At 39.4% G+C, this 70,092-nt stretch overlaps 6 protein-coding genes and 1 long non-coding RNA gene across 9 annotated transcripts in view; 3 read left to right on the top strand and 4 right to left on the bottom strand.

Moving 5' to 3' along the window:
* Nucleotides 1–17,367, bottom strand: part of npdc1a (neural proliferation, differentiation and control, 1a) — a 21,036-nt gene extending 3,669 nt beyond the window's left edge. Inside the window, exons 1-2 of the mRNA XM_023403432.2 lie at nt 17,055–17,367; nt 6,678–6,827 (exon numbers count right to left, since the gene is read on the bottom strand). Of these exons, the coding sequence (XP_023259200.1) occupies nt 6,678–6,827; nt 17,055–17,163 (259 nt within the window). The 5' untranslated portion in view covers nt 17,164–17,367. The remainder of the gene's footprint in view (nt 1–6,677; nt 6,828–17,054) is intronic.
* Nucleotides 17,368–19,129: 1,762 nt separating this feature from the next.
* On the bottom strand, nt 19,130–32,610 carry LOC111652997 (ER degradation-enhancing alpha-mannosidase-like protein 3). Of its 2 annotated transcripts, none has more exons than XM_023403429.2 (20): nt 31,457–32,610; nt 31,254–31,299; nt 30,020–30,120; nt 29,197–29,236; nt 28,939–29,051; nt 28,529–28,682; nt 28,140–28,274; nt 27,796–27,901; nt 27,478–27,575; nt 27,149–27,274; nt 26,895–26,978; nt 26,317–26,400; nt 25,229–25,353; nt 24,897–25,092; nt 24,417–24,574; nt 24,193–24,310; nt 23,166–23,336; nt 22,649–22,814; nt 22,335–22,526; nt 19,130–21,460 (listed from the first exon to the last, which is right to left on the bottom strand). In XM_023403429.2, the coding sequence occupies exons 1-20, from the start codon at nt 31,552–31,554 to the stop codon at nt 21,192–21,194; spliced, it is 2,580 nt and encodes an 859-aa protein (XP_023259197.1). In that variant the 5' UTR covers nt 31,555–32,610; the 3' UTR covers nt 19,130–21,191. The 2 variants fall into 2 exon arrangements, with proteins under 2 accessions (XP_023259197.1, XP_023259198.1); XM_023403430.2 differs by having other exon boundaries at nt 24,927–25,092; nt 31,457–32,609.
* Nucleotides 32,611–33,955: 1,345 nt separating this feature from the next.
* LOC111652987 (annexin A3-like) lies at nt 33,956–39,816 on the top strand. Of its 2 annotated transcripts, XM_023403413.2 has the most exons (15): nt 33,956–34,191; nt 34,336–34,396; nt 34,624–34,664; nt 34,777–34,824; nt 35,030–35,117; nt 35,274–35,368; nt 35,470–35,583; nt 35,770–35,860; nt 36,003–36,082; nt 36,593–36,649; nt 37,111–37,204; nt 37,894–37,989; nt 38,142–38,200; nt 38,579–38,701; nt 38,849–39,816. In XM_023403413.2, exons 3-15 carry the CDS (start codon nt 34,653–34,655, stop codon nt 38,906–38,908), a joined length of 1,017 nt encoding a protein of 338 aa, XP_023259181.1. In that variant the 5' UTR covers nt 33,956–34,191; nt 34,336–34,396; nt 34,624–34,652; the 3' UTR covers nt 38,909–39,816. The 2 variants fall into 2 exon arrangements, with proteins under 2 accessions (XP_023259181.1, XP_023259180.1); XM_023403412.2 differs by lacking the exon at nt 34,336–34,396 and having other exon boundaries at nt 33,957–34,191.
* On the bottom strand, nt 39,418–48,956 carry rcl1 (RNA terminal phosphate cyclase-like 1). Its single transcript, XM_023403410.2, has 9 exons — nt 48,762–48,956; nt 48,230–48,301; nt 47,592–47,767; nt 46,693–46,767; nt 46,466–46,590; nt 45,834–45,959; nt 45,558–45,714; nt 40,800–40,903; nt 39,418–39,590 (listed from the first exon to the last, which is right to left on the bottom strand). The coding sequence occupies exons 1-9, from the start codon at nt 48,889–48,891 to the stop codon at nt 39,437–39,439; spliced, it is 1,119 nt and encodes a 372-aa protein (XP_023259178.1). The 5' UTR covers nt 48,892–48,956; the 3' UTR covers nt 39,418–39,436.
* Nucleotides 48,957–49,351: 395 nt separating this feature from the next.
* Nucleotides 49,352–57,648, top strand: ak3 (adenylate kinase 3). The gene is made up of 5 exons (XM_023403414.2): nt 49,352–50,103; nt 51,871–51,990; nt 52,179–52,351; nt 55,361–55,479; nt 56,264–57,648. The coding sequence occupies exons 1-5, from the start codon at nt 49,956–49,958 to the stop codon at nt 56,373–56,375; spliced, it is 672 nt and encodes a 223-aa protein (XP_023259182.1). The 5' UTR covers nt 49,352–49,955; the 3' UTR covers nt 56,376–57,648.
* Nucleotides 57,649–57,695: 47 nt separating this feature from the next.
* cdc37l1 (cell division cycle 37-like 1) lies at nt 57,696–67,155 on the bottom strand. The gene is made up of 7 exons (XM_023403411.2): nt 66,811–67,155; nt 65,385–65,684; nt 65,151–65,244; nt 64,358–64,473; nt 63,544–63,666; nt 63,040–63,213; nt 57,696–61,391 (listed from the first exon to the last, which is right to left on the bottom strand). The coding sequence occupies exons 1-7, from the start codon at nt 66,913–66,915 to the stop codon at nt 61,275–61,277; spliced, it is 1,029 nt and encodes a 342-aa protein (XP_023259179.1). The 5' UTR covers nt 66,916–67,155; the 3' UTR covers nt 57,696–61,274.
* A 603-nt stretch (nt 67,156–67,758) lies between these two features.
* LOC111652982 (uncharacterized) overlaps nt 67,759–70,092 on the top strand; it is a 4,825-nt gene continuing 2,491 nt past the window's right edge. Inside the window, exons 1-2 of the long non-coding RNA XR_002760635.2 lie at nt 67,759–68,051; nt 69,350–69,409. This is a non-coding gene — a long non-coding RNA (uncharacterized LOC111652982). The remainder of the gene's footprint in view (nt 68,052–69,349; nt 69,410–70,092) is intronic.

Here is a 70,092-nt window from a genome sequence, read left to right as displayed (position 1 = left end):
GACATTTCTCTATTAACAGATATTTCGCCAATTAATCTGACTTTCAAAGGAAGGAGGTGAAACTTATCCTTCTTTTCATGATCGTATTCTATTTGTTAATCTTCCAATTATTGTTTCAATGAATCGTTTGGTCTTAGAAATATCAGATAACATTGAAAAACGTCCAGTATTATTCATTTTAAGATCACCCTGGACAAAGAAAAGCAGAAAATCCTCCCAACAGTGAAACAGGAGCCAGATAATTTGGGGTATTTTTGATTTAAAAAAAATGACTTAAACGATTAAAATATCAAAAATAGATGCAGATTAATTTGCTGCCAGTTCTATGTCTGGAAAATCTAATTAGTTTCATGACTGCAGGTGACGTGTAACTCTTGTTGTGTGTTGTGTCTAGGGGAGGGAGAGACAGATAGCACATGCGCATGGTTTAGTCATGTACACCGGCCTGTTCCCAATCTTCACATGTGTTTTTCAGGGCCTTGCCTCTGAAGTGATGAATAGGGAGTGTGCCCATGTGTCTTGTTTGTTTGTGGACTGGTAAAAGAAAAAGGGGACAATACTAAACTGTTGTTAACAGCCCTTAAGGCCAGACAGTGAGCCACATTCCTGCTGTACTGTCGCGGTCTCCAGGGAGACCAGGGCCGATAGTGTGTGTGTGTGGCCGGGGGGGGGGGCTCCACCGCAGGGGGCAGGTGCAATCAGCCAGACCTTTGCCTCTCTGGGCTTGAGTTGCTATGTTCACAATAGATCCCATAGCTCGCTGCTAATGGAGGTGATCAAAGTGTTGTTTCCCTCTATAAAGTCACCCTGCAATATATCAAATATCAAAATACAGGTACTCGCTCTTACAACTGGTGAATCATGAGAAAAGCAGTAGAAAAACTGCAAAGAAAAAGTTCTTGATTGTGCCTTATACCATCATACCATTTGTTCAGCATTGTGGGCCAATATGTACAGCTGATTTGTGTGACACTGATGTCATATGTGCCAATGTGAAAAAAAAGAAAAAAGGCAGATGCCAGTAAATCGATCTAAACAAATGTGTTATTACAAATTATTATCACCATCAGCATCACTTTTACTGATTACACTGTCACTTTCACTCCAGAAGGCTGACCATCTGGCTGAGCTAATGTGTATGATATGAAATGCCAGCACTTTCACTGCCTGCTTTGTTATTTTCTTACCCCCCTCCACTAATGGCCATTTAGTGCACTCCATAGCAGGTGTCTGTGGAGGCGGGATGCACCATCTGTACTTTGCAGGTGGCTGAGAGCTCCAACCGTGCCCGAGTACTTGGCAGGAGTTTGTAGTTACTCAACAAAATGAGAGATTTATTGGTGGTATTTTTTAAATGTGGGTTGTTTTAAAATCTGCAGGGAAATGGATGAAAATGGATGAGAGGAGAATTTATTTATTTATAGCGAAAGCCCGACAAGGCCAAAGTTGATGATTCACCTAAAAAAAAGTGTCAATTGTGTGTATGTGTGTAGTTTGTCACACACTGACTAAGCACGCACACCTCTCCTTGTGTAAGAGATTTTTGTCACTGGCTTGATAATGACCCATAACCTCTTGAGAGGCACCCAGGGGGCAGTTGGGTACAACAAACAAACACTAAACAGCTCAACAGGGATTGTGGGTCACACACATCTGTTGCTGCTCCCTTTTCTCACTCAAAAACCATTCACATTTCTTCCTCCCCGAAACCACATGCAGGAGCACACACGCTACTTCCCTGCCCCTCCTTTCTCCTTGTTAAAAAACTCGAACGACAAAGAACAAAAAGAAAACCTCACCTCGGAAGAATCTAAATGCTTTTAGATGAAACTCTGTGTCTGTTTAATTCAATTTTGTTGAAACAGGCAGTATTACTTGACCAAAACAAAACGAAGAAAAAAGGAGATCATTGTCTTTTATTTCATCCGGCATTAGATCAGAAAATAGGAGTGACTGTGCAATCTGTTGATTATTATTTTGAGTTAATTTAATTTGGTTAGTGGATGTATTGTCAAGTGTCCACCACAAGTTAACGGAGCCCAAACTAATAACTAGTATTTTGATGGCCTCAACCAACAGCCAAAAGTTATAGAATAATAAAATAATACATTTTTTAATTGGGAATACAATAAAATCTAGCATTTGAGAAGCGTTAAGATGAACTCGACAAACTACTTAAATGATCGATCAGTCAGAAATCTATTGTTTGACTGATGTTCCGTCAATCAACTGCTCATGCTAAAACAAAATTCTTCCTTGTTTCCAAACTACTAAACCTTGTTAAACTGTCCCTCCTTTGAGTTTTTAAAGCCTTCCCCTCACTTTCACCCTGTCCTCAGCCCTATTCATAGATTATTGATTTATACTGGTGTGTCCTGCTGCCCTCTAGTGGGTAATGTAATATATGGCATATGTAGAAGACAACAGAGAGACTACAGGTCTGTCTAACTGGTACTTCACTCGCAGATCCTCTGAAAGCACATCTCTTGGGCGACTTGGGACAGATAACAAAATGCACAAAGGCGCCTGCTAGGTTCAGATCTGATTCATGTGCTATTCCAGTGTTTGGGGGGAAAAGGTCGACCAGGTGGTTAAGTTAAAAGGGAAGGAACCAGAAAGGTCACAGTTTAAACACAGACTCGTATGTACTCTATTAGTAAGTCTGTCTTCATATAAGGGAGTGTCATGCAGTTAAAATATTATTTTGCCCATGACATCTAAAGTTGAAAACGTAGCGTAGCTCATAATTTTGCCAGCGAGTCGCCCTCCCACCTGCTGTAAAAAGTTAGTCACAACTGAATGCCCAGCTTAAAGTCAATACAGGAAATCTGACCAGCAATGTTCTAACCTTCAATAAACAGTCCCACCTGTCTTTACCAATGGAAAAAAAAAAAAAAAGTCTGCAATAAAATACTGTAAATGTTTTACTCTTTTTTTTTCCAGGCTGTTAAACATTGGGTCAGTTGCCAGTGTCAAGTACTACATAACACATTGTATCTTAATTTCTAAAATATGATAAAAAAAAATCTGGTGACAATGATTAAAATAAACAAATATATACAAATATATATATATATATATATATATATATATATATTTATGATGAAAATAAGTATTGCTAAGCATGGCAATGGTTTTATTTGAGTATATAAAGGATAATAAATATTCCATTTAATATTGCAAAAAATATATTATTCAAGATTAAACTCTTTACAGTTTTACACTTGTAAACAGTCACACATTGTAACTGTAAACAGTCAACAGTAAATGTTACACTGAAACCGTTTGACTGATTAGTTTTATGAAGTGGAATAAAGGAAGTTGTATAAGTGCTGGGATTAACATCAACAGCCATAAATCTGTATATGTAATTTACACAAAACACCACTGAGAAATGACACTATTCATTTCCACTGGTTAAATGCAGTTTGACTGGTTAGCAATTTATTCTATAACTGAAAGCCTGTAAAACAACGTTTATGTTTCCTTGTTAGTGAAGGAACCAACTTGTTGTTTGGCTCTCCATCAGTTTAATGATCTAATCTCATGCCAGCAAAGTAAACTGCCGCAGGATATTTGTTCATGTTGCATGTGCCTGTAACAAACAGCTGTCAGAGTGTCTTGGCCTTTTTGTTGTTGTTTCCACTTTGTTGACTGCCCTGTTGTATATTACATAATGTAAAAAAATAATATAAACAAAAGAGGGTAAATAAGCAGCGCATGAGAGAGAAAGAGGTCCAGGAGGACAGAATGAGACAGTCCAGATAAAACACCGGGCGACAACTCTGCTTTTAGCACAAACACAACTTCAACACATACGCAGTAAAGGATACATACTGTGTTTGTGCCTCTTCTGAACAAAGGAAATGGCTTCAAGGCATATTGTATGTTTACCAACGGCAGTACACGCCTCTATGTCAAATACAAGCAGGTCCTACTTACAATAAAATGTGCTGCCTGTCTCGCTTGTTCACCTGCTGTGCACTCTCATCCTTGCAATTATTATTATTATAATATATTATTATTGTAATTATTCTACAGATCAGTTAAAAAAAGTGCTGCAGATCAAGTGAGTCAGCTTGATGATGCTGAGATGTGCTTTTGTCAGGTTGAAGTTAGAAACTGGATTGGAAGAACAACTGGGTAAAGGCCCTGGGCTACTGACAAAACAAAGGTTTAGTAAGATGAGTGTATGTGTGTGTGAGTAGGTGAAACACAGAGGGGGGAGAGAGAAACTGACATTTATTTGGTATGCAGGTGCATCATTGGACAGAAATTCAGTTTTTAAAATGTGTATTTTTCATGCTTTTAAAAGCCATACTAACATTTTAGATAATCGGATGTTTAGTCCTGGAAACACAGCATGATATTTCCTCTGAAGTGTAATTTGCAGTTAGTAATGCTGCCAAACTACTGAGTCAGCAGCCGGACTGCACCTCTCCGTTGTGTTTGATGTGTGCTGCCCATGACAAACCAAACAAACCAAGCACGGTACATTTATGGGACTGAAAGTGGAGTAATTTAATCATTCCATTTTAGCATTTTGTGCGTATATGCATGAGTGCTTGTCAGTGTCAGTCCCCCATGCGGATCACCGTGTTCTGTGATCTCTCTGGGGTTTATGTAACCACTTTAGGGAGCTTAGCCGAGGCCTACGATCTGCTGGATTCACAGCACCGCACGCACGCACGCACGCACGCACGCACACATACACACACACACACACAACAGCATCACATATGTTGTATGTCTTCATATTGAAAAATGCACAGAGACACAGATACAAATGCAATCCCAAGTCAAATACTAATAACTGACCAGGCTTTTATCATATGACTGTATTACAAAAAAAAAAAAATCCTCTCATTTTGTGCATGATGTGACCTTTCTCTCCGATACATCCTCACACACGTCTCCTTCTCATGTTTACTTCGCTCTCTGCTGCTGTTGCCAATAATTTGAGCCAAGTTTGTACTGTACCCTCTCCTGCCGCAGACCCATCTGAATTATTAATCCTGCAGAGAACATGCACCTGCCCACCAACAGACATAAATACACACACACACACACACATTTGTGCGGAGGCAAGCCAGTACACTCAAATGTACACAAGATGTTTCAATCTCTCTCTCTCTCTCTCTCTCTAATTGCTGGAGCGCCTTCTTGAAACACGGTGTGCGTGCCAGCAGTGTGATGCCACGCCGTGGAAATCGGACAAATAAGATCTATTTTCGCAGCTTGGCTCTTTCACTGAGTGGCATGTGACTCGGTGATGGAGATGAAGGACGAACGAGAGAGAAAGAGAGAGAGAGAGAGATACATGTCATCTAAGTGATTAAAGCTAGCAGTGTGCGGGGGCGGTGCGTGCGTGTGTGTGTGTGTGTGTGTGTGTGTGTGTGTCTGTGTGTGTGTAGACACAGCAGGAGCAGGGGCAGATTAAAAAACAGAGGATCAGACTGCACCATGATGGGAGACAAGGAGGCAGAGCAAAGGACCACAACAAGGTTGTAGAGAGAAGAGAAGTGAACAAAAAAAAAAAAGAACGAGAGACATGAGATACTGAAAGAGGGAGAGGGAATAAAGACATGAAGCTAAGGCTGATAGAGGAGGAGAGGGAGAGAACAGAATCAAAAGGCAATAGAGAGAAAAGGGTGGAGAGGGGAAGAGATGTGGGCAACAGGATACAGACGTCAAATAAGAGAAAAGAGGCTGTGTCAAAGAACGAATGTGGGGTGAAGACGTAAGGATAGGAACAGAGAAAGAATGACAGTCAGTCAGTGCTTTTACGTGCACACTAATAACTCAATTACAACCGGAGAGACGCAGTCGTTTCAGCTGTCATTTAACTGGAGCTGAGGCTGCAACCAGAATGAGCATAACCACGTTACTCATTAGTCTTCAATTTGCTCTCGACAAGCTTAATCTTTTCATTCAGCAAACACACTCGTCATGAAGTCTACCAGTGTGTGTTTGCAATAAATATTTTCTTTATTAAATGTTTTGTGAAGTGCAAAATGCCCATTAGAATTTCCTTTAGCACAAAGAGGCACCTTCGATCTTCAATCTTTGTTTTGTGAGATTACCTGTCCAAAACCCAAAGATATTCAATTTAGGCAGAAATAAATCCGAGAAGCTGGAACCACAGAATATTTTACATTTTTGCTCAAGAACTAACTTGAACATGAACTAAAACAATTAATAGATTACCCAACTAACTGATTAATAAACTCATCATTTCACCTCCAGTTCCATTAGAAGCAATGCGTGTATTAAGGTGTGTTCGATCCCTCCCTGACAGTCTGATGTATTGTATTTTATAAACATATATGTATATGAATGTTGTCAGTAATCAAGACCAAACTAAATCAAAGATGCTCAAAATTCACTGATGTGAAAGAAAAAAGAAAGAAGTCAACATATTCTCATTCCTCTTCTATTTCTTTGTGAAGCCTGCAGGGTGCTGGACGTCCTTCCATTAATCTCATGTAAAATTACCTGAGCTTAACATGTCGAGTTGTTTGTGAGTAAATAAAGTTCATACAATGAATGATTTACCGAGCGTATCAGCTCAATTCCATGTGCTCAAATGAAAGAGCGGGAGCTTGTGTGTACAGTGAATGCAGAGTCAAACAGTATGAGTGTGTTTGTGTGTGAAGTGAAGATCTTTTTATTCATACCGTGCTGATGGTGCCTCCTCCTCTCCACACAGCGTCCCTCCTCGTTCTCGTGCAGCGGCGACATGCAGGGGCCACAGTGGGAGGAGCCAGGCATGCAGAAGTGGCGTCCCTCTTTGGCACAGTCTATATGGTGGGGGCATTTACTGCCAGCTGGGGGTGGGTTGGTGAGAGAGCGTGACATCAACAGTTGTATTAGTATCCCAGCCACACTGCTGCCAAACAGAAACAGTGCTAATACCTTTTCTTGTAAAGCATTTTGAAATGCATCATATGTTATGAAAGGAGCTTTATAAATAAAGTTTGTCATCCTTACCATTATTTTGAGACAGTTAAATGACAATCTTTGTGAGGAATGAAGTACTATACAAATGTTCAGAGTAAGAGATGCTCCAGTTTCATGATCGTCACTCCTTTCATTAGTGGATGTGTCAGCTCTTCAGCTCCATTCAGAAAGAAAACGTCTGCACAGTTACATCACAGTTTTTGAAGATATTTAGCTTTTGCTGTGACCTTATCAAGCCTTCCACATAGGCAAGTTTTGTCGGATATGACGAGTGTTTAGGCAGTAAGAAAAGTACATTTTGAATAATGTTCTGCATTTTGCAATGTGGTGAGCCCCACCTGTTTGGCAATACAGGTCAGGTTAAACCAAAGTAAAGAGTGAGCGACAGCTGCTCACAGATCTGCCCGCCATCAGGTGAGATAATCCCTTGACCTGATTACTGCCACTTTAGCACAAAAATGGAGGCCAGACACTCTATCAAGAAATATACACACGCCCACACAGCGTGAGATACACCACAAAGAAAGAAGTGGGTCACAGCAGGTCTGTTTGGTAGCAGAGGGCTGGTAGAGCACGGCGGACGCCACTAGAGCAGATAAGGCAGCTGGGGTGCAGCACAGCGGGTCAGCTAAAGGAGAACAGCACGGTGGGTGATGATAGACAGGAAGAGAGTGGATGAACACAGTATTTGTGAGGGATAATAGGTCACCATTGTGAGCATTGTTGGAGTCTACAGGTGACAGATCAGTGTTGTAAAGACAGAGATTTAATGTCTTAGATTGATCTACAGAATTGGTCATTGCGTTAAAAACAATTCAGCGTTAGATTCTACAAAATTAAATTTAGACAAAAAAAAAAAACAACCTTATTTTCTTTGTGTTTTGCAACAGACTGCAGTCATTACTCCGGCCATTTTTTTCAATGGCTGCATAAGAGGGGAGAAGTACACATGACGTAGAACGCTATAGGAGAAATCTCAATGACCTCCATGGCAACAAGGCCTCTAATATCAGGAAAGATGTGAGTTATCGAAGGAGAGGAAGTGTTGGTGAGATGAAATGCAGCTATAGGCACTTGCTTTTCGTGTCTGTTCACACATACATATGCATGTTTATTATCCATCCATCAATACATTTTTATCCCCATTTTTGTGATTTAAAATTTGTAATAAACTAAAATATATAATTTGCTCATAACTCAACATAGTTGTTGTATGGAGTTGTATGGCGTCCACATATGTTACTGCTGCTTTGTCGAACTTGTTATTGGCTAATTTGACTAAATCCACAGCCTCCTCCCTTTGTCTCTCCCACACGCAGATTTTGTTTTTGGGTTAGTTTCTGATGTATCTTTAGATTTTTGTTGTTCAAGGTCATATGTTTCTTTATATAACAGCCCCATTTTCAATTAAACAGTTTCATTTTTTTATTACACAATCCTTGTTGCAATAAAGGTAAAAACACCTGTTCTAAGCTTTTGTGAAACCTTCCCTACCAGAAATACTAAAACCACAGTTAAAGTAAAAAAAACAAATGTATCAACAACAAAAAACGTTGTGGAAATCTCAAACGTTTAACATCAAAAGTGTGCAAACACCACCGATGACAAAACAAATACTAGGACACACACACACACACACACACACACACACACACACACACACACACACACACGCAAACCCACAAACAGTTCAACAAATCTACACATCACAACTACACCACAGGGAGATGGACACACACATCGACATCTTATGTCACTGGCTGGTCTGATGCCTCAGGGAGTGACGCATGTGTAATCTGAGACGCTTTGTTTTTCTGTCTGTTTGAGTCAAAGAAGACGGGGGGGGGGGCAGGAGAGGGGAAATCATGAGTTTTTCTAATTTCTGTGAAACATCTGTGGCTGTGAGCAAATGGTGTACTCACTGTTGTGTCTGTGGGTAAAAAAGCAAATGTTTTAATTCGTGCCACAAAACTAACATGAAGGTGGACAACTCCCTGAGCGCCTTCGATCGCAGCTCCTTCTTTATTGTCACGCTCCACCTCTGCTCCCACGGTCTACCAATAACTCTGTCACCTGTAAGTTTAATCGCTGCCCCACCTGTTCGGCCCTGTTAAGTTAATCAACATCCCTGTGACTGTAACGTTCTCAATTATTATTTCTCGGTTTCCTCCTTCAGCTGTCGTGGCTTCTATTTTTACCTGCCACGTGCGTTGCCTCTCATTTCCCTCCAGATCTCAAACCTTTGTCTGATCTTTTCACATGTTCTTATTGATTTCCTGTAACATCAGAGAGGAAAAAAAAAACTGTCGCTAGAAATAGCTTGTTCTGTCCTTGTGGTATTTTAATATGGGTGTGTGCAGTTTGTGTCAGTGGTATTAATTCTCTAGCACACGTCTGTGGGCATGTGCAATGCGAGACTTCATTCATTCACATTCAATATATGTCTTCATTTTTTTATTTTTTTTTATTCATTTTTTGTAAATGTCAGCTGTTGTAGTGTCCCTCTTTCTGTAAATCATCTCAGTGAGGGGCAGAGCAAGAGCCTATAATCCCGGCCAGCTCTAATAACACCAAGCCAAGGCTCAAGACACAGGATCCTGCCAGTATCACCTGAATCATGAGACCTGATGTCAAATCATTCCATCGTCCATTTTTCATGACTCTTTGATTCTGTAACTGTCTCAGGAGCAAGGGCTGTTTAAGCGAAGGTCAGCTCCAGATGACCGCACTTATGTCACAGATAGAGCCACCCATTCCTGTCTCAAACTCCATGACCTTACCTCATCGTGAGGGTAAGCCACAATGAAAATGTAAAAACACATGCACATCTATTTTGTCTTGATGCTGAGTCCAAAATTTTGACCCTAACCGACCTATTTCAAACTGCTGGACGTGAGAGATACAAGAGTGAACATTCACGTTGCTTTCCACCGCTGGAGACAGTTCTTGGTGCATAAAGGAATGAAGTTTGATAGTTGAACTAGCAATGTTTCTAAACAGCTGTTAATGCCAACGTTGGCTACATAGCAATAGCAAAACATAAAAAATAGCTCCTTTAATGTTTCATACTTATATTCATTACAGGAAAGAGTTTCAAGACCAAACTAGCTCCTTGTCAGGGTCAATCTTTTGAAATAATTTTTTTGTATGGAAACAGGGAATAGTCATGTATTTATTCGCTGACTCACAAGGTGTTTTTGGTTTCACTGAAATTTATGGACAAATGAGATGAACAAAAGCTTCTTAGACTTTAAAAAAAAAATTTAAAAATACACACACACAACAGTACATTCACGTGTGCTATCGTTTAAATGTCAGCCATCCAGTGATCATCAACACCATCATGCAATTGTATTAGAAATGCACTGCCAGAGAGTCTCTTTGCATTGCTGAATCACTCACTGTATTTGTCCTGACCCCTAAATATCATCGTGCACAAACAAAGACATACAATTTAACAATTGCTTTTCCTTCCAGATTAAGGAGTCGCTGTCGTCTAAGACAAAACGAGACATTTAATCCCTGTTATGAAAGGGAAATATCAGGGTGTGTTCTATTTTCTAAAATATCTGCAATGCACTCTTGATTCTAACAATGCAGCTCGAATCTCAACACCTCTGGTCAGCACTTCATCTGTTATTCATCACGTGGGAAGTTAATGTGGTGGAACCTATTGCAGTCACATGAATGAAGATAATTATTCTCCTCACACACTAGCAGCCATACATACACAAACACGAACCCAGTGTATGTGTGCTTCATTATAAAAGTGTGGAGCAGTGAGAAAAAGATGGTATGAAAAAGCAAAACGGGTGTGACAATCGGGGACGAGCTGTAGTCAAATAAAAGCTGTATTCATTACCGTTCACCAGCTGTTGTTGCGAAAATCTTTTTCTTGCACTGCAATAACTTTATAAAATAAAATAATTTTAGCAAACTTACATAATAGCACTTTTTCTAAACACGGATGAACCAATGAAAGATACTCATCATGATGATCATATGACAAAGCAGCTGAATTCTATTTAGCGGCATAACAAAGGAGCCAGAGAAGTGAATGCGAAGTCGCCATAGGACGTGGCCTTGCATCAACATGCCTCCCACACAGTGCTGTCGCTAATTAGACAGCTCAATCAAGGAGACAGAGGAAGAGACATAGAAAACAAGAGACAGACAGGGAGATGGAGGCAGAAGAAGACAGACACGCTACTGCAGTATATCAGGGTGTTTGGTATCGGTGAAGGCAGTAGAGGTGTAAAAAATTATAATGCAACTCAGGGATTCAGAAAGTACTCCTTGGAACGAGTGAAAAATGACTTTCCTCACCATCTGCTGCTGCTGTTACCAGGCTGTGTGCTCAGCAGCAGCTGTGCCAGGGAGAACAGAGAGGCAAACACAGGCATTCTCACACAGCCTGGTAAACACCCACACTCACAGGCACAGGCACACACACTTAAGCATTCGCAAGCAAGTGCACAGTTTCATGTCACCGTTAACCTGTGCTGCTTCAAGACGCTCTACAGATATAATGCAACAAATGTCACCCACTCCGTAATTGTGTGTGTGTGTGTGCGTGCGTGCGTTAGTGTATGTGAGAGAGATGTTTAGAGGGGAGGTAGGAAATGGGAAGGCCAGGAGGGTCATACACTCCCATTGTGTGCGTTTCCTGACCCTCTGATAGGAGAGAGGAAGTAAGCCAAACACTCCAAATCAAGTGGCGCTCTTCACTTGATACGCAACCAGTGTTCATTTCCACATGGATAAAGAGTGTGTATGCGGTCCCCTGTGTGTGTACATTTGTGTGACTTTTTGTGTAGCCATGCTGCTATGTTCCTGTTTATCCACCATGCCTCATGATAAAGTCAAACAAACACCAAGCAGCCTGTTTCTAAAGCTTTGTTTTCACTGGCATCATATGACAAACACTGCTATTGTATTCTGGGAATTAGGATTAGGCCATATGATGATATACCATGTAAACCATGTGGCAATATGAATTTCTCATTGTCTGAGATTTTCTTGTTTTACTGTTTGGTGTTTATTCAGTGGTAGCTATCCTTTTTGGCTTCTGGTCATTCATCATCAAGGTGGAAATGCTGCTGAAAAGCTTTCGAAGCTTTCATATAAAAACTATGAACCTGTAGCTGTTTTTTTTAATCAATTTTGGTATCAACGTGATGAAGTGCCTTGATTTTACAGCTATCTCTTTTAATGTATTGGACAAAAATGAAAAAAATCCTGTGTGCTTATTTAATCTAAAAAACAGGTTCTTAGAGGATAGAGGATTTTATTTGTAAGGCATCGGTCATCAAGTTTACTCAGAAAAGGCTCAAATGCAAAGATCGATCTTGGGATTTTAAGAATTGACAAACCCCGAATTGGCTCTGTGTAGCCCCGGCATTGAAACCACTTCTGGCTTTCACGCCGGGCTTTACACTGACAAATGGAAGCAAGGCATCGGTTTCAAAGTCAACTGTCAAAAATAGATAGAGAATTGTTCAGTCAGCTCTGTCTTTAACAACGTAGCGGAAACAGCTGCAACATCAACCTAGATTGCTTTCAGTTCTCAGAACCCTGTGTCAGAAAGCCATGAGTCTAATTTAGACGTTTAATTCTGTGGAAACTGTCTTGTCAGTTACAGGTAACAGGTGTTAAAGTTCTGATGCAATGACTCCTACATGTAAAAAAAGAAAAAAAGTTTTTTCCCACAGTTGGTGGAAAATGGGGCATGACTTAGCACCTGTTTAACACACCTACACACACACACTCACACACACACACACACACACAGACATCATAATGCTGAGGCAGAAAATATACTAGTAGTTGCGTGACTAAATAGAGATAAAGGTGAGGAGGAAGCAAATCAAAAAAATGTCAAAGAATTTCTTCCCGGGTAGAGTTTTTGTTTGTCTCCTCTCATGCTGCTGCCGTGTCTCTTCTGCCTTATCTCTCCCTGCGTCTGTCATTTGTCTTTTCTGTTGCAGTAACTTCTGTCATGTCAGACAATGGCGAGTCTAACACATTACACAAGGGATAATTACTGTGTCATTATAATTAGAGTGGAGTGGAGCAGAGCAGCACACCCCGCAGCAAACAGAACAAAGGTTAGAGGGATTTATACAATGGCAACATGTAGGTGGCAAATAGAAGCTGCTTCATTTAGTCTTTTTTTCATTGTCTTTTTCAGGGTCATCATGTTTGTTGGTCTTCGGCTGATTCAGATGTTAGAGCAGTGTGGTGCAACACTTCAGTTTTTCTTTCAGAGCTGATTCAGGGACTGGGTATTTCTTGAAATGGAACATATATTTTGCCAGATTGATTGGACTACTTTGGCTCACATTTACCTCAAAACGTTGTACTAGATTTCAGACATAATTCTTGGTATGAGCACGAAGGAACAAGTGTCATTGGTGTAACAAAGACGCTGCCATTCTTGGTAAGGATGTGGCTACACACAAATGCAAACCTGGGCATGCAAAACGGCTGACACAGCAAATTGGGCTGTTTTCATCACAAAATGGGGCTCGATAAAAAAAAAAAGCGCTGGTTACAACAGGTTATGGTTAAACTAATACTGAAGGGGCATCGTGTTCATTCAAGCTAAAACTGTGATGACTCTGATTTGATCAAATATCTGTTAGCAATCTGTAAGTTGATTAGTCAATTGTGACCCTCCAGTTTCCTGGAGGTCTGGTTGCCGACAGTGTGCTCTCACATGAAGAAGCCAAATATTGGGCTAAGAGCAGCGACCACAGCAAAGCCTTGGCTGACCACCTTTTTTTTTTCTTTTTTTTTTTGTCAGACCTCCAAGTTGAGACAACAGTGACCACAATGGGGTGAATCAATACGTCTTTCCTGGCTGTTAGATAATTTCAGTATGATGGTTACCACCATATAACTGGGTGGTAATTTTTCCTCTCTCTCGCTCGTGAAACACTGGTTTCCCCCCCTCAAAGACCACACAGGCAATATCACAAGTCCATTTCAAACCAGACCACTTGTTAGTTTTCAACTGCATTTTCTAAATGACTTCCCGGAGGCACTGAGTTCACGTATAATACATATCAAAAATAAGGTAAAAAACAAATAAAGATATGTATATGGATGTGGACATGTACAGTATATTAATTTGGCTGAGTATTATTGACGATCATTTGCGTCACTGTCTACTGTTTTCGAAAAAAAGAAGTCCTTTTAGATCTTTAGATAAACACCGCCTTGTTCCTCATTCCAGCCACATTGTCACTACATGTGTTTCCTGATGTCTGGTGCAGCTTATCAACTGTTCAACCAACAGAGATTTAGTGATTTTGCATCAAAGGCTTTTAGAGGTGGTATTATTATTAATGACAGGTCTGGACAGAGCTGAGTTCAAACCCACTTCAATCTGATGGCTCTCATTAGTTTAAAGGAATCAAATTTTCTTCTTTAACCCCAAAGGAAAATAAAATCTGTCTCATACACTCTTTTAATTGCTCGCTAAAATATGCAAACAAAACTTAATCTCCAGTCACATGAGGGTAGGAATCATTACGTATGAACTTGGTCATTGAGTTAGTGGTGTGTTTGTCCCCTGGCAGTGTGCAGGTGTCGTTCCACCTGAGTTTTTCTGCTCTTTATCCCCACTATACAACGCAGATAACAAAAAAATTAGAAAAAAAAAAGAGGTGACTGAAAAACACTAAGGCCAGTCGCCATGTGTGCGTGTGAAAAGAGAGACAGAGCGTGACACTGAAGATATGAATCGTTAAAGTTTAATCCTGGTGGAAGAAAAGGCCGGAGGCAGCTGCTCTCTGAATAATAATGACACCAATTCCATGTGTTGCTTGGTGAATGACAAACCTGGCATTTAAACGTGGCAGCACGACAATGATCAGGCTGAATTAGAATATTGAGAAGTGAAGATGATGTGTCTACAGAGAAATGCTAAAATTAGAAAAAGCAAGAACATGCAAATAATTTGATTTTCTAGTGGAAAAAAAAGTGTCTTTTCTTTTGCTACTAATTCAAAATACCCCCGCTGAACCTGAATTATACAACAAATTCTGCATGCTAAGATAATTATTTTGTATCTTGGCCAGCAGACTAGACATAGTTTATGTAATTAATTGGGTTTTGGAGATTTTGGATTACTTCCATCCCAAGAACCCAATGTTCTGTGAAAGCTTTCTGGCATATTCACACATGGTGATGTGTCGATGTTTGCTGAATCAAACACCTGATTGCTATGCACTTCATGCTGTTGTCACACTCCAGCAGTATCACCCTGAGAGCTGACTCACTGCATTACTGGATGTGCTTTTTGAGGTTCTGTAGACGCCTCCAATATAATTAATGGTCTTTAATAAAAGTCCCTTAAAGTGCGGTGGCGTAGATATGATCCCGCTAACACTGCTGTACAGCTACATTATGCAACAGTGCTGTAAATCCCTCTCATTTCACACTGGCTTGAAAAAAAAAAGTTTAAAGAAAGTGTTATTCCGCCTCGTCTTGTGATTTCAACTCAACATACACAAAACAATAGCCCACATACTGACAATACTGTCACACGCTGCTATGGACAAGCTGCATTCAAGTGTAACAGGTGTCGTGTCGAACTCACAACCCCCATCACGCTGGCAAAAGCCTACGACTACGACAAACGTTACTTTTTTCTGACCATGTAAAACAAGAGGCACGTCACAGACTACAGCGTACTGACAGCTTCGTCTTGTCTCCAGCTTGTACAAGATGATGATTTTTTTCTGACACTGGAAAACTTTTCTGCGTCAGCTAATACGTCTTCTTCCTACTCTCACTTTGTTTCTTCAGCACTTGAGAGAGAAAATAATGCCATTTGCATTGGTAGATTTTTGATCTGAGGATGATGAGAGGGGAAAAACCACTGGACTTTTCAAATTTACCCTATTGGGGGAAAAAACAGCGTCACAGCCTCCATCCTCTTTGTTGTGTATGAGCAACAATGAAGCTACACACCCTTTTGATTTCAATCACAGACTTCAGTGGGATGGAGCGAGCTGCTGGATGACTGCATGGATGGGTTTTAGTGGAAAAAATATATGAACAACTATAAATTCATACAAATCTGTGACCAGACCAAAGCAGCAAATGTTCAGTGTGTGTGCAGCATGTCTGTGGGTCTCTCTCTCTCTCTCTCTCCCAGATAAAGGCTAAAGATTACATGTGATAGTCCATCTGTTGGTTCTCCCACAGGGTTTCTGTGTTAAAAACTGAGACACAGGTGATCTCCCCTGCAAACATCAGCAGCAAACATCACTGTGAGGAGACCCATCACACAAACACACACACATACTCATAATCATAATCAGACTCAAACCAATTTCCAGTTTCCAGATTAACAAGTTACTTAATTGAGAAAAATGTGAATTAACAATTTCCTGTTTTCAGCATTGTTCAGTTACAGCTTATGTAAATGTTACAGTTTAAATATATAAAGGTATAAACAGTTGCTTGCACTACTGCTTTTTCCAATATCTGAATTGTGTGGCTCAGATTAATTATTCAAGCGGTGTTGTTTTTAAAATGTGACTCTTAGTAACTTCACTGTAACAGGCAGATGCCATTTTTCTAATTTATGGTGAATCATCATTTATCAAAGTAAGACTGGATCAGTGACCAAATTATGAAAAAAATACAGATTCCCTCTCCATTTCAGTTGCGTTAGATCAGTGTAATATTGTCAAAATAAATATGTGTGAGCTTTTTTAAAAGCAGTGAATAGGAGGAAATGCACTGAGACACCTATCAAGGAAGGAATTTATTTTGCTTTCACCATTGTCTTTGCCTAGTGCCCTTCTCACCCGCTTAAAGGCATAGGCCTGCTTTCTTGTTTAACCTGTCCAAAACAGCTATCTTTATAACAAACACATAAAAACAGTCGTGTCTTTGCTCTTGAGATAGAAAGTCCCTGCCTTTCTGTTTGACACCTGCTCACCATTTGTTAAAGATGCCTTACTGATGAGACAGACAGTCCCGGGTTATTTGAAAATGAGCTTATGGTATCGAGGATAATTGGTTTGTCTGGTGCTGGTGCTGGTGTTAGTGTGCGTGTTAGTGTGATGTGTATTTACCTGGGAGGCCAGCACCTACAGAGACAACACAGAGCAGGACCGCGGCGAACAGCAGCAGTAGCGAGGCCCGGCGCTGGCGTCCGCTCCGCGGGCTGGAGAGTAGCAGCATCCTTGGGGTCTTCTCGGGGACGGAGAACCGCAGGCGGGGACGAGGGTTGTTGTCATTCCCCCATCGCTTTTGTTTTACGTCTTTATTTGTGTTCGTTTTTTGATGCGGGCGAAAAGCTTCAGCGCGACAAACACACAGTGATAAGCCGAGCAGGTTACACGGGGGAGCAGTCTGTCCACACACTGCGCACTGTAATCCGTGGCAGTGCTAAAGATAGCGGAGCTTCAAGCAGGGAGGGAGGGGGCGTGTGTGCTCCTGTATGTGTGCGTGTTTGACTTGCTACCTTCACGGTCTCCTCGTAAACTCCTAAAAAAATATCAGTGTATATAGAGCCCTGATGTATCAAAATTTGTCCATGAATGACAGTAATATACAATTGCAAGCTGTTTTATTGTTTTGTTTTCTGAATGTTGTTTTGGTGAAAATGTTTTAGTTTTCTATTGAAGACAAACATATAAATGTTAGAGTAAAAATGAATGTCAGCAATATAGTGTGATTAGCCTACTTAAAATATGCAGTGGAATATTCATTTTGAACTTCAGATTTTGATATACAGTCTCCACTCCCCCACCTTGACAAATAAAACACCGGTGGAAATTTCCACATTCGCATTCATTTTTTAAAATGTCTTTCACCGTAATGAAAGTTTTTCCCCACCGCTCCTGAAGGCAGCAGTTTACTGGGAGACAGGGCACTACGCAGGAATTACGTGGAGCGCGATGACGTTGAAAACCCGGTTTAAGTAATTGGATGCGCTTGGGTACGTGGTTTAACCACTACCAGAGAGGGGGGCATGTGTTGATACAAACTGATCATCTTATACTAGTGTTGGTGAGTTTACACGTTTATCAACCAGTCAATCATTTAAAAAAAAAAAAATCAATTCTTAATTAAGCAACCTAGATGGGCTAATAATAACCTAATGAAGATAATGGTTGAGGGAGAAAGATAATAAGCGAATAAAACGGGGATTTGCCAGTGCAGCAGGTGCAGTAAAACGATGCCTCAGGACACATTTGAAGAGGTATGAATACACATCAAATAAACAAACATCACATATAATTTCTGTCTATTGTTATCCAATCAACCCATTAACTCCATTATTCTCTCTCAAACACAGCCAAATGGTTTGAGGCAGCTGTTACCTGTTTGTTTGCTTAGAGCTGAAAGACCATGTCCAAACAAAGGCCAAAATTCATTGACCAGAGCAGAGACAAAACCTTCAGCTGGACAGCATCAGTTAAACTGACTACTTGTAACATACATGTGCTTGTAGATAATTCTTCCTAGTGAATATCAACACAGTATGAATTTTGTGAAAATAAAATGAGTCATTCATCCTGTAGGAAACATCTATCATTTAATTTTAAGGAACAAAAGGTGAATTTTAATGCACCACATCTTATCCACACAAAACATACTACAATATGTGACTCATTTTGCGGTATAATGTTTTTCCATTGCTCTTGTCAGCATCCCCACTCTCGTTATCATAAATGTCATCATTCTTGTCATGGTGCTATTCTGTGGCAGCTGTTACCATCTGGCACAATGTCTATCTCACATTCGGTGTGTTTACCATACAAGTACATAAGCATTTTGTTTTCTGCTTTTTGGACACAATTAATCCTCATATTTCTTCTCTGGAAGAATATGTCATAGGAAAAACTACCCCTTACTAAAGTAGAATACAATGACATATAGTTTTACAGTCAAATTCTTCAGCACTTTGAGCATTCAAGTTGTGTTTGAGTGCCAAGTTCAAGACTTGACTATACTTTAATAGAATAAAAAATGTATTCCTTTTAAATGTCATTTAAAATTATGTTCTCATAGACGAAAATGATTCCAAAGAAAAAGTGTTTTTGTCTTATATAGCATTTTGTCTGAAGAGTGTAGCAATTAAACTGTCCAGTTGTTTCCAACTACAGTTACAATGCAGAGTAAATTACAGAAGTAAAAGGGGAAAATTGTAAGTTTGAATTTATTGATGAGACTGCCTCAGCTCAGTCAGAAACCGAATACAGAGAAGATGTGTAACAGAAACCAGAGACTTGTCGTGCATCTCTTTTGGCACTTTTTGAGCTACAGCCATTGATCAACAGAAACCTTAGAAAACAGAACAAAATTAAATAGCAAGAAAAATAATAAAAACAATCCCCTACTTCTTGTCCATGGTCCTTTTTCTCTGTGTGAACAGTAACGTACACAGTCCTGAGGTATACGGGTTGGCAGTGCCTCATACAGGCTTAACACAAAAATAAAATGTCATGTTGGATTAAGACTCAAAATAAACTCAGCAGCATCAGGAAAAGGCCCACTGTACAAACATCAAAGAAAACACACCGTGGCACAAAAAGTGCTAACCCCACACAAACTTCAGCTCACATTTCATGTACCACAAAGACAAAACACATGCAGTGATTTATAGTGAGAATAAAACGAGTGAATGTGAACAAACCAATTAAAAGAGTTATGCTATTTTCATTTGTTGCATAAAATTATTACACATAATAATGCCCAAAAAACTATTTTCTTTGTGTAGAGTGCGAGTGACAGAAAGATTAATAAATTTGAAGTCTTAAGTCTTGACAAAAGAAACAACAAAACTGGATCAAAAGTGCATCCAAGAAATTGGTGGAGTACAACTGTATTAGTCATATTTTGGAAACAATGTGCATGATCCAATTAGCCTTTACAGTGAAACTGTTATTTTGAATGATGCTTCTGCAGTACTCCAGCAATCCTACCAGACATCAGTATTACAACACACATACACACATACACACACACACACACACACACACACACACATACATACACTTACACAAATGCAATGACAGGCTGAATTGGTCATTTCTGCTTGAATCTGCCACAGATGACCAGAGACAGCAGACCAACCTGTGATGCTGCATCAGGAGCTAACCAGAGTTACTGTGCATGTAGACTTTAGTTGCAAAAAAAAAACAGCTTTGGTGATTTTTGCAATGTTTTTAAAATGACATATTAATTACAACCTAACAATGATTACACAGTTATTTATCGGTGCAGAAAAAAAAGTAGGTAAAAAAAAATCCAAACTGATTATCAAAAGGTTCATGGTGATCAATCCAACAGACTTTTCATTCTTGATTCCTTGGATGATGAATTTGTAAAGATTGGAGGGTTTCATCAAATAGCGATGATGTTTCAGCTGAGATGCTTTCTTGGGTATTATAGTTATTACACACCTTTGCACACACACGCACACACATATTAGCAAAAAAAGGAAATGCAGAACACACTCACACACACACAAATGTCTCATCAAATGGGTCAACCTAGCAAACTGCATTCACTCTTAAAATTCCCTGAAGTTGCTTCCTATTAAAAGTAAAATAAACTTTCCAAATTGGCCCCAGCTCTTCTACTTCATCTACCAACATTATATTACTGAGGCCATGGTAGCTAACACCACCTACTGGCCAGTAATTCATCATTACTAAATATTTAACAGTACTTGTTGATGTGAAAAGTGCAGTCTAGATTGAAAACAAACAGCATTGCATAAAAACATAGCAGAGTACATTTTTGTTGCCTTATCTCCTCTAAGATGAGGTAATTTTAAATTCTAGTTAATAATCTATGTCAATATCATCACGTACACCTTCTATGTACCTACAGTAGCAATACTACAGGCTAGGTTTAGGTAGCACCAACCCAGCCATCTCATCCTACAGTTTTTGGCCATTAACTACCTAGTCTAGTCACATGAGATCATAACACCCCTCATTTTCTGCACCACACAGAATAAGAGCTACACTTGACTGTCTGTCTAATAAATATAGAGCCGTCTTTATGTTTCAAAGTCAAGGCAAGATGTGAGTGTGGCCATCGCACTGCTTGATCGTCCTCCACCGGCTGTAAACATGCAGGCTGGGTCAGTCAGGGCTCCTTGTAGGGCAGTGAGGGGCTCTGAGGCACATGCCATTCAGAAACTGACGAGGGATCAGTGTTAGGAAATTTGGCTGCTTCGTGATCTGCAGCAGTCAAGGATTTGTGTTTGGTCCAGAGTTTGGGGTTTGAGATGAATCTGCCGAACATGGTTCAGTTCTGTCGTTCTCCGTTGCCTTTGCACAAAACTGCTGCTGCTGCTGCTGCGATTGTCGTTCTTCTCCGAGCTCCTCTTCCTGAAGCAGCACTTCGTCTTTCTCCAAGACAAACTCCAGGGTGGGCCCTCTGGCTGCTCCTTCCTCCAGCTCCCCCTCCTCTGCCAGGCGGAGTTTGATGTTCATGCCGACATGTTTTTCTGTCTTATCTGGACAATGTGGAAGAGAGCCAATTAAATGTAAAATCAGTATGAGAGCAGAGAGAAGAATTACATCTGAGAGAGTAACTAAGATTTGACCTTGATGTGATTTTGTTCTTAGCTCAAACTGCAGTTCAACATCTCAATAATCAGCATATTTTTGAATGCTGAAATCCAGCTGTGAGACACATCATTTGCCCCATGTTGGAATGCTCTGCCATGAGCTGGTCGGGGCTCAGTAGACCAGAAATCAAAAACTCAAAATGCCAGATCAGTGGTGAGATGCATTAGTGCCTAAAGTTTTGATCACCCATAGTCAGTGCTATGTAAACAAAACAATAAACAAAACAACACAGACAAACATTATGTGAAAATGCCTAAGATACTGTGTGTAAGAGATGGACAAAATGCAATACGCCACTTCCCAGACTTTATCATGGAAAGTCATTGTCATGGTCTAAGAAATTGTTAGTGTATTTTTCTTGTCAACAAATTCCAAGAGAGGACCAAAACTCAAATATGAATTGATCCATGTAACAACTGCTGCCTTTATAACTGGATTCATTTTGAGTAAATCCCACATATACAATCATGCTGTCTTTAATACTCACTACTGCATGCAATCAACAGCCGGAAATAGTCCCCAGCAAATACAGATTTTACTCCTATTTAAAAAAAATACAGTGCCCAGCTGTTTTAGGAAACTATATAATGTAACTATGTATTTGTGACCCGTTTTTAAAAGATATAGGTCTTCAGCGGAAAAGTATCGAAAGATTGTCGGTTGGTTTTAGTCTTGTAATGGGATTTTTTGGCAATAAAAACAATATGGAATATCACATATATAGAAAAACCTTTAAATCTGTCTCTTCCTGGTTCTCACCATGTCCCAGCTGCCTCTCCTTGGGCAGCAGTAGCACATCCACATTGTGATGCTCCTCCAGGGCAGCTGTGAGCACTGCACCCTCACGGCTGAACAGGAAGACCAACGCTAGGGTGATGTCTTCAGTGGAGTCTCCATCGCCAACCATCTGAAAGAGGGGAGTTTCCTCGCTATTACTTCCCTCACGGTGGTCTGAAAAAGACAATAAGGGAATAGTTAGAATCAATTCATTTCTGTGAGGTCCACTCTTCATGGTATTTGGCAGGTATTCTAAACTCTGCATATTGAGCAGCATTTTGATTTCAGCTCCTCACCTATAAAGATGATTCCTATGGCTCCGGCCTCCTGTAGCCGACGAGCCTTTGCAGCAAACATGCAGTCACCACGCAGTGCCAGAGCGATCCGGCCTTTAAGCTCCACTGTGTTATCTATTGGCCCACAGGCAGTATAGGGGGAGGCTTTCACTATGCTGCCCTTCACCTGTGGCATAAGAGTTTGAGTGTGTTATTGTAAATTATTTTGTATCTTAAATAGATGGAGATAAAGTGAATTGCAGGTTAAACAGAACAGGTAACATTTGTACAGTTCGGGAAGAAATTTGTAATGTTTTTGTAGGAGTAAATATTTTGGCCAGGGCTAAAAACAAGTCAATTGTTGTCATTAATTATATTGTTTGTTAAAGTTAATCTTTTTTAATCACTCCACTGAAAAGTAAGTGATTTCATAACATCATTTAACATCACCTGTTTCTACAGCAGTAAGATATATGATTTGTTTACAAGCCTTGATATTGACACTGTTTACCATTTTACTGTCACACTGGAAACTTACCCCGTGCTCCTGTTTGGAGAGGTCCATTCCAAACTTAGCAGGTCCCGCTGTGAGGACCGTCCGACCCAGAAATGGGGGAGATATGAGCTGAACAACATGAGGCACCACCTCCTCCTCTGCTGTCTGGCTTACCTCTGCCACAAGTTTTACCCGGTAGACTCCTTTGTGCTCCTGAAGGGATTCATAGTTAGAAAACTGGATTGAAAACAGTGTATGTGGTAGTGTACAGTACCCTACACTCCAGGCATTTTTACCATTAAAGCAGTGCATTCATTACCTTGACCCAATTTTCACTCAATTAACTTTGCTATTAACCCAATCCTTACAAACCTTTTAGAAAAGCAAAATTAGATTGGTAACCCATTTGCTGTGTCTCCAGAGGAGACATGCTTACGGCTGAAGTAAATACAGAGCATAGCATAGCTGATAAGATTATCAAGAAATCTGTTAGATTTTCTAAATTGATGCAGCTCAAAGCCCTGTTATTTGTATAATCTGAAATATATAATTGGTTCCGCAGTAGGTTGTATAATTAACCTGATAGCTCCATTGAAGCACACTGACAGCATAAAAATGTACAGCTCAATTTGCTTGAGTGCATCACTGAAGCCAAATGGACCAAATAAGGTCTTACATGAGGTACATTAAGTAAGTTACATTAAGTAGATAAATAGAGGCACAATAGTGTTTGACTGATTTGACCATCTGCTTTCAAATCTTATGTCATAATAACATGCATTTCCTATATCTTTTTAAATATCTGCAACTCCATTACACATTTTAGTGACTGGATACTACATGCTACTTAACAGAAACATCCTGCATTGCATTATCCAAAACAAAAGTTTCGTGTGAAGACTCAATTCTAAAGGGTTTTCAGTTAAATACGTCATTGGGACCATGCTGTGGCTTAGTAAATTTATTAAAATTATTTAGACTTACTTGCCTACAGTTATGGGTCACTTTAAACAGATAAAAGTGGGGAAGACAGGCAGAACATCAGGTTGTGAGATTAATACAAAAATACCTTCAGATTTCCAGTGTCCCCTGCTGAGAGCTCATTCAGTGGAGTGAGAGAAATGCCCATGCTTTTCAAAAACTCCACTGGTTCCATGCCATTATCGTGGAGCGGTAGTTCAATTTCCCTGTAAAGTGCAAACAAACACAGGTTAAAACTCAAAATAATAATGGATAGCAGGTTTCACCAGTGATTTCACTACAAAATCGAAAACTGATTGCGACTGGACGCACCTGACAGGTAAGGGGCGGAAGGCTCGTCCCACCCCAGTGAGGTACTTGTAGCTGTCCCGGATGGTTTTTGCAAATGAAGGGTTGTTGGGAAACAATGTCTCTGTGCTGGGGCAGGAGTGTGTGAACAGATCTTCTTCTTGAGAAACAGGAACAGTCTCCTGGAGAACATGACCCACAGTTAAACAAAAGGTATAAGCTCTTAAACTTTACATATTAAAGGGTCAAGTTTGCATTTTAACTGTGCACTACATCTACAGCACTGTCATAAAAACCAAATGAATGATGAAGTTTCCATAATGTAATCCCACACAGAATTACAACATTTACTTCTAATACACAATAATATAAAGTATAAATTATGACAATAATAATTAATAATTACATTATACAAAGTTAAATTACTCTTGTCATGTTTGTTGGAAGTATCAGCTTGCATCAATTAGAGATTCAAAATCAAAAACTGTACTATAATGTGTGTACCTGTGTTAGTGATGAAGCAAGAGCTCTCACCGTAATGTTGCTTTTACAGGGCGGCTTGGTGGTAGAGAGAGAGACGGGGAGGAGGTGAGCCTCTGTGGTGAAGATGTAGTCATCAATATCGATGGGCAGCTGGCTCTTCTCCGAAAACAGCAGGTACAGGTATTTAAACATCTCTGCCAGAAAGAAGGAGTCCATCCTACACACACATAACATGCATATACATACATACACATACATAGAATTACAATTTATTATTAAAATGCATTTCAGTAGTCCACACCTTTTCAGGTAATTTTAAACATGTTTGTAATGGTATTTCTCTCACATGATACCTGTCTTCATGTGCCCCAGTGCGGACATCTTGCACAGCAGCAAACCCGCAAGGCACCCTGGCGTAGGCATTGAGCTTTTCCACAATGGACTGTCCCACTCTGAGGTAGTAGGGGTCACCAGTGGCCTGCAAAAAATAAAATATAATATTGACCATATCTCTGTGTGATGGAAATCTTGTGAGCTGGATGAAGGAGTATTCAGGAGACATCAATGTCTAAATCAGAAATATTAATTGTTGCTTGAAGCACCGAGGGGATAGATAATGAACAATTACAAATGTTAACAGATTAACTAGTGTAACGCCACCCCAAATCTGAAGCTGTCCCCTAGACAGGGCATATATAAACCCCCAAGTTGTCACATGGCTGAAACTCGCCTGTTACCAACTATATTCCCAAATCAGGCTATTCCATATCTCTCACATACTCATGTTAAACTTCTAGTGGACACTTAAACCCAAGTCTTACCAAACTCATGCTGAGGATCTTCCTTTACTTTTCTCTTAGTATGCACACTATTTGTCTCTGGGACTGTAGTTTGCCTCAAAATTTGTATCTTCCAATACTCACTATCAATAAGAGGCCTGCTTGGTTACTGTGGCAACTGCAGATGATAGTGGAGCAGCTGCACATTCACAAGGCTAGAGATAAACAATGGGCTATGGTGCCCTGTGACTGACCTTGTGTGTATACACTTACAGACTAACTGAAAAATTCCTTCCCTCAGTCTGACATAGTACTTATTGTTTGCTATGAAAAAGACTTGTGTATCCACTGATGAGTCAAAACTTCATGGCCACCCCTGCTTAATATGCTGCTGGTTTTTCACATGCCACCAAAACAACATCCAACACGGTGACTATGAGAACGGTTTACTTACTATCTAATATGTCTCAAACCTTGACATGCACCATTGTTATGATATAATAAATGTTATTAACTATATAATGTTTTGGCTCATTGGTGTACAGTACAAGAGTGAAGGAGTTTCATTAGTTGGCTTACTTCTAACAGACCTGAGCCTTCTTAATTACAAGATTATTGTAGTTTATTTCTGTCTGTGACACTGTCCAGTCAGCTTTTTTCACCTTATAGAGGTAGTAGGTGCTTTCTGCAAACTCTGGTCTCAGTAGGTGTTGGCCCCAATGAACTCTGAACTCTGTAGTGAAAGCCTGCAGGTAGATTCACCAAAGAAAGAGACAGTTAGCAACACTGGCTTCCTCTAAAAGTATTTTCATATTTTACATGGATGAATAATATCATAAAGAAGAAGCCACAAAACAGTTCCACTTATTTCTCAAAGTTGCATTTGTTACAGCTGCTGCACAACTACAGTATTTGTTAATTCTCTGGTTTTAAATGGATATTACACACCAACTTTAAAATAAATGTGCCATAACCTGAAATATGCTGGTTATATGGATATACTATATATTTAGTGAGATAATAGAATTTTTTTTCTACTGGTTATAATGATAAATTACCTCAGTTTGTCACATATTTATTTCAGTGAATTCAGTAAAATAGGCAATAAGAGACATCTGATCTGAGTCATATAACAAATAAGAATCCTATTGGTTAAAATTATGTTTACCATGATATAAGATATTATCCATCTTTCCCACTAATATTGATTATTAGAGCGAAAAGAGCAGAGATTGTTTACCTCTGGAAGAAATTTGTGCTGTTTGGTGACTTGGTAAAGCATCTCATGAGTCTCAATAGCTGGTTTCAGATCTCCTCTTAAAACCTGTGAAAAAAATAGATAAAATGTCACTCCAGCAACATGCGTGCAACAATTTTCTAATTAAATTAAATAACTAGCACTTGTCGACACCTCTCTGCTATCACCTTCTACAGTGCTGCTTCAATGGGAGTAAATGTGATTAATCGAGTGTATCCTAAGACAGGATCCCTGACCTGTAAGCCAGGGAAGAACGCCAAGAGAGAGTCCATCCAGCTGCGCACGCTCACAGTGGGGTTGTGCATGTGTACATTGAGCAGCAGGGGAGGCTGACTGATGTACTTCATAATGGCACTGTAGTGCTGTCATAGACAAACATCATGAAAAATAAATTAGCAAACACTGAAAAATGTCTTCAATCCAAACAATAACAATATAAAAAAAAAAATCAATGGCAGGCTAATGATGTTGCAATATGGAGCAAGAATACTACAGGGGCCAAATGGATGAACTATAGACTTATAAACTACCAGTATATCGAGGAACACACAGATGGAGAACTTACAATGTTGAACCTCTCCAGAAAAACATTATCTCCTAGAAGAATGTAGGCCTTCATTAGATATTCATAGTATGAGTCGATACCTGCCCCAACTCCACTGTCTGCAAACACAGAAGTGAGAGAACAGTCAGATTACTGCAATGTGGTTCAAGGAGAGAGCTGTGCATGTATGTACTGTATGTGTATTTCTGAACTATCAGTATTCTGTATCGGTTTTCACGGTTCACTTTCTGTGAGCAACAGCTGTGATTTCTTCCCTTTCCTTTACCAAAGTTTTGACGATTTTACATTATGCACGTGTGTGTGTTTAAATTGCCTCACCCCTGCGGACCCATTCTCCGTTATGGATATTGATGACAGTCCCCACCAAATCACTTCCTCTCTGTCTCCTGTCCCAGAGGACATCCATAGCCTTCCTTGCATGCTCCTGTAAAACAGTGAATATTATGTACCTAAAATCTTTCTGGTAAAAACAGGTACATCATTCACGTGTGTTTTCATTTTTCAAAAACTGAAATCAGCCATAGCCAGCTAAAGTTGTAACAAAATTAATATTGTACTGTGTTCTTATATTAGATATCATTAACTTAAGATTAAGTGTGTATTAGAAAATCAATAAACATTAAAAAAGACTAATTTTCTAGAGAGGCAGAGGGAGGTAATACCTCAAACACAGACTCTCCTGACATTCTGCTGAGGGCAGCAAACTCCAGGATCATTGTTCCTGCACAGGCCGTGCAGGTGTCTGATTCAGTGCCTGTGCGTGAAAGTGGGTTCAGGACTCCATACCGAAGATTCACCTGATAAACCGAAAAAGAAAAATTAATATTGTTACTTCACTTAGCTCAAATTATTTTTAGTCAGTTACTAAAATTAGAAATATCTTCTTGATTAGTCTCTCTGTGGTGAGTGTGAGGAATTGTTCTCAATCAATGCAATGATTCAAATGTCAGCATCATCCATAATAAGGTCTGATAACAGGATGTTTGCTCCATCTGCAAAATCAAGACCTTAAATAAGATCCTGTGATATTTAACAATACAATACGGAGTACCTTAGGGTAGGGAAGGCCACTTGTGGTGTTGAAGGCAGGCAGTAATCGATGCCCCAGTTCTTTGGCCATGTGTAGAAGCTCATCTTGATACCACTGCATCCTGTCCCCCCGCTGACGGAGCAGGTCAGCCATCACGTGGGCACCCAAAAGCCCTCTGGGACAATTACATGAAGGAAGAAAAGAAAGATCTTCTTTTAAAAATACAAAATTAAGTAGAAAGGTCAGGGTGCTTTATACAGCAGTAACAGTAATATGCTATATTGATGTGGAATAATTCTACATTCAGAATAATTCAAAAATTCAAAACCTTCCCCATCAATCAGATTTAGTTATTAAGACTATTATATTTAAAATAGACCATACATATATTTACAGTAGAAAAGTAAATTAATTTCAGACATGTTTCATACCCCAAAACTCTGATGTTGGTCTCAAACACAGACACCACCACATCATTGTCCAGGCGCACATCCTTCACAGCCTTCCTCACTGCGTCCTCAAACTCGTCCAGCTTGTTTAACACCTGGTCACACACAAACAGACAAGAATTAATACATTTGCCATTTACTGTTAAAAAGGAACACAAAAAAAACACATTGTGAGAGGCTCAAAAACAAAAGCAGAGAAAACTGCTTTCATGCTAGTGAACATGAAAAGCAAGTACTCACCACCAGGGTATCAAGGGTATCAATCAATGTGAGAGAGAACCTACAGAGAAGGAGGAAGAAATGTTATGAAGCACAGCAGAGTGGAGCTGGTGTCCCACTTTACCACTGATCCAGTTTAATTTGTAATGAACCACTGACCGTTAAATGTCAGATCTGTTGCATTTGCAGAGAAATTACATTGCGCAACATGTGTGGTACATAAATGGTGGTATTGTACTGTAAATCCATAATTTATTGCCTTCTTATAAATTTCACTATAAAAGACTTAAATTGGCATCAACTTCATGTATTCCTGAAAAAATAGGGCATCTGCTCCGTGTCAGATTCAATCTGTTTGGAAGAGAATAGTATTGCATAAGCTGTCGTTAGTCAGTCCCTGTCTTATTTGAAGATGCAGAATGTTTTCCATGAAGAGATGACATCGCACAAATATCATCATTTATATTCCTACATTTGCCCTACATATTTGCTCAATGTTTAATTTATAGTAGCCTGTATCATGTCCAGTAACAAAAAAACACAAAGATGCTCCACTCTACACAACTTTAGATGATAAGTTTAAATCAGGGTGTACTACAATTAAAATGGGAAGGTGGATACAAATTACAAAAACAACTGTTGCACAGCTCTATGAAGGAAAGACACACACCACTTCAAACTAGTTAAACTTTAAAAGGACAAATAATGGCTTCGGTCTGAACTAATGCCAAATGATGGATTAAATATACATGGCTTTGTTTGCTTGAGGGAATTTAACTGTTGTGGCTGAATTAACCTCACTGGATCCTTTTAGACTCCAGATGCCAGTGGATGATGAACTTACTTTCCCAAGGAGTCATCTATGTCGCCTCTGTTGGGCTCCAGGCCACGCACTCTCCCCCTGCAGCTTAGAGGCATCAGCTCGTCGGCTGGATAGGCATATTTCTGCAACACAACCAATAGTAACAGTGTTCAGGCTTCATTTAACAGTCTACAGAAAAGGCGTCATTAAGCAAAGATGGCTGGAGGGTTGAAAATTCTCTCGGAGGAAAAAAGAAATGAGCAGTCCAAAGCTTATGCAACTGCAGCATCAATAGTGAACCGTTTTTTGTTTCCCACACGCCATTCCCCTGATCCAATTTGCATCCCGTATTTCAATTAGTTACTAATAAATGACTTGATTGAAAATAATTAGGGTTCTGGGTACTGAGAACCAAAACTGAGACCTGACTTACAGGAACACACATGTACAGAAACTAATTAAAAACCTCAATTCTAACTAAGGAAACTAATTTGTTAAAGCCTTTGTATGGCTATTATCTGCTAACAGCTGCTGACAGCTGCTAACTGATACCAAGGGTTTCTTTCATAGAAAACAGTACTTCATAATGGGGTAATCTCACCTCTTTGTCTACCATGTCCAACACTCAGTAACACCACTCTCTTCAACTAAAAATGATCTTTGTCACCAATGCTTCAATCTGCAATATCCCACTTTTAAACACTTCCACAGCTCTTGTTCTGAACTACCATCATCAGTTTCTTACCAATATTTTGTCTTTGCAACCTATAATACACTTGACTTAGTTATAAGGTCCTTGCTGCGTCTCTCACTCTGCCAAGTCCAGTTTTGGACTTATACAGACCCAGGTCACATTAAAACTCTGGTCCACTGAATGAGTTGAGCCACCCATGACCTGATCGCTTTTGGCTTACTTCACGTGAGGAAAAGCCTGAATCCTGGATCACAGAATGTTCAGCTGGCATCTGTTGCACAAGGCTGTCAATGTAGCTGCAAAAATCCTGCATGTTTCCTTTCTGCACAACCCTGCTAAATCTGATCCAAATGCACTGAGGACTCAAACTTGTCTTTACTGGAAGGCCCTGCTGAAGGCCACAAGCCAAAACGCTTCTTCTTGTAATACTTCTTTTCACATTTAAGTTGTTCTTTAGACTACAAGTGTTACTCGAATTGTGACTGCTTCATCTTTCTTTTTAAATTTCCCTTCAGATAACTGAAACATGCAAATATCAATATAGTGGTAATTGCAATTAGTAAATCCAAGTGAACACCTTACCATGTAACTGCCATAAGCGTGATCAAACATTTCAATAATCTGGTCCCTGCAAAAAGGGTAAAATATAAATTAATCAAATGAGAAAATGGCATGTACTCTGTGATATTTTTCACAATATTGCAGAGACTTCTGCAATAAAAAATTTACAAACAAACAAACAAACAAACAAACAGTGTTATTATGTATGTCTAGACGTTGCTCACCTGATAACGGTCTTCTCCTCTGATGTCATGCTCTGGCTCTCTTGACATTTCACCCAGCCAAGAAGACTGGTGATCAGTAGGGTCTTTAGCATCATCATCCCAGCGCCAGAACGGTGGTCGCAGCAAAGTTGATTTCTTATTCTCCTCGTTTAGTCTTGCCTCACGTTTAGCTTTAAAATGGACAAACAAGCTCCTGTCCTTTGTCCAACGCCCACTGATAATCAAACAGCCAAGCAGGCACAGATGTCCTCCTTAAGAACCCCACTATTCCTCATTTTCAACGGAGAGTCGGCTGTACAGTTCTGGCTAACGTCGACGGACGTCGACGGACGTTAGCTACCTCCCAGCTCCATTCCCATATCTCTACTTGGGTTGTTCTGTAATCGATCCAGTCTTGTTACGACCACCGCATGCCACACAAAGAGCACTCCAGCTGACCGCTATCCATGTATACACATGTAAACAACAGAGGCAGCAAGCTACAACTTAGCCTCGATGAAGAATATCTGTCAACGTTATCCTGTAAATAAAAACAAGCACCGGCTAACCCCAAAAATGCTAACAGGACACTTTTTAAATCTAGAAACGGAAAGAGATATGAAGAAAATAAAAAGGTAGTTACCAAATTGATGGCAGAGTGAGACAGTGTGACTAACCCTCGCTGGCCATCACAGTGCTACGAGTATCCCTGTCGCCGCTAGCCAGCTAACAAGTTGCTAGCACAACGTCAGTCTTTAGCAGTGTCAGTTAGCTACAAGCTTACCTACATATAAAGTGTTAGCTAGATAAAGTTAGCTTAACACCGTCATCTGAAAACAAACGATTCACTTGCCGTGTAAAGTGACTGTCATACAGTTAAATGGTCGATGACACGTCCTCAAGTATCACGACCACACAGTACTCTATGACAGACGTCGAGTACCGAGCTGTCAAAGTACAGGCAGGATTCTTTGCCACCCGACCGGCTGTGCTGCTACTTCGTGAAATTTTTGCCCTGATGTAGGTTCTTAGGCAAGCCCCACCTCCACGTACGCTAACATGAAGTTTCCTGTTCAACAAGTTCAACTCTTCAAGTGGTTTAGGGTTTTGTAACAGTTAGGTTGGGGTTACAGTCTGACAATGTAACTGGCGTCGGGTTGTTATCCAGGCAGGAGGGAGGTTCCCTTACAGTCGTTACTTGTGCAAAATCATAATTCGACAGACACACGTCACAATGTAGGTGGAGTCAAGAAGGGTGTATAATACGTAATACTAGAAAATGCAATCTCTGAAGAAATAGGGATTACCGCCTTCTTCTACACTGTAAATCCCAATTCAAAAAATAAAATATGACATCGAAAATAAAACCTGAACTGAAAAAGGAAAACAATGGCTTTCAAAAACATGTATTGGAAAAAGGTTGTTATTGGGTCAGCAAACGCATTGTGCATGTTATATTTGTCTAAATGTTTACACTCAATTAATATTATTTTGTATTTTCAACTAGATCACAATGAACCTGGAACATTTCATTCCCATACCCAGTGAAAAGTATCCATGCAGTTGAATTATTCACAAACCCTCATATCTTATCTCTGTCTGGTTCCTTGCCCAGAGGTCACTTCTGTAGTGTTTACAACCAGCCACACGAGGGCCCTCTCCTCTCTGTCTTTCAGAACAACTCACCATCACCTGGATTTTATGCATTTGTTAATAGACACTTGACTACAGGATATTTTTCCTATGGTGTATCAGTGACAGCACACACACAGGATGGATCTTCGTGCCGCCCTGAAGATTTGCTTTGAGTCTCCTAGGGGTCAGTCCGGATCCTGCTGCCTTGGTTCCCTTTGATAACAGTCGTCTACGGTGTAGGATGCGGTGGTGAGCTGACACAGCTCTTGTACACATTTAGTTTTGCTTTGGGATGCTGAGTAGAGCTATCTCTGAATTTTGCTCTGTCTCAGTTGAGCACATCCATTTAATTATTTTTGAATAATTTCCCAATACACATCACACATCACATTTACAGGAGATCCTTTGTCCCTACTGCCACCAGGCTGTATAACACCTCAGGCAAAGGAACTAGACTAATTTTATTACTATTATTATTATTATTATTATTATTATTATTATTATTACAACTACTAGTGAGCTGCTGGACACCTGAATTTCCCCTAGGTGATAAATGAAGTATCTATCTATAATATATTTAAATTAACTATGGCTTGGTTTAGCTCTGCCAAAGGAAAAGACTGTGATGAAATGAAGAGATAAGTCCGACTTAAAACAAATATTCTTTCCTGTTTCTTCATTTCCTTCTTCTCTCTGACTCATACTTTTCTGCCCCTGCCCTGAGAGCAAACACTGACATTAGACCCACTACTTTGCATGGGTTGTTCCTGAAACCTAATCGCTGCTCGGACGCTACAATGCTGTGTTCAAGTCAAAAGTCTGTTTAAGCAACGCTATGCAGCAGATGATGTTACTCTGTCGTGGCGTGGATAGATTGTTGCACAAACCAGTCAAACGACATAGAGGAGGTAGTATAAATCCCAGTGAGTGTCTGCATAAGATCGGTGACACGGCAGCACTGTTACTGTGTACACACGAGGAGGAGTTTATATGAGACGTCTCCATGATTCAACTTCCTACAGTTTATAATGGGCGTTGCGTTCTGAACTTCTCTGAAAGGTGTGGCGATTTTGACATACTGTGAATTCCTCCCTTGACATCAAACCTCTCCTCTCACATAGGTAAGACGAAAGACGAAAAAAAACAATATTTTGACTTTACCCTGATTATTTTTTTTTTTCGTTTAACGCTTTGCTGTTCAGCAAAACTGTATTTCACATTGCAGCGATCGAGATTAAAATGTTATGGGTTTGATTTTTCTGCAGCTCTGTTCAAGTGTCCACTAGACTACGTTGGATGACCCAACCTTTTAACAGTCAAATCCGGGTAGTTACTGTGGAGTTACACGCAGACATTTAGAAGAATAATCCATCGTATTTGTTTATGTTACTCGAGGTGGTTCAAACCAATAGCACTGACGGTGAAAGTCAAAGGATGAAGTTGAAGAGAAATGTGCAGACAGCAAAGACAATCAGTCATAAGTGAAGAAATAAATTCTATCACTGCGCAGTGATATGAAGATATTAATCCTATATGATTTTTCTTCGTCCTAGATTAAGACTGTTTCTCTACAAACACAACAATGTCTGTTTGGGTAAGTAGTTGTAGACAATCTGTGAATGATATGATTTAGATTAGAGGTTAGCCCTAATATAAGAGAAAATTACAGGTAATAATGTAAGCATGTTTGTTGGCTCCTATTATAGGATGACTTGGACCTGCTCTTAGACTCTCCCTCCTCATTGACTGTGACTGTAAGTTCAACATACCCTTACCTTTTTCATGTGCAGGGCCTGTTCATGGAGATGATGATAATGTTGGTTATGACTATTATCATACAGTTTGCTAATGCTTGAATGGATAGTGACAAATTGGACAGCTCAGAATATAAGATATACATAACGGCATGGTTACTGGGTGATCATTTTTCAATGTGAGCATGTGCTGTGTGTTTATCAGTCCAGTGCAAGAGGAACTATAAAGGACAAGGCAAACTTCAAAGTGGAAGAAGATGTGGCCGCACTAAGGAAGGCCATGGAGGGCCTTGGTAAGCTAATGAGTAACCATTATCAGCCTATATCAGAGAAACATGTAAAGCACTTGTCAGTTTGTGGAACAAACTTCATCTTTTATGAAAGGTTGTAAAACTTTCCAAGTGCAGTGTGAGTGGTAAGCCTGTTTTGTGTTGTCCTCTTCTTTATAGGTACAACAGAAAAAACACTGATTGAAGTGTTGACCCAAAGAAGTAATGCTCAGCGTCAGCTTATTGCCAAGGCCTATGAGAAGGGCACAGGAAGGGTACATCACTGCATATTTATTTTCAGATATTAATTGTGGGACAAAGAAAAAAAGAGAGCTGGAGTACAACATGTGTTGTTGTTATTACCTTCCTCCATCAGAAATTAGTAGCTGACCTGGAGGGTGACACCCATGGAGACTTTGAAGACTTGTTAGTAGCCTTGGTAACACCTCCTGCTGTCTACGACTGTCATGAAGTCATCAAAGCCATCAAGGTGAGATTGTGTGTCCAGCTCAGTGCTGCATGATGTAATTTATCTAAACAGACTTAATTTGCTTGAGATTTTTTTGGATTCGTGAAATTTTACTACATCTGCATTGTACTGTAAGAACTCTATTATCATTAATATTTTTGTCATCATTTGCTTGCATATATCACATTTTGTGTGCATCACATACAGGGTGCAGGGACCACAGAGAGTACGCTGACAGAAATCTTTGCCTCGAGATCCAACAGACAGATAAACGCCATATCTGAGACATACCTGGCAGGTTTGTATCGTCTACCCAATGGTTTTTTAATTGCGCAGATCACATAGTAACTCAAATTATTATGAAACAGCTGGCAGAAGTTCATGATGTTATGTGTTATGTGTTATTTTGAAAAACATAATTTTGTGCTGTTTCATTCAAGAAACGGGGAGGTCGCTGATTCATGATCTGCAGTCAGAGGTGTCTGGAGATTATGGCAAAGCACTGCTCACCTTGGCTGAGGTACTGCATATTAAAATTAAAGCAGTGATGTGCTATCAGAAGGTATTTCCAGCAAATGAGAATCAGACCCAAAGCTATAAATTTATTATAGCCAGACAGCAGCTACATTCCTATCATGTCTCAAAAAATGTCATGGAAAAAAAAAAATTAACCTACATTTTCTTTTTTCTTCATAAATAAAGAATCTACGTAACAAAAAGCCTTATATTAAAAATAAGTTTCATATTTCTTATCTAGAACTTCAGATAAAACTCATTTTATTATGTAAGACAAAACGCAGTTGACACAATAATACAATCAGTCTTCAGTAAGAGGCTTTAATTGTTTTCTACAAGATCTGTTAATCTTTGGAAAGCTCTGCTATAACGTGAAAAACAATATTTACTTAGATGTTGAATTGTGACAAGGATATTAAAAATTCAATTCAAAAAGGCTTACCACTTAAATGGATTTCTGAGCAAAGGACAAATTTATTGAATTTATTCTGTTTTCTTGCGTTCATCCTCACAGGGAAAGAGAGACGAGAGCACCAATGTGGATACTGCCAAAGCTAAAGCAGATGCTAAGGTACGTTCGCTACATTTAAATCATTCATCATGTAATCAACCCTTGTTTTCCCATCTCTTTCTGGGTTTTTCAGTGTTGCTCACTGCAGCCACGAAGCCCATGTAATGAAGCAAGCTAATGTAGTGAGCATGTGGTAGTTTGAATGAGGTTGTATGGATGCAAAGAAATCAGAGCAGTGGCATTAAAACCACTGTAGATTTTAGTCAACTGTGTCAGACACGTCTTCACTTTCTAGTGTGATATTTTTAGCTTGACCTCATATTCAGTGGGCTCGAAGGCACCACTCACATCAGTTAACACACCTTACTTGCTTATGTGATGCAAGTCTGAACCTGCTCGCTGTTCCCATGCTAAAATCCTTTGAATGACGTCATGCAGTTTCTCTGAACTTTCCACTGACAGAACAATTGGACTTAAAGTGTAAAGCTATATATGCTCACACTCATTTTCATTCTACCCAGGCGCTGTATGAAGCAGGGGAGAAGAAGTGGGGTACTGATGAGGACAAGTTTATTGACATCCTGTGCCACAGGAGTATTCCCCAGCTTCGACAGAGTGAGTGCACCCGTTACATATTTTCTTAATAGATGCAAATCTAATAAAAAACAAAACAAAATTAAGAGTCTACAACCATGCTCGTGTACTCTGTGTGGCTGTACTTTGGAACAATGGTCCATTGAGCTAAATGCTAATGTCATTATGCTAACATGCGCTCAATGACAATGCTAATGCAAGCAGCTATGTCTACCATCTTAACCATCTTAGTTTAGCATGTTTTAATGTTAAGCTTAGCTAGTTAGCACAAAACACAAGGCTGAGGTGAAGGGAAATGTCATTAGTTAAAAATAAATCTAGATGCTAGATGAAAAGCATTAGTTATTCATTTGGATTCATCCCCAGGGCACCATGGACATTTCACTAAGTCAAAAATTCAAAAATGTTCACCTCATGGTGGCACTAGAGGCAAAGTTAGGAGTGATTATGATTCACCCTCTGGGACCCATGAATATCTGTAAAAAAAAATGTCATGTCAATTCATCCAACAGTTGAGATATTTCAGTCTTGACCAAAGTGATGGACTGACCAACAGACCGACATTGCTATTTCTAGATCCACTACTTTTTCACTGGTATTTCTAGAGCAGCCACTGTGGTGAAAAAATAAATAAAAATCATAAGAGAAATCTGTTAAACAGCAACAGGAAAAAAAAAAGTTGTATCGAAATCTCTGTTATATTTTGGCAGCTCTGGTTGAGTACAAGAACATTAGCAAGAAGACTCTGCAGGAGAGCATTGAGAGTGAGATGTCTGGAAACCTGGAGAAGCTACTGGTGGCTGTCGGTGAGAAAAATGTGCCTATTTATCACTATACCAATGAACACTGGTCCATTTTTATTGTGTTGTATCTTTATTCTCACGTGGGATAAGTAAATCACTGCACAGAAGTTATCATAAAAAACGTTTTTCATCTGTTAACTTATTTTTCTGTCTAGTTAAATGTGTGAAGAGCGTTCCTGCATACCTCGCCGAGAGGCTTTTCAAGAGCATGAAGGTAAACTGTGCAAATGTCCCATCGAAATCCACATATTGTTTGGTGGCTGTGTGTGCCCTTTTTATCCACAGTAGACAATTGCATTGCTCACTAGTGGTGTGGAAAGGAATGTTAAGCCACTGTTGTATTGCTGCTGCTTTGTCAAAATGTGCAACATTGGTTGAAATGTGTCAACAGGTGCTAAAGCAGCAGATAACAGAAATGTAAAGCTATGCAGACACAGAGGCAGCCGTTATTTCATACTACAGGATATTACATTTGAAGTGAACAAATAATAGAAGTCATTACTGAGAAAGTAGATACTGCTTCTTCATTTGATCTGTCAAGAACCTATTTACAACTGTTTGATCCCAAAATTCGTTATGCTGCTTTGTCCAGGGTTTAGGGACCACAGAGTCCTCTCTGACCAGGATACTCGTCAGTCGCTCAGAGATTGATTTGTTGGACATAAGAGCCGAGTACAAGAAGCTGTTTGGATGTTCCCTCTACTCCCAGTTAGAGGTCAGTACATACTGTACACCCAAAAAAAATCTCAACATATGAATATAAATGTTCAGCAGTGGTGAAATATCAGTGTCTTGTTTTAGACATTGGCCAAGAATTATGTTTACATGTCCTAAACACGATTTCCTGTTTTTGTTTCTGCAGTCTGAAGTTTCGGGCAGTTATGGCAACACCCTCAAACATCTCTGTGGCCAAGACGACTAACTCCTCCCATTTCTTGTGATGTGAAACATATGGTGTAAATTGCAGCTTTATCAAAAAGTAGACGAGAAGAGCTGCATCTAATGATAATGATGACCAGTCACTTACCTTTTCATTAGATTCATACCAATACACTTGCCTGAGCTTAGCCCGGACAATGACTGGAACTAACCATTTCAAAATGCTTTTTAATGTGGAATTCCAATAATGTGCAACTAGACGTTAATGTTTTCACTACTGTTCCGTGTAGACTGGATGATTCAAACACCAACACTTAAACAGTAGCTGAAATTCATGCATATGAAGTCGTTTATATTCCATGTGACTGATATAACTGCTAATGTCTAACTTCAGTATTATCTTATGGTATATTGTAACACAAAAAGCGTTAAAGTTGGCAACATACACACAGATAACCAATGTCATAACTTTAACATTTAAAAACACATAAGAATGCCATGTGCTACTATTGGATGTGAGTGAGCAAAGAGATACGAGACAACACCATGCCATTTATATAAAAATACTTTTTTATTTTAGACCTTTGTTTATGTTGCTGTAACCGACTCCTACACAGGTCATCAGGACCTTGTCACCCCCTTTCCTTTCGTCTTCTAAAGGCTTCTGGACCTCGATCTTGAACATGATCTGGAAGAAATCTCTAATGTGTCTCAGGAACTCGATCCTGGAGAGACAGAAAGACAGATGGGTAGAGGAGGGAGAGAGAGGACAGGAGAAAGTTAGTAAGAGAAATGGGGGATGAAACTTCAGTTTAATTTTTATGCTTTATTGCTTACGACATAGCCATGATTTTACACTTTATAATCCCAAAGGAGAGGCGTTCACCCTGTGTTGGATAAAATATATTCCAAATGTTAATAAATAATACAAACTAACTTCCTAGAACAGTGCTCTGGCTCTGCGTCATGCTGTCTGCTTCAGTAAAGTTAAAAGGTCATGAGTCCCATGTTTTGCCTCTAATGCACATTACATTAAATTCTTAAAGCTACGATGTCAAACACTTATATGGAAAAGACAATTTACAGAAACAGAGACAAAAAAATGCATACATTTAAACTGAATTTTATACAAACAATAGATGCACATCAATGAGGTAACATTTCATTAGCATTACCTGAGTAAAGGGAAGAATGTATTGTGATGGCACTGCCAATCTTCAGTTATCATAGTACTGTACTTGAGAGGGACACAGCACCGGTACCATGATAACTGAAAATGGACAGTTCATAGTTCTCTCCTCGTTTATGGTGACGAGTGATGTCTGAAAATCAGCTTTGAGTTCATCTGTTTTTATTTGTCTCCTTTACCCTTTGACATTTGAAACGATTTATTTACTAGCACCTCTGAGTGAACAGACACTGACCATGTAAATGACCGTGTGAAACGGCTGGCAAAGCACTGTGATAATGCAAGTGTTCAAAAGCATGTGGGAAAATTTGAAAAGGATAAAAAATAGAGATCAAAAGCTGACTGAATTTGATTTGGCTTGTTATTTATCATTTGAGAAAAAAAAATTCTATTTAATTAGAATAATTCTGGCACATAATCAGCAGCTCATTTGCATTTTCTTTTAACTTTTTGAGATGTGTCTATGACAAAAGCTTGTTTACTCTGGGAAATCAGATTTAAGTGAAAATTAGTTCTCTTAAAAAGTCCTTGTATTTTTCCAGTGAAAATCATGTTGTTTATTTGTTCAGTATTTTGTGCCCAACAGTGGGTCAAGAACTTTGGATTATTGTCTCTTGCCAAGTAAGCACTAGTAGAAGAATAACTAAATGTAAGGTCCAGTGTGTTCTACATTTGGAGACAGTGTATATTAACTTATGAATAGACCATGGGTCTGTTTGTAAAGTTCATGGGGAAAATAGCTTACGTATATGGGGAGAGGGGTCCGAGCAGAACCTTCGACACATCCTGTTGGCCAAGAGTCATCAAGAGCAATGCCAAGCTCTGATTGGATGAATCCACGCAGCCGCCCTAAAACAGGGAAAGAGGAGGGGGATGAGTTTCAGCAACAAAAACAACAGAGAAATACGTCATAGAGGTGGAGATGTTTAGAAAGAACTCGGCAACCCCTTGACAGAGGGATTGATTATCTCAGGTCCAACACTGATAGCTATGTGAAAAACATAGTGGGAATCCATGAGGTCATTTGTGGGTTAAGATTTTTTTCAGAAGATTTAGGCTGATAGTGTCTTTTACACAAACACAGAACTAAAAACTATTTGGATCCAAGTTAAAGAAAGACTTATGTTCAATGCTTCAAAACAGACATCTTGAAGCGCATACGTTTTCAATTTTTTAAAAATCGGGCTGGAAGATTTTACCTTTATTTTTCATTTTTGAATTCACCTGTGCATTTTAATTTAAAGTACACCATTTTTATTTCATCAGCTTTTCTTAATGACAGTGGGTGGTTTTGGCTATAAGTTGCTACTGTGACATTTCTTCGTTTCTACTCACATGACACATTCTACAAACACAGTTCTTTCTTCATATATCCTAGCAGCGGTTACCGAAAACATTCCTCTCCTTTTTTTCCCCCATAGAGTGCTGCATTTTCCTGCCCCCTCTGACCTGACCTCTGATCATAACCCTTTACCCAATTTACCCCTTTTCCTTCACATATGAGATATTTAGAGGACAGAGGATCCACTCTCTGTATCCAAGTGATCACATGCCATCGTGATTACTCGATAACAGTTATGTGCTATTCCCCAGCCAGTATGAAGAGGCTTAAGCAAAACTGGACACACCCAAGAGCATTTTATAAAATGAAAGAACTTTAAAATGGCTGTCCACTGTCAGCAAGACATTTACCATTTCATGTCCTGCACTAACCTGATATACAAATGTGTAACAGCTTGACTGCAGCTACACAGGATCACTGTCTTATATCCTACTGTGTCTCCATTCTAACTAAATAAGCATGTGGCCCAGTCATCCAGTATTTTGGCATCGTGACAGCTTGTCAGCAGGAATATGATTCAATTACATAATCATATCACTGCGACCACATGGCAAAAATGTGGTGACATTGTTTTTATTGTTGATGAGGAGGAGATTTTGTTAACTACATTCCTTCCACAGGTGGTTGAGATTTATTAGACTTGGTCAAAATTAATTCAAATACTTCATGACTTTAATTATGTGCCCTTATGGAGAACGGCAACTTCATCACAACAAATTTTGCTCCATTAAAAAAGTCTGAAGAATAACTATGACTAATTAATTTTCCATATTCTAACAGAAGTTTTTATCTTCTTAATGGTTATTACTTTCATGTCACAAATGTTTTCACAGTAAGCTTCCAACTGTCTGCCTGAAGTCAGTTATTCATATTTGTAACAACTCACACAAGACATTTTACCAAACAAAGCATGCTTTTTGCCTCCAGTAAAAACTCGACAGTGCTCTTTAAAAGGAAGAAACTTGGATTAAACTTCAGTAAATTCCCTCGAACATTGTCCACAACTTGGAGAGCAGAGAAGTTTGGCTACTGAGAAAAGTGTTGTGCCCGAGCACCTTACCTTGTTGTGTTGCTGATCTGGACTACACAAGTTTAAACTACTTCAGCTTTTCCAGAACATATTATGCATTTCAAACTATAAAAAAAAAATAATGCCTCAACACCATTTCCGACAGCTGGTTTCAGGCTCTGCCTTCTAAAGGAAGCATCACACAGTTAAGATGCCCCAAGAGGCAAGAGGCAAGCGGCCACTAACCAGCCACGAGACCTTATGGAAAAGTCCCTTAAATCCTTCGAGTAAATCACAACCCCCTTTCCCAACAGTCAAATAAAGAAAACGTGGGCGCAGACACAGTCAAGCGAGTTCTACTGTGACGCAATCTCGTGTCAAATTTACAGACTGATTCGACCTAAACAGGTAAAACACTACATTGAGTGGATAACAACATGTTTTGTATTTGTTAGCTTAACTGTGAACAATGTGGTCAGTCAAGGCCACGCTTCTTTCCTGAGAACTGATTTCAGGCCAATTCAGAACCCTTCAACAACAACAACCTGAGATGTTCTGAATTTAGCGAGAACCCCAAATGACAATTCGTCGATTAAAAAAAATAGTAAATAATAATCAAACTATAATCAATACCTGGGTAAACAATGACTGAACCATTGCCTTGAATATTCAATGTCTTCAGCCTCATTGTTTAACCACTACTGTGATTTTTTTTTTTTTTTTTTTTTTTTTAAATTAACAATCCCAGCAGGAGAATCACATCCATTTTACTCCGGTGTTATCCTTTCTCTCCTCTTCTCAGCTGTAGCACTCACCCTGCCCTCCTACTGCAGTTAGGTGTTAAAATCAGCAGTTATTCAAAAGCTGTTCCAACACGGTGAATCTACCTGTTCTGCCAGCAGCTGTGGCTTTATGAAAAAAGGGACAAAAATGTTTAAAATTGACGGATTATTAATCCACCATCCTCGAAGTCTGCTACACAGAAACATCAGCTCCCCACTCTGTCGCTTGGAGTTAAGAAGATGCATCCAACAATATTCCTCTTTCAGAGTTAATCAGCACTACCCTGACCAGCTAACTGGACTCACATGGCTCCTATGAGAGAGGGGTGTGAGGCAGAGCCATGTGGAGCCAAACTGAAGTCACAGAGTCACTGGATCTAATTGTATATATTCTGATGAAGTGGGCTCTTTTTCCTGTGTGACTATGGCAGATTCTTTGTGTGTGTATATGTTTATAGTAACAACCATGTCCCTTTGTCTTACAGCTACTATTGTAAGTCACAGTTGGGGACACACTACATGAGTAGAAAGATACTGATACATAAAATGTGCCTTTGTGAGAGTTTTTTTTTCTGTAGCTGAGCAAACACTATTCAGCTGACATGTCACCGAATCAATTAAAATACTTCTGTAATAAAACAGTCACTGACATTTGACCTCTGGGAGGTCTATCTGTGACTTCAGAGTAGACTCACACAGCATATTTATTACAAATAATTCAATAGTGTAGAATTAATACAATAAGTAAGTAAGTGGGCATTCTTTGCTAGTTTTGTTGACTTGGATGTTTCAAGAAAGTTAAAAAAGGGAAAAGGTAGAGAGCCACCAACCAAAGTAACATATTAACGAACCCGTGGTAACTGTGTGGTAGAAAAACAGGAACTGATGAAATGTAGCCCTGTTACTAAAACTGGTCTCTTCAGCTGCAGAGGTTTTTCTTTTTTTTTCCAATTTTACTGACTTAAAATTATATATATATATATACACACATGTTAAATCATAATAAATAAGAGAAATTGAACCGCTTTGGTCCATATGCTGTGGACAGTCAGCAAAGATGAGAAGAGTAACCATGCTCTATTTTATGCACTTCATTGTTATCTTCAGTTTCTCAACATAAAACAATATAGATTAAACTCTGTCCTTTTAGACTTAATGGCGCAGAAAATGCCTATACACACTTTTCCAACACACAGACACACTTATGTGACCGCTTCATCAAGCAGGCTACAGCATCCATCTTAATGGAGCTAAAAAAAATGACTGATTTAGAATGGAAATACCCTGTAGTTGCTTTCTACATTGTGGGTCTGACCACAAACAGTTTCTCACTTGAATTCCAGACTTGGATTGATGGTCATTACCCAAGAACGCTGGTAAACAAGGGCAGTGAAAGTCATTGTTGCATGCTGGGTTTGTAATGTGTCTTGTCTGTGTATGTCAGGTATTCCCCAAGAATTTTGAATCCGACAGTGACCTGCAAACCGATCCTCCAGCTGTTGCGTGCAAGTTAACTAAGTCCTGATATCAACTTCCAGTGATAATGGAGATTTTCCAGCACAGTAACCAAACAAAATTTGATTTTTGAGGAAGTTAAACTTTAGCATCATATCATAACACTTCATTCTTCACTGTGGAAAATCACTGCAGTACAAGGGGTTACATATAAAGTTTCACTGTCATACTTGCTGGAAAATTTGGCTTGAGCATGAAATTGACTAAGAAAAAAAAATCCCTCTGAAAGTATTTAATAATACATTGTGAGAATCGTGTGCATGTGGATCTATTCTGTAAACCAGTATCAGACGTGTTGGATGAGAGGCTGTTGCTTTGTAGCTCAGTTGATGAAAGAGGCTTCAGTTGCCTGCAGTATTAGAGCAACTGAAACCAAAAACTCTGTGGACAATGATGTAGCAAAGCCTTTTGTTCGCAAAGCCACACTGGTTTAATTTTGTCTACTGCCTTTCTAAAACACAAAGCACATTTTCACAGTAGGCTTCTTTTCAATAAAAAAAAAAAAAAGACTTCACGCTGCAAATCAAAAGCACACCTTTCTTGTTCAATGAAAACAGAGCCGGGATGTTTATGAACACACAGCCTGTTTGAGCAAATTATGAAAACTATGGTTTCACACACATTTCTGATTATGAGTGTCAACATCTGTTCACAGTGAACAAGCTTTTAACAGCAACCTAGCTAAACCTGTGGAATCAAAGAGGGTTTATACAGTATGTCAAATAACAGACTTAAACAAACATCCAAAAAAGGCCTAAGGCAATCTGATTTTATCTTTTCTTTGATGACCAACCTTAAAAACCACAACACGGCACGTGTGTTAATGTGCTGTAAATCAGTCTTTGCTGTGCTTACCCGATGTACTTCCTCCAAAAGTAGCTTGGCACAGTTCCTACCGAGGTCCTCTGGCAGTACAGGGTCTCCCTGCCCCTGCGGCGTGGACGACATCTCAGCACTAATGAAGGAACCATTCAGCGTCTCAGCCACCAAGGTCAGACCAAAACCTGGAGACCTGTGGTTAACCGAAATTATTTATTAAGAGTCTTTTTATGAATACGTGTTGTGTGACTTACAGAAACACACAAAATAGCTGAAACTTACTAGCTTATAAATTCACATTGTTATACTCACTTGCCCGAGTTGGCTCCTTTCATGTGGTCAGTGTAGATGTAGATGTCTGGAAGGAACTGGTTGAGGATGGCTCTGGCAGAATCCACTATCCTGTTGGCCATCTGAGGAGAAACTCGCACCGAATACCTGGGTTTAGACTGTCAAGGCTTGCAACAGTCAGAGTTTGAGAGTGTTAAACAAACTGTCATCTTGCTGTGTACTTTCACCAATATTCATTGATGAAAAAATGAGTTCCTCCTCTGTAAAGGGCACAAACTAGAAAAACAATTCCCTGGCATCTAATACAAATCCAGGAAAGTCTCCTGGATGCCAAAATGCCAAAAAAAAGTCTTGTTCAAGCTTCTCCGATGTAAGGATTTGCTGCTTTTCTTTGTATTATAAAGTGTAAACTGATTATCTCTGGCCTTTGGACTGATGGTCGGACAAAACAGGACATTTGTAGTTGTCAAGTTAGGCTTTTGGAACATAATGTGAAACAAATGATTAATCATGAAAATAATAAGTACATTCATTGAAAAAGAAAATAATTGTGGACTGAGCTGTGAAAAAGGTTATTTTTTAATAACTATTTGTATTACTTTAATATTGTGTACAGATGAAAAACAGCCATTGTGTGAGCCTGGGAAGGATACGCCACTCCTCTGATCCTCTTGATCTTTCCTGGGTCAGTCAGCTGGACTGGCCTGATTGTCCTGCGGACAGGACATGTGAAAACAACCTCTCCTCCCCCACCCGGTGCCATCCCCCTCTTCACCACCTGAGGGAGCAGCAGCAGAGAAGAGTAAGACCAAATAAAATCAACTAACTAACTAACTTTCTTTAAAGTAACAGCAATACAAGATATTTGAAATTGCCTCACCTTAAGATCAAAGCCCTCTCCATCAATGCCAAACTTCTTCATCAGAGGAAGGGCTGTGGACTTCAGCAGGTCGACCTGCAGGAGAGAGACAGCGTTTAAACCCTTAAAATATGCAAAAGTTTGAAAATCATAACTACCTTGCAAAAAAACAAAAGTATAATGTAAAAAATAAAAAATAAATAAAAAGTAATAATAAAAAAAGTGATTGGTTGATAAAAGACCATTTCTCATAGATGCTGCTCGGTGTTTCCATGACAATACCACTCTAGTGTCTGCAGTTCCTATTTCTTATTGCCTCCCTGGTTTGTTATCAACTTTGAAACAATACAGCTCATAGGAAAGAGCAAAAAAATGGATGATGTTGAGTCTGAGACTGGATTGCTATAAAGATGAAACATGTATACAAAGACAGCAGAAACGAATCTGAAGATAAAAACGGGACATTCAGAGGTAGTGGGCCTCGAGTGGGTCACAACAAGGAAAACAATCTGCTTTTGCAAATGTATAATGTGAACCAGAAGTTGTGGATGTTTTAGCAATTTTTCAAGTCAATATACCAACTACTGGATTGTTAGAGAAACATGACTATGACCCTGACCTGCTGTGTGACATGACTTCAAAGATGCAAACTGTACAGACACCAGCTCTTCTCAGCAACACTGTTGATCTTAACTGGCATATAATTGCACGTAATGATGTGTGCACTAGAGGGCAGTGTCCATTTTGATTTGGGAGTTGTGCACTTAACCACAACATAGTTTACATAGCATGCAGAAGCATGTTTCAGCTCCACCCAGTATGATCATGAGCTAGTAGAGTCAGATTTAAACCAGAAAGACAGAGGTAAGAAACAGTGTATTGGTTAGAAGGTGATCAGAGGGATGAGTGTGCATCCTCACAGTCGGGTCAACTGAGTCATTGGTGACTCCCCTCAGAGTGGCCTTCAGAGAGTTCTTCATAAATGGAGCCAGCATGAGCAGGGCTTCCAGATAGTAACCAATCGAGCGCTGCGGGTTACAGTCATGCTCCACAGTACCTCCAAACAACAAGCCAGGCTGGTAGAATAACACAGTACCTTGGATGGACAGAAACAGGAGGCCAGTGAGTGAATCTACAGATGTACTATTAGCAATTTTATCCCTATAGCACTGAGATTTAAAGTCCTATTATAACATAATTACTATTACCACAATGACAGAGAGCGCTTCCACAGAAAATGATATATCTGTAAATTTTCCAATTAGTTAACACGTGAACTGAGATTCCTTTACATAAAATCGGGTGGTTTTAGTTATAGCCATGGACATCACTATAGCTGAAGCAACATGCAGAAAGAAGCAGAATGACACATCATATAAGATTATAAATAGAAAAAATAACGTGGAAAACAATTTAAAAAATCCCATTATTCACATTAGAACTATCTGTCTGTTGTTGCTGCATTATGATAAAGAACATTATTACCCTTTGACAGTAAACAGTAATTAGATAAATCGCATAGTCTGCGACAAAGCTACCACTGCAGGTATACACTCACCAGTTTGGTTGATCTCTATTCTGGAGCCATTGGTCACTTTGTCTAACAGTCTGATGAAGCTGGCCTCAAAATCTGGAGAAGAAAAATAGGACAGAAAACAGAAAAGAAGACTTTTTAATTTAAACTAAACCAAAGTCTGCCATAACTTTTTATGTCTGCACCTAGGTTAAGGCAAAAATAACGCATTTTTGTATTTATTTTTAAAACTGTACCAAAACATATGGAGTCAAGCAAGTGGAAGGAAAATTCTTGTATTTACAATGGTAACTTCTGATAATCCTCACTCACATATTCCAAGATAAGTGAGTCAAATAATGTAAAACAGAGCTTTTCGGTGCTCTTGAAATGTAGAGCAACCACACAACTTAGTACAGTAACGTGAGATAGCATTTATCTCACATTTACACCAATACTCTATCGATTCCTCACGTCCGACGCCCAGTGATTAACCACACTCCCAACTGCGTAACAGCTAGCTGGTTAGCCGCCGAGCTAACTGCGACGCCACATGCAAAGTGAAGCTGCAACTCACCGCGGAGCCCCGGGTCGTTATCTTTAGACCTTATGTTCTTGATTTTAACCCGCTTCCCGCTGAGTGTGGAGAAAACTAGCCGCTGTCTGAAGAAATTGCAGCCGTCGTAGGCGAGTCCCTGACTTGCCATGTTATTGTTGTTTCTGACTGTCGTCAGTGGAAATCCACGTGTGTTTGTCCAGGAAGACGTTGCTGAGATGCGAGGATACGGCAGAGCAAGAGGGTCATAAATGTTTTTTTAAAAGGGTGCATTGTTGAAGTTGGCCACTAGATGGAACCAGATTACCATTCATGAACACAAAGTGGGAGTGGTTGAAATAAAACGTTGCGTCTTAAAGGCACAAAATGTGATCAAAATGTAAACAAACGGGAAACTACCGATATTTATACGGATTATCACTTTTATATTTCTTTAATAGGGATTGTAGGCGTTAAACAAAGTAAAATACCTTAAACTAAACTCAAAATTATTGACGGATCTTTTTATACATCAACCTAATAATTAGATCCAATCAAAAAGTTTCAGATGTTCTCAAAAGTATTAAAGCCCTATGTAGATCGGTAATGCCTGTAAACATTGTTTAATTCCTTTAAAACGGCCAACACCTCTATAATATTTTAGAAACTGAATATTAGGAAGCAGATGGGTTGTTCATTTCAACCTGCCTGCCAATCTGCACGTCTGTCTGCTGAAAGGATCGAGGTTCGGGAGGGATTAATCACCGCTACCTTGCCAACAAGCCTTTTCCGCCCGAGGACCAATTGCATAACCGTGTTATACAATAAATACATCTCCACTAAACCGTTAACAGCGGAATATGCGAGGAAGTTTGTCAACACACTGCAGAAAGGGACTAATTTCGCTCGGTGTGCGTCGTCAGGGAACTGCATCTTCATCTGCCCCCGCCGCCACTGAACTGGCGTACAGTTCTCATCTTCTTCCTCCTCCTCCTTCTCCTCCTCTTCCTTCTGTTTTCTGCGGGGCTGGGGGAAATAAAAGTCAGGGTCCAGTGAGAGTTTAGACTGCCTGGAAAAGACGCGCCCACTCTTGGTTACGTTGCGCATTTCTTTGGGAAAGAAAGAAAACCTGCTCCGATCCAGTCTTGGCTGAGCATCCAGAGCGGATTGTTTCATGGGCAGGATACAGTTTTTCTACTGCTAGAAATATCTGTTTTAATAAATGATCGTGTAAAGATGGTTCTTCAAAGGATATTTCGTGCTGTCATCATGGGACCTCCAGGGTCGGGGAAAGGAACAGTGTCTGCACGCATAACCAAAAGTTTTGGACTGACTCACCTTTCTAGTGGGGACATTTTGAGAGCCAACATCAACGCTAAAACCGGTAAGATAGAGATGTCCTACCACAAAAAAATACTATAAGTATAATCTTGAATAAAATCTACACAGGTCAGCATGTTTTAGTCCTTAAGTAAGGCTTCAAAAGAGACACTTGAGATAAGTTATCCCTACTCTTTTTCTTCCTGGAGCATCTGCACTGTTAGAAATAACTTCAAAAACGTATTATTGTGATCAAAACAGTCAAAGTTGTGGCCTACAAAAAAAGACTACTACACTATACAATTAGTGTTATAATGTGAAAAATAACTGCAAGTTTGTTTTCTGGACCACAGTGATAAGAGCACCACTCCTACAGTTTCGTTTCTTATCTTTATCACAGAGGCAGGATATAAAAGAAGCTGTGCTCTCCTTAGTCAAGGTCAAAATGGTTTGTAGGGTTGTAGAGCATGTTGTTTTATGTTTATAGTGGAAACACTGGAGGCCCGCTACTTCTCAATATCACCTTGATGATAAAAGAGAGGTGTAAAGATAAGAAAGACTGTGCACCTTTGTTCCTTGGCTATAGATGAAGGTTTGTGCTATCACAGCTGGATGACACAGTAACTACAAGACTGGACAATCTCACAGCAGTAATTTGGGGCTGAAGTGAGGTTTGGAGACTCCTGCAAAGGCCGCTGCTGTACAGCCGAGCTTTAACCAGTTTTTTTTCCTCTTCGTGTTATAATTTCATACTGTGCATGTGCAGGCATTGTCGAGAGGCTCAGTTTAACTAAATCCTTGTATTGTTGGCAGCTGAGCGGCTCCACTGGAGCAGCTGGCAGTCAAAGCAGTTCTTCTTATTGGCTTTTCCTGCTCGAATTTTCAATCTGAACCGGTGACCTTCCGCTTCCTGAGACTGCCTCACTCTCACACTCCTACTGAACATCTGTAAAGCCCTTTTTGGGTGAGAGCACTGCAGATGAACTCTATCACGATGTATTAAATTGACTGATACATTTACAGGTAGACAAATCCTCCTAAATTGGTTCTTTACCAATACTTACCTTGCTTAACTGGTTGCCGTTCAGCAACTGTACTTTCTGAACACTTTGTCCAGGGTTCAGTGTGCACACCCAAAACACACTGGTGTGCAGTCTTTATATGTGTCACGTACTCAATACAAAAGAAACAGAAACTTATTTTCTGTATTTGTTGGAGCAACACAGAATAACACCAAGAGGTCCTCTCTATGTAAAAAAATCGAATGACATGTATTTCCTGTATGCAGCCCATGGTTTCCCAATCAAGTTTTAGCCTTTGCTCTATTTCATAGTGACATCAGAGTAGTATTTAAGCACAGTCAGCTCATTTCTGGAAGGCTTGTCAGGAAATTCCTTTCTTCAGCTGAACTCTGACCAATTACAGTGGAAGTGAGAGGAAAAAAAATCTTGTGCCTTAACCTCCTAAACCCAGATTATCCCTTTAAAATTTCCATTTGCAATAAAGAAAAAATGTCCCACACTGTGTCACTCTATACACATATTCCTCTGTGTGCTTGTGCAGCTTGATTATAGCTACAATACCATTACACTGAGTTAGATATTCAGATCCACATGGCAAAACTGCACTAAGACATGAAATGAAAATATTCTCGAGTGCTGAAGCAGCTAAATAATGCAAAAAAGACAGGCAGTCTTTCATATTGTGATTCAAAATTGAGTTTCAAAATATCAAGATTCGAAAAATTTAGTTGAGAAAATTATCCTTTTATTTTGTAATTAGTATGATCAGCATGCATCAGCACCCATCTCTGTGTTTCTGTGTGTGTCAGAGCTCGGCCTGTTGATGAAGTCCTGTATTGATCAGGGTCAGCTGGTACCCGATGACGTCATGTCCCGTCTCATCCTGAGCGACCTGAGAGCATTGGGCCAGAGCAGCTGGCTGCTCGATGGTAAGTTTGTATCACCAGTCAGTCGTATTACGTCCTCCTCTAGTTTAGATTTCAGCAGAGGGATGTTTGTAGTCATCTGCTGAAAGTTTTCATAGACGTCATTTGAGCTTTTGCTTTTTAATTCAAATCCCGGCAAAGAGATTTATTTTGTCTTTTGTCTTTCCCCTGTCTCTCTCTCTCACTACTAGGTTTCCCTCGCACAGTTTCCCAGGCAGAGGCTCTGGATGACACCTACAGCGTGGATACAGTTATCAACCTCAATGTACCTTTCCAGACCATCAAACAGAGGCTGACCTCTCGCTGGACTCACCTTCCAAGTGGCAGAGTCTACAACATAGATTTCAACCCACCTAAAGTTCCTGTAAATACATCCTCTCTTACTCAGTAAAGACATTGCACATAGAATAAAATCAAACATTAATATCCTAATACGTTATTAGGCCAAAACTGGCTTTACTTTTTCCATAAGAAGTAAATCATACTGTTTGTTTGAAATGAATTGTTTTGGGTTTTTGGGAGTCGAAAATGGAAGAGAGAGTGAACGAAAAGGAGAAACGAACAGTGACAGACCGAGAAAAGATAAAACAACAGGCCACTTCATTGCTGTGGAAATCCAAGTGGGGACCTTTGCTTTCGTCCAATGCAATAATACACTAGTAAACAGAAAGAGACGTGGGAAGAAAGAGGCGGGATAGGGGCGGCTGCAATTTAACAGGGACACATAAGAAAATAAAAAAATCATCTCAGAATCCTCTTCATTTTCACATTATCTACTTGTATATGCATTATTGCATGCAACTGCTATGGTAACCCAAGTTCCTGACTGTTTAGGTTTTGTGAAGATGTGCATCAAGCAGATCATTTTATTTTATTTATTTATTTATTTTTTAAATCAGCATCAGCAGCTTTTTGTGCATGTTGCATCTGTTTCCATGGTTACAGATAGAGCTCTTTGAGAATTGCAAGCAAATACTTTAGAAAACAGTGTCTGGCATTGATATTATTCTCTGATCTTTTGCCCATTTACATATAGTTGTCAACATCTCAACCTTGACAGGTTTTTACAGTGACTTCACAAAACATGGTTTTGGTGTTGTGAACGTGATGTCTCAGTAAGGCCTTGAGGGAATTTCTACAAACTTGGTACAAACATTCACCTGGACTCAAGAATGAACTGATTTGATTTTGATGGTTAAAAGTCAAAGGTCATGGTGGCGGTTTGTAGCGTTATTCTGATTGGTTGATTTGTAGCCATGCTTTGATTGGTTGGTTGGATGGTAGGCTTATTCCCTTGATTGGTGTATCAGTATTATATTTAATAGCGAGGATAATGGGTATGCTGATTATATTAGTAATCATAATAAGATATTATATTACTATTTCATTTCAGTTGTTCACTGTTACACTAACAAGTTTGACAAAGTATAGTCTTCCAAACTTTTTTGAGCATATTTTTCTAGATGATTAATAGCTCGTACGCCTGCAGTCATGTGTGCTTGTTTTTTCTGTTGCGGTGAATTGCAGCACCTTCCTGCCAGATTTCCTTCACAGTCTGATGGAGTAACAAAACATTTATAGTTAAACATTGGCTTCAGTCTATTCCTCACCATCCTGTTTCAGAGCGTGCAATGTGACAGAAAAGACATAAAAACTGGAATAAAATCATTCAATCATCCCTTCATGAGGTAAAACACTTTAATCAGGTTCATCTACCCAGACGCAGAGATCTGAGTTCAGTTTTCAGATTAACTTGAATTGTTTGAGGCATGAATTCAATGAGGTGTTGCAAATATTTCTCAGGAACTGTGCTCCATGTGAAACACTTATCTCATGCCAATTCAACACAGAAGTGATCTTTGGGGCCTGTGCGTACTTTCTTGAGTAAACTGAGGATGCAGTCTATGAAGGTTTCATAGTGAGATCTCCTGCTGAAATATACAAGAAGTAGACTGATGCTCTGAGGGGGTGGAGCTGAGTGCTAAGGTTTACATATTTGTGGTGTTCAAATGATGCTCCACTGGAACTAAAGGTCATGCAAATTCACCTTTACTCCATTATTATTATTATTGTCCTTACCTTGAACCTTGGGATGCGCATTCGTCTTTGTGTGGTTTGATATAGTGTCAAGATATTTAGAAACAGAGACATTTGGACATGAAGCTTGCTGACTGTGCTGATCCACTGACTTTTCCTCAAATGCCATTATGAGATTTGTCCAATACTTTGATTTATGACCAAATACAGTACATTCAGCTTCAGCTGTAACTTGTGTTCAATGCTACTCAGCAAATGTACTGCATGCTAACACGCTACACTGGGATTATGATGATAGCAAAAGCTAATATGTGCAGCCTCACTGAGCTGCTCGCATGGCTTAGACTTTCAGTCCTGTTTTCACTGTGGTCCATTTTCAATGTTCTCAGAGACATCAGGTCACTGAAAACTTTTTGTGTGCCCTGCAACAAAAAACAAAACAGAACACAGTATGTCTTGTGAAGAGTGAAATAAATAAAGCACTCTCCAGGCTGTGCCACTAAACCCCAATGGTGTCAAAGGATGTAGAAGTGAGAAAATCCACTTTGCTACATGTTAAGTTAGATTTAAGCCTTTCATGGAAGATAATGGAACATGTCACTGTAGGAAAAGCAAATAATAAAACGAATGATTGGTGAATTGTATTTAGCTGCGGCAGTCTCAGGGTCCTGGTATTGTTCATGCTGGCTCCCTGTCACACTGCCAAGGCTTCCTGAGATACTTGAAAAGACCAGAGGCACCATTAATGTTATTAGTGACATACCTGCTTTTCCTACTGTGTCAAGTCAAAATGTCAACCTCTGTAGTCATACCTCCTGCTACTGCTTTAGTTTGAGACCATCATTAGTGAGATGACCAGCTGCTCTGCTGGCTTATGTTTAAACCTTTAGCCTATAACAGAAACACAGTGCATACATTGCACACAGAGTGGAAATGTAAGAAAATCTGTAATCATATATTAAACATCTTTCAACATTATTTAGCTTTACTATTGCCAGCCTCGTCTCCCCTCTCAGTCAACTGGCACCACTTTGTGTTTCTTGAGCAGTGTTTACATTCCAGACCCTGCGCTGCGTCTGGGTTTGTGCTGGACAAATCCTGCTCATTGTTGTGGACTAGTGGTTGTTGGAAGTTAATGCCTGAAGCATTCATTTAGCAACTCTGCCCTCAGCAGGTTTCCTCCCCTTTCCTCTGGTAAACATTTATTGTTTATTATTCAGCAGTTACAAAAAAAATTGTACAAAATCATTCATTGCAAAAAATAGCATGCATTTAAAAAGTACTATTAGAGTATGGTGTGCAGGTGTAACCACACTGGTTCATGTGTTTTCTCCAGGGTTTGGATGATGTGACAGGAGAACCACTGACCCAGAGGGATGATGACACACCAGAGACAGTGACACGGAGACTGAAGTCCTATGAAACCCAGACAGAGCCTGTTTTAGAGTACTACAGGTAGGAAAATACAGATAAATCAAAATATAGCTTAACTTACTTGCATATCTGTGCATCACTAGGACTCACTTAATCACAGAAATGAATGAGGCAAGTTGGGCAGATGTTTGACCGCGTTACAGCATGTCTCATAGAAGTCTAGTCCTCCTTTTTAATATGTGTAAAAGTCTACAACCAAATACTAAACTACCTTGACCTTGGGCTCTGTCCTCCCTGCACATTCTTCACAGTTGCTTGCATGACTGAAATAGTTAAGAACCACATTCCTGGAGGACAAAGTAACAAGTGCAACCAGTGCCTTTGTCCTTGTTACAAAAATGAAGTGAATACAAATATTTTAAACATGTATTTTTAATATTTAAGCTTTACAAGAAACAACAAAACCCAGGCAAAAAGCACAAAAGAAAGCAGGAATACTAGCAGACTTACGAGGCTGTGGACCCAGCTTATAAATGCATGCATAATAATTTCTGGGTTAATTAGACAGGAAAACATATCATAGTGTTCCCTCAAACTGCAGGGATGTGCTTAGCTAGTGTCCCACTTCATTTTTATTTTACCACAATGTGTGAGAAGCTGTTCATTTGATTAGAGCACAGAAAACTCCAGACTAGAAGAAAGAGATAGAGGGTTCAATTTAAAGGGTGAAAAACAGTCTATGTGCATTTAGAGCTAATTATAAGATCAATCACATATTTTTCTAATTGTGTTGTAATATTGGAATAATAGTTGAAATAGTGACTGCAAAAAAAAGAAGGATTTTTGTGTCTCTTTGTCTGTCCAGGAGTAAAGGTGTGCTAGAGACCTTCTCTGGGACAGAAACCAACAAGATCTGGCCACACGTCGAGGCTTTCCTCCACAGACGACTCACCTCTGTCAATCAAAAAGTTGCATAGAAAGCCTGAGGAGAAAGGTGCAATAAGTCTTTAAGTTTACCAGCAGAACCCACTCTGTACGCATCGTCCAATCAAGATGTCACTTTCTGTGAAACAAGAGGATAGCTGTTTGCGTGATAAACTACTCCGATGGTTCAACCTGTCGTCAGGTATCAATAGTAAAACTACAGATGCTGTTGGAGAAACCCCACATTAGAAGTGCTTGTTGTATTACTGTTGCACTGTTTCCACAATGTTGCTGAAATCACTTTGGCAAACTCTCAGGACGTGTGCATAAATTCCTTCAAACATCAGTCGTTAGAAATCACACAGATTGTATCTTTTCTATGATGTGCCTTTAAAGAGCCACAAGGCATCACTGAATCAAATATTAATATCCCTCACGGTGAGATGTTGCAGTACGACAGGCACAGTTGTTTTGGCTGGTCCTGTCTGGTGAATGCAGTCAACCTTAAGGAGGAGTGGAGTAGTGTACACATTTTTAACCTTTAGGTTTTCTAGTTGCAATCATGAATTATTTTCTTAGTTGATGGCAATTGACAATATTGTGGGCATGACTAAGGTATTTGTAACTGCCTTATCGGGACTGTTTGTTATGCAGTGGGTAGTTGCTCTAAAGGGAAATGTGCCATGTTGTTTAGCAAATTTCACTTTTGCACTCAAGTGCCTCTCGCTACTTTTGGAAAAGTACCAGATAGCTCAGTGAATGTGGTTTGTAAATACTTTCATGAACATGGACCACTGATTGAATAATGTTTGAACTGACTTATTAGGCTATATTGAATATTTTTTAACTTCAAATTAAACCATCATTGTTTAACAGTTTCTTTCAAACACCTCAAGTCTTAATAGTGTTGCCTCTTGAATGCGCCACTTTCCATTTTAACCAGGCGTTCTGACCAAGTCTATAAACATGTATTGATGTTTGCCATTTACTGTGACTTGACAAGTGAAAACTTAACTGTAAAATATAATAACATTCAAAGCACAGGAAGCCTGTCGTCTTGTTAGAATGTATAATAGTGTTCAAGGTTGATCTGCAGTTCTGTATTTGCACTTTGGTCTTAAGAATGTTTCACCATGTTAAAAGCCACAGAAATGCGAGTCTGCCTCGCAGTGTAGTACAGATTTATGCAGTGAATGCTTCCTGAATTGTACAGTGTGTATTTCTAGACACTTGAATACAATGTGTAAAAGCACATCTCCTCTTCAAAAACAACTTACAACTATGTCGTGAGTATTTATTATGGATCACAATAAACTTCTGAGACTAGTTACTGTATTTAGTGTATAATTGTACACCAGAATAACATAACTGTATAGTTTCCCAGTCATTGTTTTAATTTGACAGATTTCAACAGGAACATGGCTGCCTCTACAACAGTTAAGTGAGTAGCCAACTGATTTAACATTGCACTCCTATGACATTGTCAGAATCATCAAAGTTGATGCCGCAGAACCATATATATATATTTTTTTTTATTCCACACATTCTTTTTCCCTTTTCCTGTCAAAACCTGGAGTCTGCATTGCCCAATGATGCAACTCAACAATCGTTGGCGTTACCCTTTAAGGATTTAATGATAAAGCCATTTCAGGCTGCTCAATTTTAAATGGTCAGCGACATCCATTGTATAATCACTGCAGGTCTACAAAGAACTGTAGCAGTTGACAAGACACAAACATTTAGCACTGGTTTTATATTTGAGTTTCTTACAGCGGCACAAGAAGCCAAAACTTACTTTTGCCTACTGTCAATGCGGAAGTGTAACACCGATAACTTTCCTAAAGCTTATAGCTTAGTGACAGAAACTCTTATACCAAGCTTCAAAAACACAGGATTTATAGTAAAAAGTCAAGAGACACTGCCACAGGTTTAGAACAGCAGTTTAAGCCCAACAGTTATTTTGCATAGTTGAGTCGTCGCTGTGGACTAAAAAAAAAGAAGAAAGAAAACATACAAGTCCACTAGAGCACATTCTTTTAGCATTGCTGCTGACAATACCTCTATGATATGATGCTTTTCCTATGTGAACTGAAAGTTTCACTGCAGAATCAACGATGCATCACACAGAAGCTTGTGATGAATTGTACTTTAATGCATCGTATGGTATTTCTATTTCCATAGCCTGCAATAAAAATCTTGCTGATCATGTCACTCAGCTAATTTTTACACTGATTTTTGTTGTCTTGTTAAATAAAAGAATACAATTATCAATGGGACAGTTACTGGGAAGCCTAATGAATCTGGCAAAAGCTCCCTTGAACAAAAACAAAGGTCAGAAGACGATAGAATACAACAGTAAAACAAAACAAAACATCACACAATTCAACCCACAAGTTCCTCGAAGGGATGCTTGTAAAACAAAAATGTTCAGATTCAATTCGATGACTGGGAGCACAACAAAAAAAGTGACAAAACTAAAAACAGCTTTGAAAAAAGAAATATAAAGTGCAGGACACATTCAAATGCAGAGAGCTCCGTTCTGCATACAAATATACAGTAAAAGTCTCTTTGTGGAGAGCGCAGCCCTTTTTTCCTCCCCTTCACACTGGTGCTTTTTATCACCTACTCAGGTGTAGATGGCAGAATTGAGAACTGTAACTGCACACAACTGACAACAGTGTGCACAGCGCACTTGTTTAAGGAAACTGGTGGTTGTAACTCTTTTTAGGGTGCTGGGTAAAAGATGGCAAGCTGGTTAAAAAAATATAAGTTAGTTTTACACAAGCACATCACTGACCCAGAAAGAAAGAAATATACAAAGCCCATACAGACCTTGTTAACCTTTTATGAAGTAAAATATGAAGAATTTGGCATGATTTTGTACTTGACTTTGCACCTGTACTCAAGGTTGAGCTATATCACCTGTGCGTAGGTTTAAATTTGATGCTTTGATTACCTAAACAGCTGATGAAATAAATTCCACAGTAGCATAATTCAGCTGATCAACATGAACCACCTACTGTACATAACAAGTGCAGTGCCCTCTTTACACCTTACCTCACCATGCCTCTTTCACCCAGATAATACCTGGATTTAGATAATTAACTGTCACTTAAAACTAAAAATGTCTCAAATACCCTCATAAAATGGGGCTGATCCTGCGCCTCTCCCTGTGTGTATTTATGTGCATCAAATCTGAGTGCTCTGTCATGCAATAGAGGCCGAGTTACTATATTGTCTCAAACATAATCTTGCAGTCACTTTCCAAAAAGCATGCACTGTTAGTCTTTAGTTTGTTATTGTGTCAGGTCAAGCAGCTTAAAGAAATGAGTGACTATTTATTTTTCTGCAAAGCTAAATTATTTTTTATAACAGAACAAGACAATAAGACCCAAGAGAATACACTGTATATTGTTATCTTCTGTTGGTCATTTTATATTAATTGGAAACTCATGATTTTGTATTTTGATTCACTACAGGTTTGATGTATACCGAGTGAATGTATACATGTTTGACAGCAGACAACACTATCTAGATAAAATCTGAATTCCAAAGATGCATGGTAATGGCAAATGTAAAGGAGGTTACACACTTTAATTGCTTTTTAAGCCTCCCCAGACAACACTAAGAGTAGTTTTCAGAGGACCTTAAACATTATTAACTCACTTGTCCTGCCGTTCATGATATGCATGAACTTCATTACCTTCATGCTGCTAATTAGCAGTGTTCAAAGCAAATGATGTAAGGCCACATTGATATTAATCAATCATTTTGCATTTGTAAAAGCAGTGCTTTAATATAACCCCCTCCATTTTATTTAACATTAGAACTCTAGCTTCACTTTGAGCATCGAGGCTGGCTGCTTTTCATGGCCCAGAGGACAACAAGGAATTGCAACAATCAGGTAATGAGAAAATAATGTATGACAGTAGCCAATGTAAATGTTAAACATTTGTACCAATAGATGCCATCTGTTCATGTTAGACAAGTGAGTCAGTGAACTGACTGGCCACCCACACACTGCATTATTAATCCTCTCCTGTTAATCAGCCTGAGAGACCTGTGAGACTGTGTGCAACTCCTCACATGCAGATTAGTTGTGGGCCTGAACGTTGCAAGGGTGAACCTTCAACTGGCCTGTACGTTCAGTCTGGCATGTCAAGTTGAAGCTTGGAGAAAACACTTTTGCTTTCCGTATATGTTTACTGATTCAGCCATTTAAATGGCTCTTAGCAGATTAGCATAAAGCCAGCAAGTTCAGCTGTAGTGAACCAATTTAAAAATAAAAAAGGCCTTTGAAACACATGTTAAAGGATCTGAGGCCCAGTCTTTACCAGATGTTGTGGTAAAGTTACATCAGGAAGTTAAACATTTTACTTCAAATCCTAGTTTGAAATACTGGACATATACTATTTTCAGCATTGCATTTGAGAGCAAAGCCATTCATGGGTCAGTCATGCTTCTCTCAAACTTAATAGGATTTATTTTAAGCACCTGTAACAACAGGTCCACTAACCTAACCTCTTCTCCAGACGCTGGATTTAACTGGTTAAGTTTTCTTTGTGTTGTCTTAACTTGTTTCTCTTTTCCAGGAGAAATAAGAAAAACCAGCTTGAAAGAAAATAATGAGAGATCTATAAAACCAGTATTATGGCACAAGACGTGCCTTTAGCTGGCAAGAGCCACTGCAGGAACCAACTCGCCCAAGGTTAACCACACTGATATACTAACGGCAACAATGGGAAATGTCTGTCCTCAGTAAAACATAATTTCCTACCCGTTCGCCACTGAGAAATGCAGTGTTAAAGACTGATCATGTCTCAGTTTATTCCTGCTCTGCACTGCTGCTTATTAACCTGGTCTGCTGTCAAAAGAGGGCTTAAAATGTAGGTTGTTCCTAAATGGGGAGATGATGGAGATGGAAGAAAAAGCAGGGGCTGATCCCACAATCCCTAGGAGGTCTCCATCATGCGTATGTCCTCTGTTTCTGTAGTGTCATCCTTTGTCCACCTCCCTGTGCTTGTCCACAGTCCGGCTTCTAAACAACGCTTCACAGGATACTCTGCCACCTGGTGGAGGAAGACAAAGACAGGAGTGTCGAATAACAGCCAAAAACCAATAACAGGTGAGGATTTCCATGTAAATATCAAAATCTAAAATAGGTAAAAATAAACAGAGCTAGAGAGACAGATGCTGGGGGATTAACCTCCTACTGCCCGGTTAGAGGATTATAATGGTTATATAACTGCACTCTCAGCCTCTAACATTTCAAATCTGAGCTGACACTAAAAGTCTGATCTTGGATTCACACCATGAACTAAAACAAATCTAGGAGGGCACAAACTTGTGTTTCTTATTATAAAAGAACAGCTTCTCATGTACACATTCTCATCTGGTCACTCCTCACAGGCTGACAGTGAGTCTTCAAGCTAAGGGGGAGGAGAGATGCTACGAGAGAAAAACAGCACAACTCCAAAAGCAAGACCAGGACCAGCTTCACTTTCAACAGGCATGGTTGCATTCCTCTGTGGGAGAAGGGGGGGAAGTTTTTTTTTTCCTTTTCTCAGAGTAGATGTTTGGCAACTAGTCAAGCTGTGGGGCCGACAGAAGGGAGAAGGCCTCATTCTCTCACTTGCAAAAGGCTCTGAAACTACAAAGATCAAGTTTAATAGAAAAACCTGTAATATGCTATTTGGCAACTTTTCACACTCAACTTTATCTGAATATTGAAATACTTGCCTAAAATAAAAATATGTCTGTAATTAGTTTATGATGTCATATAAAGAAAAGGCTGTATCAGACACTCGTCACATGTGACCTCCTTCGTTTAAAAAAGTTGGTAGAGCTCCACCCATGTAACTAGGAAACATAATGATGGGAAATAATGATCTGAGTGGGATTATGTGAGATACCTGAGCTGCTGACAGCTTCAGTACACATTTTGACTTGATTTACTTTTCTAGGGATGTAATCCAAGTTAGAGACATCAACTTTTTTGGTCAAAAAATATCCACATTGAGCTGTTTCAGTGGAATATGTGATACCTAACAAATTACATCAATTGTCTTTTCCCTTTTGCCCTAGTGGTAAGTTCTCACGTTTGAGCTTGAGAGATCACACTACCAGCAGGCATACTTGTCTGAGTCAGCTAAAACTGAAAATGAGGATGTTGTATCAGATTTCCCTGATTACCGCATTCCCCCCACCAGACAGGGACAGCCCTGTGCAGAAAGGGTCAACACAGCTATGTAGGTAGCAGAAGTTAGGGTTTCAAATGAAGGAAGACAACAAATAGGCTGTCTGCAAATACAAAAATTGATTTCACTGATAACATCAGCAATGTGATGAACCTCGCCAGGTTTGTAGGTAATGTCAACTTTTGGCAGTTGACTGTCAGTGACACGGAGACTGAGACTGCTGTGGCCACAAGAGCTATCTTGTGCAGTTTTACTCCTTGCTGAATCCTTCCCTGGTGCATTGTAGTGCATTGTAGTGCTGTCACCATTCATGAAAAACAGTGGAGACACATGTGTCTTGAAAGTGAGAATGAGCAAGTAAATGCTTGTGTCAAAATCCAGCATCCAACCAAAGATGACATTTACCAGTTCTATATCAGAGAACTAATATACACTAGCTCAGTAGTGCCAACAAAGCTGTGTGTGGTAACTGAAGTAGCCTATGTCTCAGCAACAATGGGAAAAAAACAGGAACACTTACTGGAGGTAAAGAGTCCAGGGATTCTTTGGGGTCGAGTCTGCAGTTTGTGCCAGTGTTGTGTTGTTCAGCATTGTTGGGTGTATCACCTCTACACTTGACTGCATATTCTTTAACTCTGTGTTTGAAGGCCTCTAGCTCTGTATGGAAGACTTCTAAGTAGACATCTTGTCCTTCCTGTAGAGCATTAAAGACATCAATATTAGGAAAACATAGCACAAGATGGCTTGAAGCAAAACAACATCCATCCGAAAGGATATGAATGAAATTTAGATTAGGCATGCTACCTATCCTCCATTACAAAAGCAGCTAAATGTATGCGTAAAGCAGTTGTCTTTTTTACAATTATCTGGCTTTGCAGCCTTGACAAGTGCTTAATGATGGAACTTTTAACCCTGGAAAGCTATGTAAATGAAGTCCCTACATCCAACAGCATGAAAGCCCAAAGTAGGTAGCTACACAAGTAGACATAGTGCATAACGTACTGATAAGATATGTGCATCTTACTTTGGCTTTGTGAAAGAACTGTCTGAAGCAGCCTCTAGGATCCTTCTGAGAGTTCAACGCCATCTCCAGGATGAACTGCATGACTACAGCTTGGTGCGCCACCTGCTCCATCAGTGCTTCTTTCTGCAGGACACATAACAAGAGTCTGTGAACCTCGCATCTCATATTCAAACTGTTTAGCTGCTCACAAACTGTAAAAGCAGTTTTTTTTCCAACGCCCAAGTTTTTTAGCCATATTTCAAATCACTTGTGTGAATTCGAGACTTCTAACACCTTCTGTGTGTCACGGCATTTGTTTAAAATTTGTTTCAAAGTGAACATGTGAAAATTAGAACCCACACATGGGATTAACAAAACAGGCATGGCCATTCCTTTATTTAGAAGTATAACATCCTCACCACTAAACAGATCGACCACCTGAACATTGAAGACATACTTCGATAACCAGAGTACACAAAACTGAACTGAAGGACTGAAGGGAAATTCTTCATCTTCATCATTAACTTTATTAGTAACACCAGTGCTGTACCTACACTGAAAAGTCAAAATCTCAGTTTTGATTGCATAAAGTGCAATCAATATGGCCAGTGTAATTTATTCTAAAACTATTACAGTATTAGATTTTCAGTGTCAGTGCACATGCTCAGATATGTGGCTGTGTTAACACTGTTTTTCTAGTCTGACAAGCTGAGAGGAACAAATTCTCAACTTGTCACTTGTCATCTGACAGACTACACAGACAATACTGGTTAGCACGATGAATTATTGTAGGCTTTGGTCTCTTGGTGGTATTGTTAGCCTATCAGTACATTACCCCTTCTTGCTGTAGTCTCATGCACCACAGAATTAAGTAATTGGCTGTTTCCTCAGAGATGAGCTGAGGCATGCCTGCAAGGAATCGCTGACTGTCGTCCCATCTCCTCAGCATACCTGAGAAATGGAAACAAAGCTTATTAGTTTGTTTTACGAAGACTTAAAAAAGAACCATTTGGTCCTGTTTGTATGCTCTGCATGTGAAGCAACTGTTGGAAAATGAACAACTTTTATAAACAAATGTAATAATAGTGTTAAAATGCTTTCTTGTCTCCTGTGTATCTTTAGAAAACAGCTAGTAGTAAATAATTCAAGACCTTTGCTACTGTTTAGCGAGAATATTTGATGATCATATATACAGTATGCCAGAAATATGTACAGTACAACAAGATAGCTGCCTGTAATACTAAAGTTAGGGCAAGTTAGGTTAGGTTTGCTTCCATGCTAAAACTGTTGATTCTATATACTTCAGCCCTGCAGATCATATTCCAAAATATCCTGTGTTTTAAGATTTTACCTACCTTCCATTACAGACACATCCTACCTCTATGGAATTAAAATTAGCTTGTAGACATGAGACAGGCTATTCATCCCAATGAACCTGAATGACTCACTTTCAGCTTTTGTAAAAGCTTGATAATTGGTAACTAACACCAACTGATATTCAAACCATTTAATTGACAAGGACAATGACTTTGCTAAAAAACAGTGGGTGACATACCTTCTTCTACCACAGTGAAGTGTAATGTGTTGAGATGAAACTGTTGAGATGAATGTTTTAGTGTGTCACTTACCAAAATGCCTAATCTCTTTCTCATACTTTTGGAGAAATGTATTGCACTTATCTTGATCCATTTCAGCAGGTTGATTTTGGAAATTAATGATACTCTATAAGAGCAAGAAGAGATTAACTGAGTGTTTACAATGTCTCTACATGAGCAGCAAAAATGTTACAAAAATGTTTCAAGACAAGAGCAAAATTTAACTACTCTCTTAAAATCTTCTAATGATGACAGGAGTTCTGTTACCTTATCAAAAACGTCCCAACTACCGACAGCTCCGAGCACAGGACTGCGGCTGGGTTCCTGACCTCCCAGCATGCTTTCCTTGCGACGCCACTCCTCCTCAGTGTGCGTGAGTTCTGTGGGGCAGGCCAGTGTCCGAGCACGTTCCTGCTCCAGGGACTCTGAGCTGTGGACCCCAAGAGAACATAGCTGGTCCTGCGCCTCAGCCAGTCTCCAGCTGGAGACGATAGAGGCCTTCACACAGCGCTGCTGGCTCTGGCACAGTGATGCCATTGCACAATCACAAAGTTGTGATGATGGTGACTGGTGTGAGGTTAATGGAAAGAAAACGAGATTGGAATATGAGGGGAAAGGAACAAACTGTCAGTGACACACGTCAAATTACCAGTCCAAGTAGAATAGAGAAAAATGTTCCGAATAAAAAAAAAAAAGTTTAAGATTTGAATACAAAAGTGCGAATTTGCAAATACATACAAAAACTGACCCTGTGTTTGTGCAGGTTTCTAGCTGAATTTGTCTAAACACACTCCATCCAGGTTAAGTTTTGACAGAATGTGTAAAGGCCCTGAAGTCATAACATCCTCCTCCAGAGGAGAGAGGGATTACGCTGGCTAGCTACTGTTATCACAAGCGATCTTAACTTTAAATGTTTATCTTCATTCTTCGCAAACATCTTTTTCCATAGAATGATTGGCTGTCCTGGGAGTGAACAGCTGACAGCTACAAACTGCGGCTGAATCACAAACTAAATGTAGGCCCATTTGGCTTTTAAGCTTTCATGGCCACAATCATACTGCATTTGGATCAGGGTGGGGCATGAGGGCTAAAAATAAACAAATGCTTGTTTCCATCTTGTCTTCATGGCTACCCAAATGCCTTTTCTAGTCCCCAACAGACATCACACACAGCTGTCAGTATCTGAGAATATGTAGGACCTGGGGGAATGGGAAAGTGAGCTGCTGCTGCCTCATGTTCTGTTGTGACCTCTGATCTCACCAGCCAACCAACACATTGGTGATCTCTTTCCGACACTGATTTTAGCAGTGTCGGAAAGAGAGTGTCACAACATGGCGACATTGCAAGTGATCTGTTTACCTTGTAGCCATGTGTTAGAGTGGAATATAGGTATCTCTGGGTTTGCGACAGGTTAGCATGTACTATAGCATGCAGCCTGGACACTGATGTTTTGTAGATGCCCCCACGAAGCAAACTGATAAGACAATGACACTACTGTAAAAGTTAAAAAATGCGACACTACTGAAACACAGTAGCCCATACGTTGCTAACTATCACGCCATGTAACATGGCAACTTCAATGATCCAGGCTGAGCTAGCTAGCATGCTTTTAATAACGTAAACCCCCATCTGTGATGCCAAGTAAGGAACACGTCTAACACCAACAACTCAACCACTAGTATGAGCTAATTACCTGCTGGTGATGATAAACACCACTGTAGCCCCTGGCTGCTGAAGCCGGGTCAGTGCTGGATTCTTCACCGGGGTAAACTGGAGTCCCGTTGCCCCGCCACTCCATCACTGCTAAGCAACTAGCCGTTAGCTCTGCTGTGGGACCCGCTAGCTAATGCTAGCTGTTTTTGCAGAATCAGAAACAGAGTTACTTTCAGTGATCAGCTGTCTGCCAGACTTATAAGATGCATCACAGGGCGGCGGGGGTTAAAGGGTTAGGGGAAACTCCTGTAAATAACAATGTTAGCTCCAACAACAACATCCACACTGGTAGCTCTGTCCGGTTGCGTATTTTTAAGAAGTGACACGCAGAGCACGTGGTAAACAACTTTGATCACGTGACAGGGGCTCGAGTTTTTCTACTGAGTTTTACTAATTTCTATGATTAACTAATTTCAATAAGTTGACTTTTGTAAGGGACTGGTCATAGTCAAACTATGTGTAAGAGACAGGGTCAGATTCAACAATATGGAAAACGATTAAAATATTGGAGAATGAATTTAAATGGTTCGTTATTATAATATTATGTTATGTCTATATTATGTTATTGTTATATTATGTTGTCTGCTGTGAAGATTTTAACTTTTATAAGTTTGGCTTGAATTTTCCTCATTGCAGTCAAATTATTTAAAATAATAATATTCATTATTTAAAATAATAAATATTTTTCATGTAAGTAAAGCATGTTTTTTTATGTTGGTATATTATGGTTATACATGGTAATGGTTACACATACAGAAAATATTTTGATATATATTTAAAGACGTGTCTCTCAAAAGCAAAAGGAGTCACTATGTCATGGAAGCTCATGGAAGTATTAAGCAGTAAAACCAGTAGGGGGCGGTCGTGTACTTTGAACTTGCATAACCCTCTCTGAAAAACAAACAGCAGATCAAGAATTACATTGGGTGATTTTGCCCTACTTGTGAAATTACAGGCAGCTTTATCTGCAACGTGTGTCGTTTACCGCTCCCGATAAACTCAATCAAACTCCACTGCCTGGTAGCTAGAGCTATGCCATGGTTCAGGTATTATGATCTGTAAATTATGGTGATTTGTGTACGAGGGCAAGCGCTGCCTGAGAGGTTAAACAGAGGGCAAATTTGGCCGTTGACAGATAGGTCTACTCAATCACACAAACTAACCTGGAGTAACTAGCTAGACACTAGTGCACCTGAGAATAGTGGAAGAAAGTAGCGTACGGTGAGTCTTTTTGTATCGATAATATATCGTTACAGTAGTGAAATTAAACATTAGTCGCTTGTTGACACACTAAATAATAAAGTCGACTGTGTATTGGAGAGCAACATGACAGCCTAGCATTGAGGTCTGTGAGCTAGCTTAAAATGAGTTACGATAGCTATTGTTAGCAAGTATGCTGGCAACATGACAGACACTGTTGTGTCGTTTCGCCGGCTCTTACAGCAGAAAGACTGAAGCAGCTACGACATTAATACACCCTCAGGTGTCGTGAGAATGCGCTTTACCTGACGGGGCCAGACAAGCTAAAGTTTGCTAACATGAAGCACTGAGGAAGTAGGGTGTCTTTTTCTTACCACTAGGTGGGGATACAAGATAATACAAAAAGACTGAAGGTGCCGTATCTCTTTTCTCTTTCTCCTCCATTCCCTGGAGAAGTGCAGTTACCCGGACAGTGCTGACTGCCAAAGCCCGCCTATAGAGCCTACAGACATTCAGACAGGGAGAAACAACCAGACTTCAGGCCTAAAAAAACATCCTCAGCCTGAAATTTAGTCTCATTGCCAGCTGGCATCTTGCCCTTTCTCAGGCTGCTGTTCCCACAGGTTTCTGTGTTCGTGTGTATATATATGAAGGAATGATGTTATCAGCAAAACTGGTTCATAATCATTAGGTGCTGAACATTTTCCTCGATGTTGTTTTAATCTGCTGTAGCTATACATTATGTTTTCTTACTTTTGATTAGATTTTTAATTTAAGTTTGGTTTTGGTACAGTGACATACTTCAGAAGACAACAAAATTACTGCCCAACATAACTCTGAACAAATATAGGGTGTCTTGAACTTTAGCGTTAGCTTAGTGTAATGGCTTTAGTGTATTACTGTATTTAGTACATATTAACATGTTTTAATGAAACATGTTTTTTATTTTAAATGATAATAATAATAATTATAGTAGTTTATTTGTATATCACTTTTCATCAGCACTTAAATAACACATCATCGTAAACTGAATGTCTTTGGGGTATGGACTATTGGCCAAACAAAACATGACTTTTTAAGATGACAGCTGGGCTCTGAGGAGTTGCAATGGGAATCTATTTCACTATTTTTTGATAAAAAAAATTGGAGAAAAAATCATCACATTAATCGATAATAAAGATAATTGTTAGTAGCAGCTCTACATATTTTTCAAAGAAAAGTATCTCTACTTTTTGGTCGTAACAGTAATACACTTGAGTGATTGTGGTGGAGACCTCCTGTTTACAGCACTGTGTTATTCTGTGTGCCTTCTCCTACAGAGTGACAGCAACACACCATCCTGTGGACAGAAATGAACCGTACTGCTCCGGAGGCAACGGGTCTGTGTCACAGTTTTTCTACACACATCTCCGTTTGTATAGACAAAGTATATATGAGGGTTAATTCAAATGTGATTGTGGGTATACAGACTCTAAGGTGTAGTTGAATAATATCTGAAGTGAAATGTACATTAACTCTAGTGTAACATAGCTTTTATACAGTGGTTGTTAGGCATGTGTGTTCACATACATTTTATGTAAATTATTCTAACATCTAGAGAAAAGCAGTTGAGCAGAAAACATAAATACCTTAACTCTGAATATCACAGGAGTTAACATTAAGTAAAACAACACTACAGGCATGTCAGACTAGTTTGATTGAGTCATTGCCAGCAGATAGTTGTGCTGAAACTGCTACCTGACTATATTAAATCATCCTTCCTTTGGACTGTTTACATCTTCATTTCATATATTTAATTTCTTATGAAAATAATCTCAGGTCTTTTGATAGAAGAAATTTTAAATACATCTTATAGATAACTGTGTCACCTATGTATAGTTACTAACTGACTCATCTGATTTGTAGAAATTTCCAGATTTATTTACATGTTTGTGAACACAAGGACCTCAAGGGGTTAATAATGATATCAGCATCATCATCCTTTTTTTCGCTGAAGAGCCTGTAGGTATGTGTCAGTCCACACTGGCAGAGAAACCAAGCTGTAGTGGGTCAGTTCTGGAGA

The sequence above is a fragment of the Seriola lalandi genome, unplaced genomic scaffold (genome assembly GCF_002814215.2).
Source record: "Seriola lalandi dorsalis isolate HSWRI2012SDOR001 ecotype SW California unplaced genomic scaffold, Sedor1 jcf7180002054133, whole genome shotgun sequence".
Lineage (NCBI taxonomy): Eukaryota > Metazoa > Chordata > Actinopteri > Carangiformes > Carangidae > Seriola > Seriola lalandi.
Note: the sequence above shows the minus strand (reverse complement) of the source record. Positions and strands in the feature narration are given on the sequence as shown.

Excerpts from the sequence above, each read along its gene's own strand:
- LOC111652987 (XM_023403413.2), top strand. Across the intron at positions 34,825-35,029 it reads CCTCCTCATTGACTGTGACT|TCCAGTGCAAGAGGAACTAT; the intron begins GTAAGTTCAACA and ends TGTGTTTATCAG. Across the intron at positions 36,083-36,592 it reads CACTGCTCACCTTGGCTGAG|GGAAAGAGAGACGAGAGCAC; the intron begins GTACTGCATATT and ends TCATCCTCACAG.
- cdc37l1 (XM_023403411.2), bottom strand. The coding sequence starts at position 66,915 with ATGGAGTGGCGGGGCAACGGGACTCCAGTTTACCCCGGTGAAGAATCC. Across the intron at positions 65,245-65,384 it reads GTTGGGACGTTTTTGATAAG|AGTATCATTAATTTCCAAAA; the intron begins GTAACAGAACTC and ends TTGCTCTTATAG. Across the intron at positions 63,667-64,357 it reads TGAGACTACAGCAAGAAGGG|AAAGAAGCACTGATGGAGCA; the intron begins GTAATGTACTGA and ends TGTGTCCTGCAG.
- rcl1 (XM_023403410.2), bottom strand. The coding sequence starts at position 48,891 with ATGGCAAGTCAGGGACTCGCCTACGACGGCTGCAATTTCTTCAGACAG. Across the intron at positions 46,768-47,591 it reads ATGACTCAGTTGACCCGACT|GTCGACCTGCTGAAGTCCAC; the intron begins GTGAGGATGCAC and ends TCTCTCCTGCAG. Across the intron at positions 45,715-45,833 it reads AAAGGAGCCAACTCGGGCAA|GTCTCCAGGTTTTGGTCTGA; the intron begins GTGAGTATAACA and ends GGTTAACCACAG.
- ak3 (XM_023403414.2), top strand. The coding sequence starts at position 49,956 with ATGGTTCTTCAAAGGATATTTCGTGCTGTCATCATGGGACCTCCAGGG. Across the intron at positions 50,104-51,870 it reads CAACATCAACGCTAAAACCG|AGCTCGGCCTGTTGATGAAG; the intron begins GTAAGATAGAGA and ends TGTGTGTGTCAG. Across the intron at positions 52,352-55,360 it reads TCAACCCACCTAAAGTTCCT|GGTTTGGATGATGTGACAGG; the intron begins GTAAATACATCC and ends TGTTTTCTCCAG.
- LOC111652997 (XM_023403429.2), bottom strand. The coding sequence starts at position 31,554 with ATGATGATGCTAAAGACCCTACTGATCACCAGTCTTCTTGGCTGGGTG. Across the intron at positions 26,401-26,894 it reads AGCACAAATTTCTTCCAGAG|GCTTTCACTACAGAGTTCAG; the intron begins GTAAACAATCTC and ends ATCTACCTGCAG. Across the intron at positions 24,311-24,416 it reads TTCCGCCCCTTACCTGTCAG|GGAAATTGAACTACCGCTCC; the intron begins GTGCGTCCAGTC and ends TGCACTTTACAG.